Below are 72,089 nucleotides of genomic sequence, written 5' to 3'. Positions count from 1 at the left end.
GTTTTCAAGAAGATGTTTAATTAAATATGCGCTGTATGAAAAAGGGAGTGGAGAAGGTCCCAGAAGCTGAACTTAGAAGACAACATGAGACAGACAACATGATCTGCATAAGCTCACAGCAAGAATGTAGAGCGGGTAAGTATCTTATGGAGAGATGGTGGATTCACATAAACAACATGATGTGTTGCAGGAGCCTGTTGAAGTATCAAGTGGGGATGCTCACCAAATGGTTCAAATTTGTTAACTTGAGTTTGGAAGCCACAGAGGCACCTGTAAGATGTTCGTAAGCTCATTTTCAGGAAATGAGTGGAACATTTGGAAAGACAAGGACTAAGAAAATTGACATGATGGCCAGAAAAGCAGAACCCAGCAAAGGAGCTTAAGAAACAGGAAGGGGCTGGCACAGGGCTCAGTGGCTAAATCCTCACCTAGCAATATCAAGATCCCATATGGATACTGACTCATATCCCCACTGCTCCACTTCCCATCCAGCTCCCTGCTTGTGGCCTGCGAAAGCAGTTGAGGACGGCCCAAAGCCTTGGGACCCTGCACCAGCATGGGAAACCCAGAAGAAAGCTCTTGCTTCTAGTCTTCAGATCGGGTCAGCACCAGCAGTTGTGGCCACTTGAGGAGTGAACCAGCAGAGAAGATCCTTCCTCTGTCTCTCCTCTGCCAATCTGCCTTTCCAATGAAAATAAAGAAATTTTAAAAAAGAAAAAGAAAAAGGCAGCAAGGAAGTGAAGCAGAGCAAGCAACTCATCACAGGGAACAATGGAAGAAATGTGTAAAAGGGGAGGAATCAACAGAGAAATACTCCAGAGAGTTTGATTAAGTAACTAAACTAACACAGGTTTTAAGCATTTTAACTAGTGGGCTACTGCATTCGACAGTTTTTATTTTATGGGTACTATCAGCTAAAGAAGTTATAGCGGGAGAATGATGTTATAGTAATTTGAGACATAAATGGGAGTAAAGAACATTAAAGCAGCTGGCACTGTGACATAGCTGAAGCCAGTGCCCGTGATGACAGCATCCCACATGAGTACCCATGCGAGTATCAGCTGCTGCGCTTCCAACACAGCTCCTGACAAATAAGCCTGGGAAGCAGCAGGATTCGGCCCAGAAACTACGGCCTCCGCACCCAGACTGGAGACCAAGTGGAACTCGAGATTCCTGGCTTCTGTCTGGCCATTTGCAGAATCAATGGCACAAACTCCCTCTCGCTCTCCATCTCTCTTTCCCTCTCCGTAACCCTACATCTAAGATAAATAAATACTTTCAAAAGAAAATTTTAAAAAAATGAAAGTTAAATAAAACAAAAGAGTGGGTACTCTTCCTTCAAGAAATCGACATACAAAAAAAGTGTTGGTCACTAGAGGACTGAGGGCGTTTAAAGTAATACAGGACAGTTAGGCTTTCTACATCTGATGAAGAGACCAGTACACAGCAAGGGCTTTACATTCTGGGGTAACAGAGACAAGATTCTCAGAAGAAAATATGCATTGGACAACACCCCACAGGCCAGAGGTAGAGGAGACTGACATTAATTCTGCAAGGGGCTGCAGAGCTAAGCTCTTGGCTGGAGGACCGTGGGCTGCTTTCAAGCAAAGGATCTTCACCACTCAGAACAAACATCCACCAAAGCAAAGCTCCTCTATGCTGCAGAGAAATTCTGAGATAGAAATGTTCTCTCTTCCCTGATAACTACAATCCTGAGGAATGTCTTCCAGGCCCTAGAGAAAGACATTCCTGCATTTTTAGTAGGTTATTATTATTATTATTATTATTATTATTATTATTTACACCTCAAAGAGACATAGAAAAGGATTTACAAGCTTCCTAAAACAAATGTTCTAGGAAAGGGAAGTGTAGAGCCTGGCCTAGAGGGAGCCTTGAGCTGAGAAGAAAATCCAGGCCATCTTGGTCCTTCCAGGGACACATTTCTCAAGGAAGAGGGAAAGGATTCAGAGCTAGAGTGAGTGGAATCTTTAAAAGCAGAAGGTACACCCCAGTAGTTGAACCTGGAGTATTGGAAATCGAACGTAAGACTGGAGTGGGCATAAGCAACTCCTTAAGAGCAGAGCAGGTGGTTGAGAGAATTCAAGCCTGGAACTATCAATTTTCTCAACAAACTAGGAGGTCAGACACACGAAATGAGCCTCTAGAAGGATGATGTGGGATGAGTGGGAACCAAGGGAGGCAAAGATTTGCAAGATTTAAAGGGAAAATGGAAAAGGGAGCTAATCAAACCATATGCCCTTGAAATACAAAAACCATTTTCAGAAAAAGAAACACAATGTGTTTGAAAGGAAGGCATCACTCATGCCCCCAGTAGAATTTCTAAAGGATTCCATGGTGTTCCGAGCTGTCATTTTTATTTCTTCCACTTAAAAGGATGAGCCTGCAACATAATTATATTTCTTTTCTGCTTCTTGCTAATGATGTTTTCTCGTTCATCTGATCTTTAAAGTTCTGTTGAACCTAGTGTGAAAATTTCTTGGCAGATTGTTTCCTCTGTGTATAGAATATGAACAAGACGCATTGAATTTTTTTACCAACTTTCCTGAACTTTGGTTATTATAGCAATGCTGGGTATGTTCATTTCTCTGCTCCTTTTCACAGTGCATTAACTTTAAAATAACATCTAAGTCCCTATCTAGCTGTTTTCACATTTTATTTTCTTCTATTGCCAGCCAATGAATTGTTCAACTTTCCAGTGTCTCTTCTGGGATCGTGCTTTCATTGACAATAAGAGTTATTAAGATCTGTATAGTTGATTTTTATCCTTATTTAGATCTGCTTATATCTCTTGGGTAACTTTCCTGTGCACAACTCCAATTACTTTATTTCTGCACTGTCCTTTCTACTAAAATTTGATTTTGTTCATTCTTATCCTCATATAATGGATTCCTGCATTCCTTTATATTTTCTTGTCTTGGTTACTCACTGATTTTTTTTTTAGCTTTTATTACCTGGCATTAAAAACTATATGCAAGTTTTGAATATACATTCCTTAATGACTATTCTTTGAACAACACTACCTATGCACACATAATACTGTATCTCATAAATATATTTAGAATTTCACTGTCTGACTTCTTTAAAAATACTTAGAAACTTTTCATGCTCTTTGCTTTAATCATCATTCTCTTAAATGAAAAAAGTGATTTGATTAGGAAGTTTTTTAGGTATTTTTGCATCTTGGGCTGTTCTGCGTGATATTGTTGCTATGTCTCACCTTGATGTTTAAACCAGGCTTCTTTCTGAATAGCAGCCATCCAGAAGGTCAGCTGATTTCCAAACTGACTCCTCCTGGCTCAACCAGCTGTCTCCTCTTCCCCCAGTGACTCAGCTTCATGCCCTCTCTCCCTGGGACTGACCTAAAAACCTTTGAGTCTTTAAATACTAAAATTTAATTCTGTCTGCCACTTTCTCTGGGGCTACATGAAGAAGACCCCTGATAACCATGCCTTCCAAAGCACAGTCAAGGTCAAGGGGCAGGGAGAGACAAAAGATGCTCAAGGGAGACGATAAAGGGGTAATACCTGCTTGTACATTAAAATCCTTATTATGATGCTTAATATTTTCTTAGTGATTAACCAGCTCAATTCTATGAGACTTGGAAGCAGATTCTCTGATTCTTGGGATTCTCCCCTGAGAAAACAAGACAAGTATATTTAGTTCTTCCGTTTAACACCTAAACAGGTTGGCTGCAGGGGCTTTCAAATGTGCACCCTAAGGCATCATCACAACTGTCGCCCTAACGAGACATCCATCCAACGTAAGAAGTCAGTGCTGTACTTCCCTTGGTGGATCAACTAGAGAGGATATTTTTATAGACATTTTTGTAGTTTGTAGAAGTAAAATTTGTGCCAAAAAAGAAATGTTTCTGAAAACTGAAAGCCATTCAGAGTCCTCCTCTATAGACAAGTTTCTGCCTATCCACCTGTGAAATGTTACAGACAGAAAGAGTGGTGTGTAAGCTGGGTAAGAGTTACTTCGGTAGCTTGAATTATTTCATGAAGGCAGTGAAAACATCTTCTTGGCCTGACAGCATTAAGTAATAAAAGTTTTACATCTCTAAAAATAATACTGAGTTATTAAGACATCTGGCATGAAATCATTGCTATCCAAATCTGACATTCAAACGTAAGATTTATAACAATATATAATATCGAGTCACTGTATGGTTAGATGTCCATGCAACTCCAAATATCTTTCAGAAAGGTTATATTGTTTACAAAAGACGAGCATGCTCTACCTATATTTCTTGTTTGATAGAGCAACGTCCCACCCTCAGCTAGAACCACCTAGAGCTGGTTCACTTCCCAAACAGGAACAGGCACACGCAGCAGAAGCTTGGAACCAGGAACTCCAGCCAGGCCTCCCACACGATAGCAGGTTTCCCTGTACTTGATCTGTTGCCTGTTTCCCAGGAGCCGCACCAGAAAGAAGTTGGGAAAGGATCTGGAGGTGGATTGACTCCAAACAGCCATACAGACCTTGTGTCTTAATACTAGGCTACACATTGGGCTTCGTATAGCTTTTTTTTTCTCTCTAATTAAACGGAATGAGGTAATAATTGACAACTTAAATTAAGAAAGGTGAGTTTCTTACTTTTTATTTTATGAAAATACACACTCTGAAAGCATAAACATGGTAACTTCATTTCCTATGGAAATGGAGTAACTACAGTAGATCCACTGTTCTCCATAGTGCTTATACTAATTTATCTTCCTAACAACCACATATGTATCTCAACAATATTTACTTTTTGCTTTTCTGATAGTAACTATTTGGGCTGGGTGAGATGTTATCTCATTTGTATTCTGATTTGCAGTAACCATACAGTTAATTATTCTGAGTATTTTTCATACATTAATTGGTAACTTGCGTTGCTTCTTTTGAAATATAAATTATTTTCCAATTTTAAAGTCAGACCATTTGGGTATTTGCTGGGCCATCGTTCACTGTGTTCTCAGTCCATGAGCAGGGAGCTGGATGGGAAGTGGGGAAGCAGACGTGAACCATCACACATATGGCATGCCAGTGCCCCAGGCAGAGCATCAGCCCACTGGGCCATGACCCCAGCCCCTTGTTCTTAGCATTATATGGTCCCGTTGGTACTGTTTTGATTTTGCTGAGTACCCATACTTCATTGCCTATATTGATATGCTGAAAGTATTAGCCTATGTTTTCCTTGTCTTACAGTTCCAGATGCTCTAGTTAGGTCCCTGATCAATTTTTATTTTATTTTTGTACACACCTAAGTTTCAATATTCCACATATGGCATATGGCTTCCAGTTTTATCAGAAAAAAAGGTATTAAAAAAGCTGTCTTTTTAAAATGCTATTTTGAAGGACTATTCAAGATTTGCAAGATGCGGGATGAATCAAGTTGTCAAGCACAGGTTGATTGGAAAAACAAAACATAAACTCAATGGAATACTGAGTCATAAAAGAGAAAGAAATCCCACTGCCTGTGGCAACAAGGATAGGGTTGGAGGATACTGTGTTCCTAGAAACAAACCTGACACAAACACACACATACTGTTATGCTCTCTCTCCTAGGTGGACACTAAATAAGCAAATCTAACAGTAGAATTTCAGAACGGTAGGAGAAGGAGATCTGGAAAAGCTACACCAAACCCAGTAGGTGGGCAGATGCTGCTGCTTGGTGGTACGAATGGTGGCTGTGTCCCAGCACAACATGGTACACTAGCTAAGGAACTAGCAGGGAGTGCACGGCCTCCAAACACGGAGAAGTAACTAGACGAGAAAGGCGAGCTCTTTGGCCAGTAAACATTGTATCTAGGTACTAGTATATTGCACTGTATCTCAGACAGTAAACTGTTGCATGTTCATTAAAATATTTTTTAAACTGGAAAGGAACAAACACAGCACTTTCCAATATTTTCCTCCTCCACCTCCACGAGCCATGTGCACCCACCCCGGACCTAGTCACTATTCTGAGAATGTAGGATAATAGCAATGTAGTTACATTTTGAGCACCTATCATTGTGTGATGCAATAACTTTGATGAGCACTTTAGTACATATGCAGTGATTACAGGAAGATCTGTGAGCATCAGAGATGATAACCTCTGCAAGTACCAGCACATATAATGCTCAGATGGTAACTGCTATGTAAGTATGAGCAGATCTAGCTGTTAGCTAGTGTTTACTATGTAAGCATTCGCATGGTCGTTGAAGGAGGGTGCTGTGAGCTTGAATGCAGTCTAAAGATTGCAACATGCCTAAAGGTCCTTTTGTCCTGTTCCTATGAAATATATGTGTTTACTGTGCTGATAGTCTAACGTCAGTGCACATGGTATGACTGGACCTGGAAAATCCCCCTTGATAATAATTACAAGTTTGTCAATGAGAACAGCACACTGTATCCGTCACCTTAATCTCTCTGTCTGCAAGGAAAACTAAAGTTGTCTGAAAGGTTTAGCACAGGTTCTGTTGAACAAAGCTGCCCATCTTTGGATTGAGAGGACTAGCAAGTGCAGGCAGGTAGCGGGGCTCTATCCGTGTGAGCCACGGCCAATGGCAGCACAGGTGACAAGAGTTCCTAACACACTCCTCAGTAACCTCCATAGCCCAGGGTTGTTTCCTCTTACTCTTCCCTTCTGTACTGCAAATACCAGTACTTGTATTTTCATAATGCTACATGATATTCACTGTATTGAGTCTCAGTGCCTCTTTACAGTCATGAGTTTAAAATGATACATTTTAAAAATTAAGAAACAAGAAAATTAAGAAAGAAGAAAAATAGAAAAAATGAGCAGGAAAGTGGGTCTGGAAGGAAAACAGGAGGTAGGGTAGGCTGGGAAGTATCATGACACTCCTACATTAGTATCATGAAATCTGTTCACTCCATAGAAACGAAACATGGTTTTGTTGGTTTGTTTTAATTAGCTTTGGTTTCAGACTCTTACTTGGCTACATTATGCCCTGACCGGGATGAGAAAATGGTCGTCAGTCTCACATGAGAAATGTGTCCCTGCTTATTGGCTGCCATACTGTGTGGGGTCCTATGCCTGTGTAGACACACTGTGTGGGGTCCTATGCCTGTGTAGACACACTGTGTGGGGTCCTGTGGCTGTGTAGACAGATGTGTGAGGTCCGGTGGCTCTGCAAACACACTGTGTGTGGGTCTGTGGCTGTGTAGACACACTGTGTGGGGTCTGTGGCTGTGCAGACACAATGTGTGGGGTCCAGTGGCTGTGTAGACAGATGTGTGAGGTCCGGTGGCTGTGTAGACACACTGTGTGGGGTCCTGTGGCTGTGTAGACAGATGTGTGAGGTCCGGTGGCTCTGCAAACACACTGTGTGTGGGTCTGTGGCTGTGTAGACACACTGTGTGGGGTCTGTGGCTGTGCAGACACAATGTGTGGGGTCCAGTGGCTGTGTAGACAGATGTGTGAGGTCCGGTGGCTGTGTAGACACACTGTGTGGGGTCCTGTGGCTGTGTAGACAGATGTGTGAGGTCCGGTGGCTCTGCAAACACACTGTGTGTGGGTCTGTGGCTGTGTAGACACACTGTGTGGGGTCCAGTGGCTGTGTAGACAGATGTGTGAGGTCCGGTGCCTGTGTAGACACACTGTGTGGGGTCCTGTGGCTGTGTAGACAGATGTGTGAGGTCCGGTGGCTCTGCAAACACACTGTGTGTGGGTCTGTGGCTGTGTAGACACACTGTGTGGGGTCTGTGGCTGTGCAGACACAATGTGTGGGGTCCTGTGGCTGTGTAGACAGATGTGTGAGGTCCGGTGGCTGTGTAGACACACTGTGTGGGGTCCTGTGGCTGTGTAGACAGATGTGTGAGGTCCGGTGGCTCTGCAAACACACTGTGTGTGGGTCTGTGGCTGTGTAGACACACTGTGTGGGGTCTGTGGCTGTGCAGACACAATGTGTGGGGTCCAGTGGCTGTGTAGACAGATGTGTGAGGTCCGGTGGCTGTGTAGACACACTGTGTGGGGTCCTGTGGCTGTGTAGACAGATGTGTGAGGTCCGGTGGCTCTGCAAACACACTGTGTGTGGGTCTGTGGCTGTGTAGACACACTGTGTGGGGTCTGTGGCTGTGCAGACACAATGTGTGGGGTCCAGTGGCTGTGTAGACATACTGTGTTGGGTCCGGTGGCTCTGCAAACACACTGTATGGGATCCGGTGGCTGTGTAGACACTATGCTGTGTGGGGTCCTGCGGCTGTGTAGACACACTGTACAGGGTCCTGTGGCTGTGTAGACATGACGGGTCAGGACAAGTGACTGTGTAGACACTGTGTGGGGTCCGGTGGCTCTGTAGATACACTGTGTGGGATGCTGTGGCTGTGTAGACACAATGCTGCATGGGGTGCTGTGGCTGTGTAGACACAATGTTATATGGGGTGCTGTGGCTGTGTAGACACAATGCTGTGTGGGGTGCTGTGGCTCTGTAGACACAATGCTGTGTGGGGTGCTGTGGCTGTGTAGACACAATGCTGTGTGGGGTGTTGTGGCTGTACAGACACGATGTTGTGTGGGGTGCTGTGGCTGTGTAGATACGATGTTGTGTGGGGTGCTGTGGCTGTGTAGACACAATGTTATATGGGGTGCTATGGCTGTGTAGACACACTATGTGGGGTCCTTGTGGTTGTGTAGACACAATGCTGCGTGGGGTGCTGTGGCTGTGTAGATACGATGTTGTGTGGGGTGCTGTGGCTGTGTAGACACAATGCTGTGTGGGGTGTTGTGGCTGTATAGACTCAATGCTGTGTGGAGTGCTGTGGCTGTGTAGATACAATATTGTGTGGGGTGCTGTGGCTGTGTAGACACAATGTTATATGGGGTGCTGTGGCTGTGTAGACACACTATGTGGGGTCCTTGTGGTTGTGTAGACACGATGTTATATGGGGTGCTGTGGCTGTGTAGACACAATGCTGTGTGGGGTGCTGTGGTTGTGTAGATACGATGTTTTGTGGGGTGCTGTGGCTGTGTAGACACGATGTTGTGTGGGGTGCTGTGGCTGTGTAGATACGATGTGCGCTGTCTATACTGCACAGTGGTTTGATTTCCTTCCCTCTTCTCAGGACTCCCCTTCACCTTGGCAAGCCGCCGCCACTGACAAACCCCACTGCCATCCCAGTGCACGCCTCCTGGCATGGACTGAACAGCCTGCCAGCTGACTGCACAGCACCCCCATCATGTAGCTATGCCTGCTTTGTTAAGTCTCTCCAGGTCATGCCATTGCACACTTAAAACCGACACGGCTACCTCAATCCACAGAGAACAAAGAAAACCAAGTGATACTGTACCCTGGAGGACTGAAACGTGAGGCTTTAAATGTCCAGTGAGAACGAAGCATAGAGTGAAAGGAAAGTCATTTTAGACTTCATCTTCAGGTTCCATTTCCCCAAATGGCACTATTCTCCACACAGCCCAGCCTCAGGCCATGTCTTGTTAGAGTTAGCAGCTACTGGACTGGACCATAAGGACTGCCGCTTCTACCCAAGCTAATGTCGTCCTCACGCTGAACCCCAAACCACCGGTGATTCCAAAGTAAGGCATAAGGGCCGCCTGACGTTACTCTCCAGTGACTCATAGGCTCACATGGCTCCCCCAACTCATCAACCAAAGTTTCCTGAAACTTCTTTGTTTCTACCGGCTGAAGATACCCAACAACGGAGGAGAAAAGACGTCATTTCTTAAAGGAAAAGACTGATGCTAGAGATTGTATTCCAAGTGCAATGGGAAGTCAAGAGAACTCAAACAACTGTAAATGTGGTTTATCTACTTCTCTGGTTACTTCTATATTTATCATCTTTACTAATGATCTGTGGAAAAAGCAGTCTACAGATACTTGTCTACCACTAAATCAAATAAGTGAGAAGCTGAGCCTCTAAAGCTGGCAACAAGAGCATATTTTCTTAACTTTTGTCTTAATTTCAAGTCAAGTTGAAAATTATCCTTACAGGTTATTCATGTCCACTGTTACAAAATAAACCATATCTTTCACTATATTCAGCGTTGGATAAAATCAAATCTCCCATACTGTTACTCCATTCTCTCTGCCATACAATTCAAAAAATAAATAGGATATACCAAAATACTCACGGACAGAAGTAATGGGAATTGGAGAATCTCACCTAGGAATCCACTCTCAAATATTCTCACTATTTGCAAAAATTCAGCTTTTAAAAAGAAGGATTTTAATGCAGATGAAATGATAAAGTTACAATGATTGCCAGGAAAAAAATGAATAACTAATCAATATTGTTGTAGCTGAATAAACTGCCTTTAGATTGACTTTCTTTCCCACTAAAAGTAACTCTTTTCTTTACCAATGTCAACTTGTGCATGAAGTAGTACAGATCTTTTTAGGCTCAACTAACACTCAGGACAGCTCTAAGTACTGAGTGCCAAATGCTACAGGATCTCAGCCTCACTCCTCAGAGAGAAAATTCAACTACCTCGACCCAACAGGCCAAAGCACCGGTTTCTGCACTACCTCCATGTTTGGAACAAGGGTCCCTAGCGCACTGAGAATTACAAGCACATGGCAAAAGACAAAAAGAAATATGGAAAATTAAATAATTGTACACTAGAGCAATGAAGGGTCACACAGGAGCTTGGTGATAAAGGGTCAGACCTCAGCTCACCTGACAAAAGCAGCAAGTCTCAAACGACACACAAAAAAGCTAAGTATTGTGACCTTATGTTACTTCTGCTTTATTGGGCTTCCTAGATAGACCAGAAACTCAGTTTACACAAGGAAATGAGCTTGATATAGCAAAAGTCAAGTTTGAGAAAAACCTTGGAGGGGATTTAGCTAATAGCTAATTTTGCAGGTGAAGCATATCGTAGCACCTGTGGTGAAATAAATGACATCATCCATTTTCCGTCATCACTGGCAAGACTTCTGGGTTGTTTTCTAAAGCATCTGGTGAATGACCTGAGGAAGGAGATGTTTTTCCCCTAACTCTCCCCACTTGGTACCCTCAAAAACTCTTAAAAAAAAACAGTCCCTATGTGTCCCTGCACTTCTTGGTGCTTAGGGAACTGTGGGAGTATGAGGTTCGTGAAGTGAGGGGCTGTGTTGTTTAGAACATAGTGCTCTCAAGAGCTGAAGCGCTAAACCTCTCAGAGTAATGAAAGACAACAGCGACAGTCTTTTACTCAATCCAGGTACATAAAAGACACAAACACAATAGTTATTTCTGAAATGCGTATTCTATTTATAATTACATTGGCAAATGTTGGGGAAAGACCTTAAAAACCAAGCACTTACACCAGCAGAGGAACCTTATTTCTTAAAGAAACAAATAGCATTTTCCTTGATGGTACTTGAAAAACAAATCATCTACTTCACAACAATGCATACATTATTTTCTTGAGTCACGGCACGCCTCCACCCTTCTAACCTAAGACATTGATGTGTCAGACAGAACCAAGAGTTCAGTTCGATTTTTAAGATGAATGTTGTAGCTGATGATTTAAACAAACACGTAGCCATGTTTCTGCTCCTCCATTTTCATATTCCTGACGTGCGGGATTCTGAACGTGAGCATTTATCATTCACGCACATCACTGTGCTACTTAAGTGCCGTTTTCTCTTCCACAGAGGCTAATGTGAATTAGGAGACCACCTGCTGGGAAAAACTGACTAAAGTCACCTAGGAGAATCTGATAGACTGGAGCATCAGTGAAGAATGTGCTGATGCTGTCGTAAGTACAGTTAGTGTGCTAACAGTGTGTGAGAGAGGGCTGCTGGTCCTCCTCCCCGGGAGGATGCACCAACTTCCATGCCTCAGCTAAATCTGGAGCGTGGGTTATTATCAAGTCTCCCCTTCCTACCCAGCTTGATGACCAATAGGATACTTTTAGGGGGATCCCATCGCCAGCCACATATGCACAAGAGAAAACCAGCAATGCGTCCGTACTTCTGTAAGCAATGTGCAGTTTTACTCTGTTATCACTATCATAACATCACTGTAATAAACTGACCTGCACAAAACACTGTGGTCGGAGTCTGGGAAGCCATGGCTGACCTCTGTGGCAAGCAGCACACACTGTCAGGACACGCCAGTAACTATCAGTTCCTTGCCCTGTCCCCTCGCTTCATGTTCAAGACCAAGAAGGGAAAGTCAAATCAACTCCCCAACCTGTCACGGAAGACTTTTCAACTAGAGCTGTCTAGTCTGCCACAGTGTGCCCATGCCAACACTCTCTCACCAGAAGACATGTGAGACTTCCGCTTGTCTTCATTGAACATTCTCTTCTTCCCCTCCCTACTCTGAGTGACTGGAAAGGCCAGCAACGCTCGCTGCCTCTGAAAACACGGCCTGTTTTCAATTTCAGTGTGCTGATCTTAATTCCACAATGCGCAGCCTACCCCATCAGTGCAGCCTTTGCTACTGGAATATGTGGAATCTCTCACATTTTTAACTAAAATTGCACCTTCAAGTAAAACACCAAAATCACAGAACTAATTCAGAAATCCTTAATCCACTTAATCCTTTGTTCCTGGACCAGCGCTGTAGCCTAGTAGCTAAAGTCCTCGCCCTGCACATGCCAGGATCCCATATGGGTGCTGTTCCTAATCCTGGAGCCCCACTTCCCATCCAGAACCCTGCTTGTGGTCTGGGAAAGCAGTCGAGGACGGCCCAAAGCCTTGGGACCCTGTACCCACATGGCAGACCAGAAGAAGAAGCTTCTGGCTCCTGGCTTAAGATCGACTAAGCTCTGGTCGTTGCAGGCACTTGGGAACTGAACCAGCAGATGGAAGATCTTCCTCTCTCTTTCTCCTCCTCTCTGTATATCTGACTTTGCAATAATAAATGAAATAAATCTTTGAAAACAAAAACAACTTTTGTTGCTAAATCTGCAATCTCTTGGGACTGTCGAGAAAAGCAGAGCCAATGGTGTCAGTGTGTGTGCGCGTGCATGTGCGCGCGTGTGTGTGAGCGTATGTGTGTGTGCATGCACGTGTGTGCACGCACGTGTGTGCACCTTTGTGGGAAGAGAACTCAGAATCCACAGGTGGATGGTGTGAGTTCAGCTCAAGCTGGAATCTGAAGGCAGAAAAAAACAATATTTCAGCACAAAGTAGGATCCTGCTCACTCAAATCTTTGCTTATCCAAAACATCAACTGATCAGTTCAGGCCCATCCACACTGGGGAGGGCCCCCTGCTTTATTCAGCCTATTGATTCAACTATTAATTTCACCAACCAAAATATTGACAGAAGCACATCATCTGACCCATGCAAGAGGACGCTAAGTTACTAGAAAAGAAATATAAGGACTGTGGATGCAATTTACTATAAATATATTTTCATGGAAAAATGAAGACTGTTAAAAAGACTCAGTTTGGGACCTCGGCTCAATAGCCTGGTGTCTAAAGTGCTCGCCTTGTACATGCCAGGATCCCATATGGGCACCGGTTCTAATCCTGACAGCCCTGCTTTCCATCCAGCTCCCTGGTGTGGCCTGGGAAAGCAATAGAGTCCAGCCCAAGGTCTTGGGACCCTGTACCCATGAGCAAGACCCAGAAGAAGCTCCTGGCTCCTGGTTTCGTACTGGCTCAGCTCTGGCCATTAGGGCCACTTGAGAGTGAATCGTTGGACAGAAGATCATCCTCTCTGTCTCTCCTCCTCTCTGTATATCTGACTTTTCAATAAAAATACTTTTTTAAAAAAATAAAGTTCAGTTTGGCACATGAAACCTAATGAATTCCTATATCATTAGTTATATTTGTAGTGGAGCAATCCTGATGAAATATCAACTATGATTTTGTGAGCACGTTTTTGGCAGTCAGAAATAAAAGGTTTAAGTTTGAAATTATAAGCAACTGGTAGCATTAAGGAAATAATTTCACATAATGACTAAGTGTGACATAACAATAAGACTTTGGTGATTTAAAAACATTCTTTCCTATGAATTTTCTAAGACCTATTCAGCAAAATGTTCCCCAAGATTTTCTCAATGTCTCACTGGACAATACAGGATGTTAACTTTTTTAAAAAATGGAATTTCTAGGATTACTACAAAAAAATGACATTGTAGCCATGATTGTAAGAGTGTTTAGTAGCTGGATGAGTCTCTGATCTGCTGGTTACAACAAAGGTCCATCTTTCCACAGTGATTGAGACCACAGAGGCCTTTATGTCCTGGAGTGCACGAAGATCATTGTCCCGTGCAACACCATGGAATAGTGTCCTGTGGAACACCATGGAATAGTGTCCAGTGGAACACCATGGAATAGTGTCCTGTGGAGAACACCATGGAATAGTGTCCTGTGGAACACCATGGAATAGTGTCCTGTGGAACACCATGGAATAGTGTCCTGTGGAACACCATGGAATAGTGTCCTGTGGGAAACACCATGGAATAGTGTCCTGTGGAACACCATGGAATAGTGTCCTGTGGGAAACACCATGGAATAGTGTCCTGTGGAGAACACCATGGAATAGTGTCCTGTGGAACACCATGGAATAGTGTCCTGTGGAGAACACCATGGAATAGTGTCCTGTGGAGAACACCATGGAATAGTGTCCTGTGGAACACCATGGAATAGTGTCCTGTGGAGCACCATGGAATAGTGTCCTGTGGGAAACACCATGGAATAGTGTCCTGTGGAGAACACCATGGAATAGTGTCCTGTGGAACACCATGGAATAGTGTCCTGTGGAGAACACCATGGAATAGTGTCCTGTGGAGAACACCATGGAATACTGTCCTGTGGAACACCATGGAATAGTGTCCTGTGGGAAACACCATGGAATAGTGTCCTGTGGAGAACACCATGGAATAGTGTCCTGTGGAACACCATGGAATAGTGTCCTGTGGAGAACACCATGGAATAGTGTCCTGTGGAGAACACCATGGAATAGTGTCCTGTGGAACACCATGGAATAGTGTCCTGTGGAGCACCATGGAATAGTGTCCTGTGGGAAACACCATGGAATAGTGTCCTGTGGAGAACACCATGGAATAGTGTCCTGTGGAACACCATGGAATAGTGTCCTGTGGAGAACACCATGGAATAGTGTCCTGTGGGAAACACCATGGAATACTGTCCTGTGGAACACCATGGAATAGTGTCCTGTGGAACACCATGGAATAGTGTCCTGTGGAGAACACCATGGAATAGTGTCCAGTGGGGAACACCATGGAATAGTGTCCTGTGGAACACCATGGAATACTGTCCTGTGGAGAACACCGTGGAATAGTGTCCTGTGGGAAACACCATGGAATAGTGTCCTGTGGAGAACACCATGGAATACTGTCCTGTGGAACACCATGGAATAGTGTCCAATGGGAAACACCATGGAATAGTGTCCTGTGGAGAACACCATGGAATACTGTCCTGTGGAACACCATGGAATAGTGTCCTGTGGAACACCATGGAATAGTGTCCTGTGGGAAACACCATGGAATAGTGTCCTGTGGGAAACACCATGGAATAGTGTCCTGTGGGAAACACCATGGAATAGTGTCCTGTGGGAAACACCATGGAATAGTGTCCTGTGGAACACCATGGAATAGTGTCCTGTGGAACACCATGGAATAGTGTCCTGTGGAACACCATGGAATAGTGTCCTGTGGAGAACACCATGGAATAGTGTCCTGTGGGAAACACCATGGAATACTGTCCTGTGGAACACCATGGAATAGTGTCCTGTGGGAAACACCATGGAATAGTGTCCTGTGGGAAACACCATGGAATAGTGTCCTGTGGAACACCATGGAATAGTGTCCTGTGGAACACCATGGAATAGTGTCCTGTGGAACACCATGGAATAGTGTCCTGTGGAGAACACCATGGAATAGTGTCCTGTGGGAAACACCATGGAATACTGTCCTGTGGAACACCATGGAATAGTGTCCTGTGGGAAACACCATGGAATAGTGTCCTGTGGGAAACACCATGGAATAGTGTCCTGTGGAACACCATGGAATAGTGTCCTGTGGAACACCATGGAATAGTGTCCTGTGGAACACCATGGAATAGTGTCCTGTGGAGAACACCATGGAATAGTGTCCTGTGGAACACCATGGAATAGTGTCCTGTGGAGAACACCATGGAATAGTGTCCTGTGGAACACCATGGAATAGTGTCCTGTGGAGAACACCATGGAATAGTGTCCTGTGGAGAACACCATGGAATAGTGTCCTGTGGAGAACACCATGGAATAGTGTCCTGTGGAACACCATGGAATAGTGTCCTGTGGAACACCATGGAATAGTGTCCTGTAGAGAACACCTGGAATAGTGTCCTGTGGAACACCATGGAATAGTGTCCTGTGGAACACCATGGAATAGTGTCCTGTGGAGAACACCATGAAATAGTGTCCTGTGGGGAACACCATGGAATAGTGTCCTGTGGGAAACACCATGGAATAGTGTCCTGTGGAGAACACCATGGAATAGTGTCCTGTGGGAAACACCATGGAATACTGTCCTGTGGAACACCATGGAATAGTGTCCTGTGGAACACCATGGAATAGTGTCCTGTGGAGAACACCATGGAATAGTGTCCAGTGGGAAACACCATGGAATACTGTCCTGTGGAACACCATGGAATAGTGTCCTGTGGAACACCATGGAATAGTGTCCTGTGGAGAACACCATGGAATAGTGTCCTGTGGAACACCATGGAATAGTGTCCTGTGGAACACCATGGAATAGTGTCCTGTGGAACACCATGGAATAGTGTCCTGTGGAACACCATGGAATAGTGTCCTGTGGAACACCATGGAATACTGTCCTGTGGAACACCATGGAATAGTGTCCTGTGGAGAACACCGTGGAATAGTGTCCTGTGGAGAACACCATGGAATAGTGTCCAGTGGGAAACACCATGGAATACTGTCCTGTGGAACACCATGGAATACTGTCCTGTGGAGAACACCGTGGAATAGTGTCCTGTGGGAAACACCATGGAATAGTGTCCTGTGGAGAACACCATGGAATAGTGTCCTGTGGAACACCATGGAATAGTGTCCTGTGGAGAACACCATGGAATAGTGTCCTGTGGAACACCATGGAATAGTGTCCTGTGGGAAACACCATGGAATAGTGTCCTGTGGAACACCATGAAATAGTGTCCTGTGGAACACCATGGAATAGTGTCCTGTGGAACACCATGGAATAGTGTCCTGTGGGAAACACCATGGAATAGTGTCCTGTGGAACACCATGGAATAGTGTTCTGTGGAGAACACCATGGAATAGTGTCCTGTGGAGAACACCATGGAATACTGTCCTGTGGAACACCATGGAATAGTGTCCTGTGGGAAACACCATGGAATAGTGTCCTGTGGAGAACACCATGGAATAGTGTCCTGTGGAACACCATGGAATAGTGTCCTGTGGAACACCATGGAATAGTGTCCTGTGGAGAACACCATGGAATAGTGTCCTGTGGAGAACACCATGGAATAGTGTCCTGTGGAACACCATGGAATAGTGTCCTGTGGAGCACCATGGAATAGTGTCCTGTGGGAAACACCATGGAATAGTGTCCTGTGGAGAACACCATGGAATAGTGTCCTGTGGAACACCATGGAATAGTGTCCTGTGGAGAACACCATGGAATAGTGTCCTGTGGGAAACACCATGGAATACTGTCCTGTGGAACACCATGGAATAGTGTCCTGTGGAACACCATGGAATAGTGTCCTGTGGAGAACACCATGGAATAGTGTCCAGTGGGAAACACCATGGAATAGTGTCCTGTGGAACACCATGGAATACTGTCCTGTGGAGAACACCGTGGAATAGTGTCCTGTGGGAAACACCATGGAATAGTGTCCTGTGGAGAACACCATGGAATACTGTCCTGTGGAACACCATGGAATACTGTCCAGTGGGAAACACCATGGAATAGTGTCCTGTGGAGAACACCATGGAATACTGTCCTGTGGAACACCATGGAATAGTGTCCTGTGGAACACCATGGAATAGTGTCCTGTGGGAAACACCATTGAATAGTGTCCTGTGGGAAACACCATGGAATAGTGTCCTGTGGAACACCATGAAATAGTGTCCTGTGGAACACCATGAAATAGTGTCCTGTGGAACACCATGGAATAGTGTCCTGTGGAACACCATGGAATAGTGTCCTGTGGAGAACACCATGGAATAGTGTCCTGTGGAACACCATGGAATAGTGTCCTGTGGAGAACACCATGGAATAGTGTCCTGTGGAACACCATGGAATAGTGTCCTGTGGAACACCATGGAATAGTGTCCTGTGGAGAACACCTGGAATAGTGTCCTGTGGAACACCAAGGAATACTGTCCTGTGGAACACCATGGAATAGTGTCCTGTGGAGAACACCATGGAATAGTGTCCTGTGGGGAACACCATGGAATAGTGTCCTGTGGAGAACACCATGGAATAGTGTCCTGTGGGAAACACCCTGGAATAGTGTCCTGTGGAGAACACCATGGAATAGTGTCCTGTGGAGAACACCATGGAATACTGTCCTGTGGAACACCATGGAATAGTGTCCTGTCGAGAACACCATGGAATAGTGTCCAGTGGGAAACACCATGGAATACTGTCCTGTGGAACACCATGGAATAGTGTCCTGTGGAACACCATGGAATAGTGTCCTGTGGAGAACACCATGGAATAGTGTCCTGTGGAACACCATGGAATAGTGTCCTGTGGAACACCATGGAATAGTGTCCTGTGGAACACCATGGAATAGTGTCCTGTGGAACACCATGGAATAGTGTCCTGTGGAACACCATGGAATAGTGTCCTGTGGAACACCATGGAATATTGTCCTGTGGAACACCATGGAATACTGTCCTGTGGAACACCATGGAATAGTGTCCTGTGGAGAACACCGTGGAATAGTGTCCTGTGGAGAACACCATGGAATAGTGTCCAGTGGGAAACACCATGGAATACTGTCCTGTGGGAAACACCATGGAATACTGTCCTGTGGAGAACACCGTGGAATAGTGTCCTGTGGGAAACACCATGGAATAGTGTCCTGTGGAGAACACCATGGAATACTGTCCTGTGTAACACCATGGAATAGTGTCCAGTGGGAAACACCATGGAATACTGTCCTGTGGAGAACACCATGGAATACTGTCCTGTGGAACACCATGGAATAGTGTCCTGTGGAACACCATGGAATAGTGTCCTCTGGAACACCATGGAATAGTGTCCTGTGGAGAACACCATGGAATAGTGTCCTGTGGAACACCATGGAATAGTGTCCTGTGGAACACCATGGAATAGTGTCCTGTGGAGAACACCATGGAATAGTGTCCTGTGGAGAACACCATGGAATAGTGTCCTGTGGAGAACACCATGGAATAGTGTCCTGTGGAACACCATGGAATAGTGTCCTGTGGGAAACACCATGGAATACTGTCCTGTGGAACACCATGGAATAGTGTCCTGTGGAACACCATGGAATAGTGTCCTGTGGGAAACACCATGGAATAGTGTCCTGTGGGAAACACCATGGAATAGTGTCCTGTGGAACACCATGGAATAGTGTCCTGTGGAACACCATGGAATAGTGTCCTGTGGAGAACACCATGGAATAGTGTCCTGTGGAACACCATGGAATAGTGTCCTGTGGGGAACACCATGGAATAGTGTCCTGTGGAACACCATGGAATAGTGTCCTGTGGAACACCATGGAATAGTGTCCTGTGGAGAACACCATGGAATAGTGTCCTGTGGAACACCATGGAATAGTGTCCTGTGGAGAACACCATGGAATAGTGTCCTGTGGAACACCATGGAATAGTGTCCTGTGGAGAACACCATGGAATAGTGTCCTGTGGAGAACACCATGGAATAGTGTCCTGTGGAGAACACCATGGAATAGTGTCCTGTGGAACACCATGGAATAGTGTCCTGTGGAACACCATGGAATAGTGTTGTGGAGAACACCTGGAATAGTGTCCTGTGGAACACCATGGAATAGTGTCCTGTGGAACACCATGGAATAGTGTCCTGTGGAGAACACCATGGAATAGTGTCCTGTGGGGAACACCATGGAATAGTGTCCTGTGGAGAACACCATGGAATAGTGTCCTGTGGGAAACACCATGGAATAGTGTCCTGTGGAGAACACCATGGAATAGTGTCCTGTGGGAAACACCATGGAATACTGTCCTGTGGAACACCATGGAATAGTGTCCTGTGGAACACCATGGAATAGTGTCCTGTGGAACACCATGGAATAGTGTCCTGTGGAACACCATGGAATACTGTCCTGTGGAACACCATGGAATAGTGTCCTGTGGAGAACACCGTGGAATAGTGTCCTGTGGAGAACACCATGGAATAGTGTCCAGTGGGAAACACCATGGAATACTGTCCTGTGGAACACCATGGAATACTGTCCTGTGGAGAACACCGTGGAATAGTGTCCTGTGGGAAACACCATGGAATAGTGTCCTGTGGAGAACACCATGGAATAGTGTCCTGTGGAACACCATGGAATAGTGTCCTGTGGAGAACACCATGGAATAGTGTCCTGTGGAACACCATGGAATAGTGTCCTGTGGGAAACACCATGGAATAGTGTCCTGTGGAACACCATGAAATAGTGTCCTGTGGAACACCATGGAATAGTGTCCTGTGGAACACCATGGAATAGTGTCCTGTGGGAAACACCATGGAATAGTGTCCTGTGGAACACCATGGAATAGTGTCCTGTGGAGAACACCATGGAATAGTGTCCTGTGGAGAACACCATGGAATACTGTCCTGTGGAACACCATGGAATAGTGTCCTGTGGGAAACACCATGGAATAGTGTCCTGTGGAGAACACCATGGAATAGTGTCCTGTGGAGAACACCATGGAATACTGTCCTGTGGAACACCATGGAATAGTGTCCTGTGGAACACCATGGAATAGTGTCCTGTGGGAAACACCATTGAATAGTGTCCTGTGGGAAACACCATGGAATAGTGTCCTGTGGAACACCATGAAATAGTGTCCTGTGGAACACCATGAAATAGTGTCCTGTGGAACACCATGGAATAGTGTCCTGTGGAACACCATGGAATAGTGTCCTGTGGAGAACACCATGGAATAGTGTCCTGTGGAACACCATGGAATAGTGTCCTGTGGAGAACACCATGGAATAGTGTCCTGTGGAACACCATGGAATAGTGTCCTGTGGGGAACACCATGGAATAGTGTCCTGTGGAGAACACCTGGAATAGTGTCCTGTGGAACACCAAGGAATACTGTCCTGTGGAACACCATGGAATAGTGTCCTGTGGAGAACACCATGGAATAGTGTCCTGTGGGGAACACCATGGAATAGTGTCCTGTGGAGAACACCATGGAATAGTGTCCTGTGGGAAACACCATGGAATAGTGTCCTGTGGAGAACACCATGGAATAGTGTCCTGTGGAGAACACCATGGAATACTGTCCTGTGGAACACCATGGAATAGTGTCCTGTGGAGAACACCATGGAATAGTGTCCAGTGGGAAACACCATGGAATACTGTCCTGTGGAACACCATGGAATAGTGTCCTGTGGAACACCATGGAATAGTGTCCTGTGGAGAACACCATGGAATAGTGTCCTGTGGAACACCATGGAATAGTGTCCTGTGGAACACCATGGAATAGTGTCCTGTGGAACACCATGGAATAGTGTCCTGTGGAACACCATGGAATAGTGTCCTGTGGAACACCATGGAATATTGTCCTGTGGAACACCATGGAATACTGTCCTGTGGAACACCATGGAATAGTGTCCTGTGGAGAACACCGTGGAATAGTGTCCTGTGGAGAACACCATGGAATAGTGTCCAGTGGGAAACACCATGGAATACTGTCCTGTGGGAAACACCATGGAATACTGTCCTGTGGAGAACACCGTGGAATAGTGTCCTGTGGGAAACACCATGGAATAGTGTCCTGTGGAGAACACCATGGAATACTGTCCTGTGTAACACCATGGAATAGTGTCCAGTGGGAAACACCATGGAATACTGTCCTGTGGAGAACACCATGGAATACTGTCCTGTGGAACACCATGGAATAGTGTCCTGTGGAACACCATGGAATAGTGTCCTCTGGAACACCATGGAATAGTGTCCTGTGGAGAACACCATGGAATAGTGTCCTGTGGAACACCATGGAATAGTGTCCTGTGGAACACCATGGAATAGTGTCCTGTGGAGAACACCATGGAATAGTGTCCTGTGGAGAACACCATGGAATAGTGTCCTGTGGAGAACACCATGGAATAGTGTCCTGTGGAACACCATGGAATAGTGTCCTGTGGGAAACACCATGGAATACTGTCCTGTGGAACACCATGGAATAGTGTCCTGTGGAACACCATGGAATAGTGTCCTGTGGGAAACACCATGGAATAGTGTCCTGTGGGAAACACCATGGAATAGTGTCCTGTGGAACACCATGGAATAGTGTCCTGTGGAACACCATGGAATAGTGTCCTGTGGAGAACACCATGGAATAGTGTCCTGTGGAACACCATGGAATAGTGTCCTGTGGGGAACACCATGGAATAGTGTCCTGTGGAACACCATGGAATAGTGTCCTGTGGAACACCATGGAATAGTGTCCTGTGGAGAACACCATGGAATAGTGTCCTGTGGAACACCATGGAATAGTGTCCTGTGGAGAACACCATGGAATAGTGTCCTGTGGAACACCATGGAATAGTGTCCTGTGGAGAACACCATGGAATAGTGTCCTGTGGAGAACACCATGGAATAGTGTCCTGTGGAGAACACCATGGAATAGTGTCCTGTGGAACACCATGGAATAGTGTCCTGTGGAACACCATGGAATAGTGTCCTGTGGAACACCATGGAATAGTGTTGTGGAGAACACCTGGAATAGTGTCCTGTGGAACACCATGGAATAGTGTCCTGTGGAACACCATGGAATAGTGTCCTGTGGAGAACACCATGGAATAGTGTCCTGTGGGGAACACCATGGAATAGTGTCCTGTGGAGAACACCATGGAATAGTGTCCTGTGGGAAACACCATGGAATAGTGTCCTGTGGAGAACACCATGGAATAGTGTCCTGTGGGAAACACCATGGAATACTGTCCTGTGGAACACCATGGAATAGTGTCCTGTGGAACACCATGGAATAGTGTCCTGTGGAACACCATGGAATAGTGTCCTGTGGAACACCATGGAATACTGTCCTGTGGAACACCATGGAATAGTGTCCTGTGGAGAACACCGTGGAATAGTGTCCTGTGGAGAACACCATGGAATAGTGTCCAGTGGGAAACACCATGGAATACTGTCCTGTGGAACACCATGGAATACTGTCCTGTGGAGAACACCGTGGAATAGTGTCCTGTGGGAAACACCATGGAATAGTGTCCTGTGGAGAACACCATGGAATAGTGTCCTGTGGAACACCATGGAATAGTGTCCTGTGGAGAACACCATGGAATAGTGTCCTGTGGAACACCATGGAATAGTGTCCTGTGGGAAACACCATGGAATAGTGTCCTGTGGAACACCATGAAATAGTGTCCTGTGGAACACCATGGAATAGTGTCCTGTGGAACACCATGGAATAGTGTCCTGTGGGAAACACCATGGAATAGTGTCCTGTGGAACACCATGGAATAGTGTCCTGTGGAGAACACCATGGAATAGTGTCCTGTGGAGAACACCATGGAATACTGTCCTGTGGAACACCATGGAATAGTGTCCTGTGGGAAACACCATGGAATAGTGTCCTGTGGAGAACACCATGGAATAGTGTCCTGTGGAACACCATGGAATAGTGTCCTGTGGAACACCATGGAATAGTGTCCTGTGGAGAACACCATGGAATAGTGTCCTGTGGAGAACACCATGGAATAGTGTCCTGTGGAACACCATGGAATAGTGTCCTGTGGAGCACCATGGAATAGTGTCCTGTGGGAAACACCATGGAATAGTGTCCTGTGGAGAACACCATGGAATAGTGTCCTGTGGAACACCATGGAATAGTGTCCTGTGGAGAACACCATGGAATAGTGTCCTGTGGGAAACACCATGGAATACTGTCCTGTGGAACACCATGGAATAGTGTCCTGTGGAACACCATGGAATAGTGTCCTGTGGAGAACACCATGGAATAGTGTCCAGTGGGAAACACCATGGAATAGTGTCCTGTGGAACACCATGGAATACTGTCCTGTGGAGAACACCGTGGAATAGTGTCCTGTGGGAAACACCATGGAATAGTGTCCTGTGGAGAACACCATGGAATACTGTCCTGTGGAACACCATGGAATAGTGTCCAGTGGGAAACACCATGGAATAGTGTCCTGTGGAGAACACCATGGAATACTGTCCTGTGGAACACCATGGAATAGTGTCCTGTGGAACACCATGGAATAGTGTCCTGTGGGAAACACCATGGAATAGTGTCCTGTGGGAAACACCATGGAATAGTGTCCTGTGGAACACCATGAAATAGTGTCCTGTGGAACACCATGAAATAGTGTCCTGTGGAACACCATGGAATAGTGTCCTGTGGAACACCATGGAATAGTGTCCTGTGGAGAACACCATGGAATAGTGTCCTGTGGAACACCATGGAATAGTGTCCTGTGGAGAACACCATGGAATAGTGTCCTGTGGAACACCATGGAATAGTGTCCTGTGGAACACCATGGAATAGTGTCCTGTGGAGAACACCTGGAATAGTGTCCTGTGGAACACCAAGGAATACTGTCCTGTGGAACACCATGGAATAGTGTCCTGTGGAGAACACCATGGAATAGTGTCCTGTGGGGAACACCATGGAATAGTGTCCTGTGGAGAACACCATGGAATAGTGTCCTGTGGGAAACACCATGGAATAGTGTCCTGTGGAGAACACCATGGAATAGTGTCCTGTGGAGAACACCATGGAATACTGTCCTGTGGAATACCATGGAATAGTGTCCTGTGGAGAACACCATGGAATAGTGTCCAGTGGGAAACACCATGGAATACTGTCCTGTGGAACACCATGGAATAGTGTCCTGTGGAACACCATGGAATAGTGTCCTGTGGAGAACACCATGGAATAGTGTCCTGTGGAACACCATGGAATAGTGTCCTGTGGAACACCATGGAATAGTGTCCTGTGGAACACCATGGAATAGTGTCCTGTGGAACACCATGGAATAGTGTCCTGTGGAACACCATGGAATATTGTCCTGTGGAACACCATGGAATACTGTCCTGTGGAACACCATGGAATAGTGTCCTGTGGAGAACACCGTGGAATAGTGTCCTGTGGAGAACACCATGGAATAGTGTCCAGTGGGAAACACCATGGAATACTGTCCTGTGGGAAACACCATGGAATACTGTCCTGTGGAGAACACCGTGGAATAGTGTCCTGTGGGAAACACCATGGAATAGTGTCCTGTGGAGAACACCATGGAATACTGTCCTGTGTAACACCATGGAATAGTGTCCAGTGGGAAACACCATGGAATACTGTCCTGTGGAGAACACCATGGAATACTGTCCTGTGGAACACCATGGAATAGTGTCCTGTGGAACACCATGGAATAGTGTCCTCTGGAACACCATGGAATAGTGTCCTGTGGAGAACACCATGGAATAGTGTCCTGTGGAACACCATGGAATAGTGTCCTGTGGAACACCATGGAATAGTGTCCTGTGGAGAACACCATGGAATAGTGTCCTGTGGAGAACACCATGGAATAGTGTCCTGTGGAGAACACCATGGAATAGTGTCCTGTGGAACACCATGGAATAGTGTCCTGTGGGAAACACCATGGAATACTGTCCTGTGGAACACCATGGAATAGTGTCCTGTGGAACACCATGGAATAGTGTCCTGTGGGAAACACCATGGAATAGTGTCCTGTGGGAAACACCATGGAATAGTGTCCTGTGGAACACCATGGAATAGTGTCCTGTGGAACACCATGGAATAGTGTCCTGTGGAGAACACCATGGAATAGTGTCCTGTGGAACACCATGGAATAGTGTCCTGTGGGGAACACCATGGAATAGTGTCCTGTGGAACACCATGGAATAGTGTCCTGTGGAACACCATGGAATAGTGTCCTGTGGAGAACACCATGGAATAGTGTCCTGTGGAACACCATGGAATAGTGTCCTGTGGAGAACACCATGGAATAGTGTCCTGTGGAACACCATGGAATAGTGTCCTGTGGAGAACACCATGGAATAGTGTCCTGTGGAGAACACCATGGAATAGTGTCCTGTGGAGAACACCATGGAATAGTGTCCTGTGGAACACCATGGAATAGTGTCCTGTGGAACACCATGGAATAGTGTCCTGTGGAACACCATGGAATAGTGTTGTGGAGAACACCTGGAATAGTGTCCTGTGGAACACCATGGAATAGTGTCCTGTGGAACACCATGGAATAGTGTCCTGTGGAGAACACCATGGAATAGTGTCCTGTGGGGAACACCATGGAATAGTGTCCTGTGGAGAACACCATGGAATAGTGTCCTGTGGGAAACACCATGGAATAGTGTCCTGTGGAGAACACCATGGAATAGTGTCCTGTGGGAAACACCATGGAATACTGTCCTGTGGAACACCATGGAATAGTGTCCTGTGGAACACCATGGAATAGTGTCCTGTGGAGAACACCATGGAATAGTGTCCAGTGGGAAACACCATGGAATACTGTCCTGTGGAACACCATGGAATAGTGTCCTGTGGAACACCATGGAATAGTGTCCTGTGGAACACCATGGAATAGTGTCCTGTGGAACACCATGGAATAGTGTCCTGTGGAACACCATGGAATAGTGTCCTGTGGAACACCATGGAATATTGTCCTGTGGAACACCATGGAATACTGTCCTGTGGAACACCATGGAATAGTGTCCTGTGGAGAACACCGTGGAATAGTGTCCTGTGGAGAACACCATGGAATAGTGTCCAGTGGGAAACACCATGGAATACTGTCCTGTGGGAAACACCATGGAATACTGTCCTGTGGAGAACACCGTGGAATAGTGTCCTGTGGGAAACACCATGGAATAGTGTCCTGTGGAGAACACCATGGAATACTGTCCTGTGTAACACCATGGAATAGTGTCCAGTGGGAAACACCATGGAATACTGTCCTGTGGAGAACACCATGGAATACTGTCCTGTGGAACACCATGGAATAGTGTCCTGTGGAACACCATGGAATAGTGTCCTCTGGAACACCATGGAATAGTGTCCTGTGGAGAACACCATGGAATAGTGTCCTGTGGAACACCATGGAATAGTGTCCTGTGGAACACCATGGAATAGTGTCCTGTGGAGAACACCATGGAATAGTGTCCTGTGGAGAACACCATGGAATAGTGTCCTGTGGAGAACACCATGGAATAGTGTCCTGTGGAACACCATGGAATAGTGTCCTGTGGGAAACACCATGGAATACTGTCCTGTGGAACACCATGGAATAGTGTCCTGTGGAACACCATGGAATAGTGTCCTGTGGGAAACACCATGGAATAGTGTCCTGTGGGAAACACCATGGAATAGTGTCCTGTGGAACACCATGGAATAGTGTCCTGTGGAACACCATGGAATAGTGTCCTGTGGAGAACACCATGGAATAGTGTCCTGTGGAACACCATGGAATAGTGTCCTGTGGGGAACACCATGGAATAGTGTCCTGTGGAACACCATGGAATAGTGTCCTGTGGAACACCATGGAATAGTGTCCTGTGGAGAACACCATGGAATAGTGTCCTGTGGAACACCATGGAATAGTGTCCTGTGGAGAACACCATGGAATAGTGTCCTGTGGAACACCATGGAATAGTGTCCTGTGGAGAACACCATGGAATAGTGTCCTGTGGAGAACACCATGGAATAGTGTCCTGTGGAGAACACCATGGAATAGTGTCCTGTGGAACACCATGGAATAGTGTCCTGTGGAACACCATGGAATAGTGTCCTGTGGAACACCATGGAATAGTGTTGTGGAGAACACCTGGAATAGTGTCCTGTGGAACACCATGGAATAGTGTCCTGTGGAACACCATGGAATAGTGTCCTGTGGAGAACACCATGGAATAGTGTCCTGTGGGGAACACCATGGAATAGTGTCCTGTGGAGAACACCATGGAATAGTGTCCTGTGGGAAACACCATGGAATAGTGTCCTGTGGAGAACACCATGGAATAGTGTCCTGTGGGAAACACCATGGAATACTGTCCTGTGGAACACCATGGAATAGTGTCCTGTGGAACACCATGGAATAGTGTCCTGTGGAGAACACCATGGAATAGTGTCCAGTGGGAAACACCATGGAATACTGTCCTGTGGAACACCATGGAATAGTGTCCTGTGGAACACCATGGAATAGTGTCCTGTGGAACACCATGGAATAGTGTCCTGTGGAACACCATGGAATAGTGTCCTGTGGAACACCATGGAATATTGTCCTGTGGAACACCATGGAATACTGTCCTGTGGAACACCATGGAATAGTGTCCTGTGGAGAACACCGTGGAATAGTGTCCTGTGGAGAACACCATGGAATAGTGTCCAGTGGGAAACACCATGGAATACTGTCCTGTGGGAAACACCATGGAATACTGTCCTGTGGAGAACACCGTGGAATAGTGTCCTGTGGGAAACACCATGGAATAGTGTCCTGTGGAGAACACCATGGAATACTGTCCTGTGTAACACCATGGAATAGTGTCCAGTGGGAAACACCATGGAATACTGTCCTGTGGAGAACACCATGGAATACTGTCCTGTGGAACACCATGGAATAGTGTCCTGTGGAACACCATGGAATAGTGTCCTCTGGAACACCATGGAATAGTGTCCTGTGGAGAACACCATGGAATAGTGTCCTGTGGAACACCATGGAATAGTGTCCTGTGGAACACCATGGAATAGTGTCCTGTGGAGAACACCATGGAATAGTGTCCTGTGGAGAACACCATGGAATAGTGTCCTGTGGAGAACACCATGGAATAGTGTCCTGTGGAACACCATGGAATAGTGTCCTGTGGGAAACACCATGGAATACTGTCCTGTGGAACACCATGGAATAGTGTCCTGTGGAACACCATGGAATAGTGTCCTGTGGGAAACACCATGGAATAGTGTCCTGTGGGAAACACCATGGAATAGTGTCCTGTGGAACACCATGGAATAGTGTCCTGTGGAACACCATGGAATAGTGTCCTGTGGAGAACACCATGGAATAGTGTCCTGTGGAACACCATGGAATAGTGTCCTGTGGGGAACACCATGGAATAGTGTCCTGTGGAACACCATGGAATAGTGTCCTGTGGAACACCATGGAATAGTGTCCTGTGGAGAACACCATGGAATAGTGTCCTGTGGAACACCATGGAATAGTGTCCTGTGGAGAACACCATGGAATAGTGTCCTGTGGAACACCATGGAATAGTGTCCTGTGGAGAACACCATGGAATAGTGTCCTGTGGAGAACACCATGGAATAGTGTCCTGTGGAGAACACCATGGAATAGTGTCCTGTGGAACACCATGGAATAGTGTCCTGTGGAACACCATGGAATAGTGTCCTGTGGAACACCATGGAATAGTGTTGTGGAGAACACCTGGAATAGTGTCCTGTGGAACACCATGGAATAGTGTCCTGTGGAACACCATGGAATAGTGTCCTGTGGAGAACACCATGGAATAGTGTCCTGTGGGGAACACCATGGAATAGTGTCCTGTGGAGAACACCATGGAATAGTGTCCTGTGGGAAACACCATGGAATAGTGTCCTGTGGAGAACACCATGGAATAGTGTCCTGTGGGAAACACCATGGAATACTGTCCTGTGGAACACCATGGAATAGTGTCCTGTGGAACACCATGGAATAGTGTCCTGTGGAGAACACCATGGAATAGTGTCCAGTGGGAAACACCATGGAATACTGTCCTGTGGAACACCATGGAATAGTGTCCTGTGGAACACCATGGAATAGTGTCCTGTGGAGAACACCATGGAATAGTGTCCTGTGGAACACCATGGAATAGTGTCCTGTGGAACACCATGGAATAGTGTCCTGTGGAACACCATGGAATAGTGTCCTGTGGAACACCATGGAATAGTGTCCTGTGGAACACCATGGAATACTGTCCTGTGGAACACCATGGAATAGTGTCCTGTGGAGAACACCGTGGAATAGTGTCCTGTGGAGAACACCATGGAATAGTGTCCAGTGGGAAACACCATGGAATACTGTCCTGTGGAACACCATGGAATACTGTCCTGTGGAGAACACCGTGGAATAGTGTCCTGTGGGAAACACCATGGAATAGTGTCCTGTGGAGAACACCATGGAATACTGTCCTGTGTAACACCATGGAATAGTGTCCAGTGGGAAACACCATGGAATAGTGTCCTGTGGAGAACACCATGGAATACTGTCCTGTGGAACACCATGGAATAGTGTCCTGTGGAACACCATGGAATAGTGTCCTGTGGAACACCATGGAATAGTGTCCTGTGGAGAACACCATGGAATAGTGTCCTGTGGAACACCATGGAATAGTGTCCTGTGGAACACCATGGAATAGTGTCCTGTGGAACACCATTGAATAGTGTCCTGTGGAGAACACCATGGAATAGTGTCCTGTGGAACACCATGGAATAGTGTCCTGTGGGAAACACCATGGAATAGTGTCCTGTGGAACACCATGGAATAGTGTCCTGTGGAACACCGTGGAATAGTGTCCTGTGGAGAACACCGTGGAATAGTGTCCTGTGGAACACCATGAAATAGTGTCCTGTGGAACACCATGGAATAGTGTCCTGTGGAACACCATGGAATAGTTTCCTGTGGAACACCATGGAATAGTGTCCTGTGGAGAACACCATGGAATAGTGTCCTGTGGAACACCATGGAATAGTGTCCTGTGGGAAACACCATGGAATAGTGTCCTGTGGAGAACACCATGGAATAGTGTCCTGTGGAACACCATGGAATAGTGTCCTGTGGGAAACACCATGGAATAGTGTCCTGTGGAACACCATGAAATAGTGTCCTGTGGAACACCATGGAATAGTGTCCTGTGGAACACCATGGAATAGTGTCCTGTGGAGAACACCATGGAATAGTGTCCTGTGGAGAACACCATGGAATAGTGTCCTGTGGAACAGCATGGAATAGTGTCCTGTGGGAAACACCATGGAATAGTGTCCTGTGGAACACCATGGAATACTGTCCTGTGGAACACCATGGAATAGTGTCCTGTGGAACACCATGGAATAGTGTCCTGTGGAACACCATGGAATAGTGTCCTGTGGAACACCGTGGAATAGTGTCCTGTGGAACACCATGGAATAGTGTCCTGTGGAACACCGTGGAATAGTGTCCTGTGGAGAACACCATGGAATAGTGTCCTGTGGAGAACACCATGGAATAGTGTCCTAAGGAAACCGTGGAATAGTGTCCTGTGGAGAACACCATGGAATAGTGTCCTGTGGAACACCAGGGAATAGTGTCCTGTGGGAAACACCATGGAATAGTGTCCTGTGGAACACCATGAAATAGTGTCCTGTGGAACACCATGGAATAGTGTCCTGTGGAACACCATGGAATAGTGTCCTGTGGAGAACACCATGGAATAGTGTCCTGTGGAGAACACCATGGAATAGTGTCCTGTGGAACAGCATGGAATAGTGTCCTGTGGGAAACACCATGGAATAGTGTCCTGTGGAACACCATGGAATACTGTCCTGTGCAACACCATGGAATAGTGTCCTGTGGAACACCATGGAATAGTGTCCTGTGGAACACCATGGAATAGTGTCCTGTGGAACACCGTGGAATAGTGTCCTGTGGAACACCATGGAATAGTGTCCTGTGGAACACCATGGAATAGTGTCCTGTGGAACACCGTGGAATAGTGTCCTGTGGAGAACACCATGGAATAGTGTCCTGTGGAGAACACCATGGAATAGTGTCCTAAGGAAACCGTGGAATAGTGTCCTGTGGAACACCATGGAATAGTGTCCTGTGGAACACCATGGAATAGTGTCCTGTGGAACACCGTGGAATAGTGTCCTGTGGAACACCGTGGAATAGTGTCCTGTGGAGAACACCATGGAATAGTGTCCTGTGGAGAACACCATGGAATAGTGTCCTGTGGAACACCGTGGAATAGTGTCCTGTGGAACACCGTGGAATAGTGTCCTGTGGAGAACACCGTGGAATAGTGTCCTGTGGAGAACACCGTGGAATAGTGTCCTGTGGAACACCATGGAATAGTGTCCTGTGGAACACCGTGGAATAGTGTCCCGTGGAACACCGTGGAATAGTGTCCTGTGGAGAACACCATGGAATAGTGTCCTGTGGAACACCATGGAATAGTGTCCTGTGGAGAACACCATGGAATAGTGTCCTGTGGAACACCATGGAATACTGTCCTGTGGAACACCGTGGAATAGTGTCCTGTGGAACACCGTGGAATAGTGTCCTGTGGGAAACACCATGGAATAGTGTCCTGTGGAACACCATGGAATAGTGTCCTGTGGAGAACACCATGGAATAGTGTCCTGTAGAGAACACCATGGAATAGTGTCCTGTGGAATACCATGGAATAGTGTCCTGTGGGAAACACCATGGAATAGTGTCCTGTGGAACACCATGGAATAGTGTCCTGTGGAGAACACCATGGAATAGTGTCCTGTGGGAAACACCATGGAATAGTGTCCTGTGGGAAACACCATGGAATAGTGTCCTGTGGAACACCATGGAATAGTGTCCTGTGGAGAACACCATGGAATAGTGTCCTGTGGGAAACACCATGGAATAGTGTCCTGTGGGAAACACCATGGAATAGTGTCCTGTGGAACACCATGGAATAGTGTCCTGTGGGAAACACCATGGAATAGTGTCCTGTGGGAAACACCATGGAATAGTGTCCTGTGGAACACCATGGAATAGTGTCCTGTGGGAAACACCATGGAATAGTGTCCTGTGGGAAACACCATGGAATAGTGTCCTGTGGAACACCATGGAATAGTGTCCTGTGGAACACCATGGAATAGTGTCCTGTGGAGAACACCATGCAATAGTGTCCTGTGGGAAACACCATGGAATAGTGTCCTGTGGGAAACACCATGGAATAGTGTCCTGTGGAACACCATGGAATAGTGTCCTGTGGAGAACACCATGGAATAGTGTCCTGTGGAATACCATGGAATAGTGTCCTGTGGAACACCATGGAATAGTGTCCTGTGGAGAACACCATGGAATAGTGTCCTGTGGAATACCATGGAATAGTGTCCTGTGGAATACCATGGAATAGTGTCCTGTGGAGAACACCATGGAATAGTGTCCTGTGGAATACCATGGAATAGTGTCCTGTGGAACACCATGGAATAGTGTCCTGTGGAGAACACCATGGAATAGTGTCCTGTGGGAAACACCATGGAATAGTGTCCTGTGGGAAACACCATGGAATAGTGTCCTGTGGAACACCATGGAATAGTGTCCTGTGGAGAACACCATGGAATAGTGTCCTGTGGGAAACACCATGGAATAGTGTCCTGTGGAACACCATGGAATAGTGTCCTGTGGAGAACACCATGGAATAGTGTCCTGTGGAATACCATGGAATAGTGTCCTGTGGAACACCATGGAATAGTGTCCTGTGGAGAACACCATGGAATAGTGTCCTGTGGGAAACACCATGGAATAGTGTCCTGTGGGAAACACCATGGAATAGTGTCCTGTGGAACACCATGGAATAGTGTCCTGTGGGAAACACCATGGAATAGTGTCCTGTGGGAAACACCATGGAATAGTGTCCTGTGGAACACCATGGAATAGTGTCCTGTGGAACACCATGGAATAGTGTCCTGTGGGAAACACCATGGAATAGTGTCCTGTGGAACACCATGGAATAGTGTCCTGTGGAACACCGTGGAATAGTGTCCTGTGGAGGACACCGTGGAATAGTGTCCTGTGGAACACCATGGAATAGTGTCCTGTGGAACACCATGGAATAGTGTCCTGTGGAACACCATGGAATAGTGTCCTGTGGAACACCATGGAATAGTGTCCTGTGGGAAACACCATGGAATAGTGTCCTGTGGGAAACACCATGGAATAGTGTCCTGTGGAACACCATGGAATAGTGTCCTGTGGGAAACACCATGGAATAGTGTCCTGTGGAGAACACCATGGAATAGTGTCCTGTGGAGAACACCATGGAATAGTGTCCTGTGGGAAACACCATGGAATAGTGTCCTGTGGAGAACACCGTGGAATAGTGTCCTGTGGAGAACACCATGGAATAGTGTCCTGTGGAGAACACCATGGAATAGTGTCCTGTGGAACACCATGGAATAGTGTCCTGTGGAGAACACCATGGAATAGTGTCCTGTGGAGAACAACATGGAATAGTGTCCTGTGGAACACCATGGAATAGTGTCCTGTGGAACACCATGGAATAGTGTCCTGTGGAGAACACCATGGAATAGTGTCCTGTGGGAAACACCATGGAATAGTGTCCTGTGGAGAACACCATGGAATAGTGTCCTGTGGAACACCATGGAATAGTGTCCTGTGGAACACCATGGAATAGTGTCCTGTGGAACACCATGGAATAGTGTCCTGTGGAGAACACCATGGAATAGTGTCCTGTGGAACACCATGGAATAGTGTCCTGTGGAACACCATGGAATAGTGTCCTGTGGAGAACACCATGGAATAGTGTCCTGTGGGAAACACCATGGAATACTGTCCTGTGGAACACCATGGAATAGTGTCCTGTGGAACACCATGGAATAGTGTCCTGTGGAGAACACCATGGAATAGTGTCCTGTGGAACACCATGGAATAGTGTCCTGTGGAGAACACCATGGAATAGTGTCCTGTGTTAAACACCATGGAATAGTGTCCTGTGGAACACCATGGAATAGTGTCCTGTGGAACACCATGGAATAGTGTCCTGTGGAGAACACCATGGAATAGTGTCCTGTGGAGAACACCATGGAATAGTGTCCTGTGGAACACCATGGAATAGTGTCCTGTGGAGAACACCATGGAATAGTGTCCTGTGGAGAACACCATGGAATAGTGTCCTGTGGAGAACACCATGGAATAGTGTCCTGTGGAACACCATGGAATAGTGTCCTGTGGAACACCATGGAATAGTGTCCTGTGGAGAACACCATGGAATAGTGTCCTGTGGAACACCATGGAATAGTGTCCTGTGGAACACCATGGAATAGTGTCCTGTGGAGAACACCATGGAATAGTGTCCTGTGGGAAACACCATGGAATAGTGTCCTGTGGAACACCATGGAATAGTGTCCTGTGGAACACCATGGAATAGTGTCCTGTGGAACACCATGGAATAGTGTCCTGTGGAGAACACCATGGAATAGTGTCCTGTGGAACACCATGGAATAGTGTCCTGTGGAACACCATGGAATAGTGTCCTGTGGAGAACACCATGGAATAGTGTCCTGTGGGAAACACCATGGAATAGTGTCCTGTGGAACACCATGGAATAGTGTCCTGTGGAACACCATGGAATAGTGTCCTGTGGAACACCGTGGAATAGTGTCCTGTGGAACACCATGGAATAGTGTCCTGTGGAACACCATGGAATAGTGTCCTGTGGAACACCATGGAATAGTGTCCTGTGGAACACCGTGGAATAGTGTCCTGTGGAACACCATGGAATAGTGTCCTGTGGAACACCATGGAATAGTGTCCTGTGGGAAACACCATGGAATAGTGTCCTGTGGAACACCATGGAATAGTGTCCTGTGGAACACCATGGAATAGTGTCCTGTGGGAAACACCATGGAATAGTGTCCTGTGGAGAACACCGTGGAATAGTGTCCTGTGGAGAACACCATGGAATAGTGTCCTGTGGAACACCATCGAATAGTGTCCTGTGGAACACCGTGGAATAGTGTCCTGTGGAACACCATGGAATAGTGTCCTGTGGAACACCATGGAATAGTGTCCTGTGGAGAACACCATGGAATAGTGTCCTAAGGAAACCGTGGAATAGTGTCCTGTGGAACACCATGGAATAGTGTCCTGTGGAACACCATGGAATAGTGTCCTGTGGAACACCGTGGAATAGTGTCCTGTGGAACACCGTGGAATAGTGTCCTGTGGAGAACACCATGGAATAGTGTCCTAAGGAAACCGTGGAATAGTGTCCTGTGGAACACCATGGAATAGTGTCCTGTGGAGAACACCATGGAATAGTGTCCTGTGGAACACCGTGGAATAGTGTCCTGTGGAACACCGTGGAATAGTGTCCTGTGGAGAACACCATGGAATAGTGTCCTGTGGAGAACACCATGGAATAGTGTCCTGTGGAACACCATGGAATAGTGTCCTGTGGAACACCGTGGAATAGTGTCCTGTGGAACACCGTGGAATAGTGTCCTGTGGAGAACACCATGGAATAGTGTCCTGTGGAACACCATGGAATAGTGTCCTGTGGAACACCATGGAATAGTGTCCTGTGGAGAACACCATGGAATAGTGTCCTGTGGAACACCATGGAATACTGTCCTGTGGAACACCGTGGAATAGTGTCCTGTGGAACACCGTGGAATAGTGTCCTGTGGGAAACACCATGGAATAGTGTCCTGTGGAACACCATGGAATAGTGTCCTGTGGAGAACACCATGGAATAGTGTCCTGTAGAGAACACCATGGAATAGTGTCCTGTGGAATACCATGGAATAGTGTCCTGTGGGAAACACCATGGAATAGTGTCCTGTGGAACACCATGGAATAGTGTCCTGTGGAGAACACCATGGAATAGTGTCCTGTGGAATACCATGGAATAGTGTCCTGTGGAACACCATGGAATAGTGTCCTGTGGAGAACACCATGGAATAGTGTCCTGTGGGAAACACCATGGAATAGTGTCCTGTGGGAAACACCATGGAATAGTGTCCTGTGGAACACCATGGAATAGTGTCCTGTGGGAAACACCATGGAATAGTGTCCTGTGGGAAACACCATGGAATAGTGTCCTGTGGAACACCATGGAATAGTGTCCTGTGGAACACCATGGAATAGTGTCCTGTGGGAAACACCATGGAATAGTGTCCTGTGGAACACCATGGAATAGTGTCCTGTGGAACACCGTGGAATAGTGTCCTGTGGAGAACACCGTGGAATAGTGTCCTGTGGAACACCATGGAATAGTGTCCTGTGGAACACCATGGAATAGTGTCCTGTGGAACACCATCGAATAGTGTCCTGTGGAACACCATGGAATAGTGTCCTGTGGAACACCATGGAATAGTGTCCTGTGGAACACCATGGAATAGTGTCCTGTGGGAAACACCATGGAATAGTGTCCTGTGGAGAACACCATGGAATAGTGTCCTGTGGAGAACACCATGGAATAGTGTCCTGTGGGAAACACCATGGAATAGTGTCCTGTGGAGAACACCGTGGAATAGTGTCCTGTGGAGAACACCATGGAATAGTGTCCTGTGGAGAACACCATGGAATAGTGTCCTGTGGAGAACACCATGGAATAGTGTCCTGTGGAACACCATGGAATAGTGTCCTGTGGAGAACACCATGGAATAGTGTCCTGTGGAGAACACCATGGAATAGTGTCCTGTGGAGAACACCATGGAATAGTGTCCTGTGGGAAACACCATGGAATAGTGTCCTGTGGGAAACACCGTGGAATAGTGTCCTGTGGAACACCATGGAATAGTGTCCTGTGGGAAACACCATGGAATAGTGTCCTGTGGAGAACACCGTGGAATAGTGTCCTGTGGAACACCATGGAATAGTGTCCTGTGGAACACCATGGAATAGTGTCCTGTGGGAAACACCATGGAATAGTGTCCTGTGGAACACCATGGAATAGTGTCCTGTGGGAAACACCATGGAATAGTGTCCTGTGGAGAACACCGTGGAATAGTGTCCTGTGGAACACCATGGAATAGTGTCCTGTGGAACACCATGGAATAGTGTCCTGTGGAACACCATGGAATAGTGTCCTGTGGAGAACACCATGGAATAGTGTCCTGTGGGAAACACCATGGAATAGTGTCCTGTGGAGTACACCATGGAATAGTGTCCTGTGGAGAACACCATGGAATAGTGTCCTGTGGAGAACACCATGGAATAGTGTCCTGTGGAACACCATGGAATACTGTCCTGTGGAGAACACCATGGAATAGTGTCCTGTGGGAAACACCATGGAATACTGTCCTGTGGAGAACACCATGGAATAGTGTCCTGTGGGAAACACCATGGAATAGTGTCCTGTGGAACACCATGGAATAGTGTCCTGTGGAACACCGTGGAATAGTGTCCTGTGGAGAACACCATGGAATAGTGTCCTGTGGAACACCATGGAATAGTGTCCTGTGGAACACCATGGAATAGTGTCCTGTGGAGAACACCATGGAATAGTGTCCTGTGGAACACCATGGAATAGTGTCCTGTGGAACACCGTGGAATAGTGTCCTGTGGGAAACACCATGGAATAGTGTCCTGTGGGAAACACCATGGAATAGTGTCCTGTGGGAAACACCATGGAATAGTGTCCTGTGGAGAACACCATGGAATAGTGTCCTGTGGAGAACACCATGGAATAGTGTCCTGTGGAACACCATGGAATAGTGTCCTGTGGAACACCATGGAATAGTGTCCTGTGGAACACCATGGAATAGTGTCCTGTGGAGAACACCATGGAATAGTGTCCTGTGGAACACCATGGAATAGTGTCCTGTGGAACACCGTGGAATAGTGTCCTGTGGAGAACACCATGGAATAGTGTCCTGTGGAACACCATGGAATAGTGTCCTGTGGGAAACACCATGGAATAGTGTCCTGTGGAACACCATGGAATAGTGTCCTGTGGAACACCATGGAATAGTGTCCTGTGGAACACCATGGAATAGTGTCCTGTGGAGAACACCGTGGAATAGTGTCCTGTGGAGAACACCATGGAATAGTGTCCTGTGGAACACCATGGAATAGTGTCCTGTGAGAAACACCATGGAATAGTGTCCTGTGGGAAACACCATGGAATACTGTCCTGTGGAACACCAAAGAAGACTATTTTGTGGAATACAATGCAAACTGTTCTGTGAAACACAATCCAGTATTGTTTAGTGGGACACTGTGGAGTCGTGGTCTGTGAAACACTGTGATGTCATGTTCCATGGAACAGACTTGTGAAATGTCTCTCTAGAGTATTTTAAGTTTCATGGTCTCAACATTCTTCATTTCAAGGGTGTAAAAATCTCTATATTATAAAACCATTATAGTAACATCTCACATAAGTGCAGAATTAAGTAGTTTCAAAGTACTTTCAACCACTATTACTGCACTTCAGCCTTACAAGATTTTTAAGGTAGATACAATGATCCTTATCATATGATCAAGAATTTAGCATGGAGATAATTTAAGACACTCGCTTAAGGTCATATAACTGGTTGGTAGAATCTGAAATGAATTATCTTTTAAAGATGCTCAGTTGAAACCTCTTTCCCCATAATATTCTGTGTCCACAGCATTGATTCATCAATGTCCATGCACATGTGACTTGAATATGAGGTTGAGGTTTCCAAGGCTGGGTTTTGATACTTAATCCAGCTCTTCTAGCACTAGCCCCACGAACCTGGTCAGGTTTCCTTCCTGAGGCTTGACACTAGTTTCACAAACCCCTTTCCTGATCCCTGGGGGCTCAAGTACTAGTCCAATGAGAACATCCCATCTTCCCCCACAGTGAAGGACACCAGAGTCACAGCAGCAACAAGGGGAGAAGGCACTGCCGAACACGTAAAAGAACACACTGGGTGGAGTTGGATAAAGACTAACATTAACTTCAAGTAAATCCTGCTCAGATTTCCGCTAATGCGTGAAAGGAATGAAAACGCCTTTCTGTTTTCATCCATTTCTAGGCTGCCAGGATCATGAAAAGAGATGTGACTTCCAATTCAGAGGTTTGTTTGTTTGCTAGACCACACAAAACAGTGCTTCACACACAGTACACACACAGACACAGTAGGCTACTGATATCCTTATCATGATTGCTAAGTAACATGACTCTACTCACAATTACATTCATTTTAAAAATGTACTCATCCAACATTTCTACACGATGAATTTCAGAATGACCAAAAACAGTATATTTCTGAACTGTTTTGAACTACTCTGTGTGTGTGTGTGTGTGTGTGTGTGTGTGTATACTCAGTGTGTGCACGATAGAGAAGCAGAGATGAACCTACAATTAACACATCAGAAAAGGTGAGTCAACTCAAGCAGAACCCAGGGCACCCTCACTGGATTTTTGAGTGGTGTGAACGTCTCACTGATGATTAAACACATGAAGACAACAGCAGCTGTGGCCGCTGCATTCCACACTCTAAAGGGAAGCAGAGGGAAGAGAGAAGCAAGCTAAAATGCAAACATGTAAAGAGTGAGACACAGAGGAAGATGACAGGAGCTGCCAGGGTGCCAACCCTGCCAGGCTAGATCGGTGTTGCATTTGGTGACTCACCAAACTATCCTGCTTACAATTCCCTTCTGTTGGTTTTCATTGAAACTGACCTCAGTCTGTTTCTGGCCCTGGAAACAGAAAAGTGAGTTCCATTATACAAGGTCAGGAGCTTTGTATATGAAGCTATTGTGTTAGCAGGATTTATGGAACAGAACAGAAATGAAAAGCTCAACAATAGAACACCGAAGCCATGCAAAGCAATAACAATGCAATCATCAAACCAAAATTATTTTTTTCAAATATCGTTAAATAACCAATTGTTACAGAGAAACCAGAAAGTCGGAAAGTAAAAGGCTGTTTAATCAAGGTTAATTGCACTGGGGCCCGAACCTGGGCACAGCAGATTAATGCTGCTATCTGCAATGCCAGCATCCCAGTTAAGTGCAGGTTTGGGCCCTGGCCACTCGAGATCCCACACAGGTCCTTACTAAAGCATCTGGAAGAACCATGGCTATTGGCGTCACCTTTCCGGTTCCAAGATCCTGGCTTCAGCTGGCCTGGTGTTCCAGCCATCTGGAGGGTGGCTCAGCAAATGGTGCATTTCTCTCTCTCCCTCTGTCTCTAAATCTGCCTTTCAAGCATTTTAAGATTAATGGGACCTATATGGAAATTAAGAAATAATCTTTAGAAGGAAAAATATGTGATCAAAAGGCATTATCTGTGGGTGAGTGGTAGGACTGAAGTGATACAGGATCCATACCCTCCTAAGTTTTTGAAGTAAATATGCTCATAATTAGAGAAATTATAGTGTGTTATTACCAAATTGCATTTATTCACTCATCAAAGAGTCCTGCATTCATTCACTAAGCAAATTAGAAGAAATTTCAAATCAATAAGTTTAAATGACCGACATACATCGCTCACAGGACAGAAAGCCAGAGTGACCAAGTTATTCTAAGTAAACTCTGTCTCTGTGCTTATGTACACAGACTGCAAGTGTCTCTGCCAGTGAGTAAGATTCTTAAGTGACTTGTTCTTTAAACACATACTAAGAAAATATGATAATTACCTGAATTGTATTACGTTCTTCCTTTAATTAAGACATAAAACCCACAATGGATACGATAATTCTTAATGCTGAAAAGGTATATAATTCCAATCACATGTGCAAGCACTGTGTAATGAATTGGACCCTTTATCTCTTGCAATTGCCTCCTGAAAAAAATACATCATCCAGCTTACTAAATGCTTAGTTCAAATGCTTTTGCCCTTTTTCTGTCACAGAAGCCTGCTCCCTGGAAAACTAACACAAAGGCTAACAACTTCTGAGAGTAGAGAAAATAAAAAACAAATTGAACCAGCAGAAAGGCATAAGGATCAGGCTCACTAAAACAAGGAATCCTTTCGCAACACTTTGATAAAGGCTACTAATGCTACAACACCTAGAAATTTTTAAAACATAAACATAAAAAAAACTTTAAATGTGTCTTTCAACCTCAAAAACTCAAATTCATGATGCTAGCTCCTTTATTAGCTCACACATGAATGAGAAGTGGTATCATTTGGCTCAGGAGACCTTTGGACACCTCCTCAGTGAAGTCATACCATTTCACGTGTCAAAACTCACTTATCTTCATTTTTCCTGGAAGTTTGGGGTGTCTAGGTAATACCGTTCATCAGATTTAGAGGATTTTTCTTTTACAATGCTCTGAGCTTTTCAGCAATTAACTTTTCACTCATTTTCCTTGTCCTGAGACATTTTGTTATGGTGTGAGAGTCCTTGCAAGGCATCAAGTATTCAAATTTTAACCTCAGGGCTCAGTGGCTAAATCCTTACCCATGTGGGCAGCAGTTCATTTTCCAACTGCTTCACTTCCCATCAGGCTCTCTGCTGGTGGCCTAGAAAAGCACAGAGCATGGCCCGAAGCCTTTGGACTTTGCACACACATGGGAGCCACACGGGAAGCTCCTGGCTACTGGCTTTGGATCAGCTCAGCTCTAGCCATTGCCATCACTTGGGGAGTGAACCAGCAAATGGAAGATTCTTCTGTCTCTCCTTCAGTCTGTGAATTTGCCTTTCTAATAAAAATAAATCTGAAAGAAGAAAGAAAGAAAGAAAGAAAGAAAGAAAGAAAGAAAGAAAGAAAGAAAGAAAGAAAGAAAGAAAGAAAGAAAAGAAAAGAAATAAAGAAGGAAGGAAGGAAAGAAAGAAAAGAAAAAAGAAAAGAAAAGAAAAGAAAAGAAAAGAAAAGAAAAGAAAAGAAAAGAAAAGAAAAGAAAAGAAAAGAAAAGAAAAGAACCAGTATATTGGCATGGCAAGCTGATCCTCCACTTGCAGGCTAGCGTTCTGTATGAGCACTATTTCATGTCCTGGCTGCTCCACTTCCAATCCAGCTCCCTACTGAGTGAGAAAGCAGGGAAGGATGCCTTAAGGCCTCGGGACCCTAGATTCACGTGAGAGACACAGAAGAAACTCCTCGCTTTCAATTTCGGAGAGGCCCATCTCCAGCTACTGCAGCCATTTGGGGAGTGAACCAACACAGGGAGTATCTCTCCCTTCTCTCTGCCTTTCAAACAAAAACAAATAAATCTTTCAAAAATGCCATCCTCACTGTGAGGTACCAAGTGGGTGAGAGCGATATTGCAACATATCTGTGTTGTTGAGAAGTAGGCGGTGATTAGCTACAGAATAAGTCTTTAGGACAGAGCCCCTGATTGAGTCCTGCTGGCTTTATAAGGAGCAAAACAAACCAGAAGATACAAGCAGGCTCATCCCAAGGGACGCCCACTTCTGCCAGCACGGAGCCACCCACAGACACGGCATTTTGACCTTCGCCCTCCAGAAATGTGAACCAAAACACATTTCTTATCCTTAAAACTCACGTGGTCATGTTACTAGCAAGACAAAATGGAGTGATACAGCCCACATTTGTTGTTTACCAATTGAAGGTTTCATTGTCTTTTATTTATTTCCTTTACTGTCAGTTTGACTCTGTTTCATTAAAATTTGATTTTTACCTCAATGAATTATTCCCTAATTTGTGATTCTAACTTTAAACTTCAACACGAATATTATCTTATTTTGTGCCTGTGACTGAATTTCTATTTTGCTTTTTCTCTCAAACACCAGGCTATTACCTGGAACTTTATTTTTCAAATTATTTTAACTTTCTTTAAAATTCAAATCAGAAGAGGCAGGCTTATCTACCCCCTTATCTCCACATTTAATTCAACAAATATTTTAGTGCTGGTATGTCAAAGATGTGATAATCATGACACAATCTACTCCATTGAAGACTTACAGGGCATGGCTGTCACACAGCAGGACTTCTTGTCAATCCAATGAATCCGCTTCACTAAACACCCTGATAGTCTTCCCTTCTGACCTATTTTGCCACATCTCTCAGTTTTATTTCATATTTACACTAATGCTTGAAAAGTCATTTCTCGGAGGGAGAGAAGATGGCCGACCTGGGAGGACGGGCATAGAAAGGGAGGCGCTGAAGGAGAGACAGGGCGCGGCTGGAGAGAGATCTGCGGACTGAGGAACCACAGGAAGGAGTGCCAGAAGCTCCCTGGACATCGAGCATCCAAGAAGAAACACATGGTTCGGAAGAAATCCAGAGAAGGAACGCAGGAAACACAAAGACCCGGTTAAAACGTGGTGAGTCATCCCGGGAAGGGGGCGCAACAGCGGGAAGCCCAGAGGACCCAGGGCAGCTGGAGACAGCAACACGGGCTCCTGGAGGCACCTAGCTTGGCGACTTTGTGGCGCTGGGACGCACAGGAACCCAGAGAGGTGGAGTGCGCCAGAGGTGAAAAAAAAAAAAAAAGATTTTCGGGCTTTTCGCTCCCTGAGAGAACTATACTGAGACTGTCCCTGCTCAGTGCCCCCTGCCCCCCAGAATTCTCCCAGTCTGAGGCTGTGCGAGAATTGAACGTTCCAACTTGTGTGGGAGCCAGGGCGGAGAGCTCCTACAGGTTCCCCAGTGGTAAGGTGCAGGAGACTTGCGCAGCTTAACTCTCTCTACTGGACATAGTTGGGCAGACCACATAGTACAACAACTTCTGGGGTGCGCCAGCACAGCCTCTCACTGCTGAAAGCCCGTGGCCTCACAAAGGCGGGTACCAGCGGCGGGCGCCAGCAGCGAGTGCCTGCAACGGGGAGTGCTGCTTCAGTTCCTCTGAGGGATCTGCCTCGGTAAAACCCCTCAGGGCAGCAGCAACTTCTGGTGTGCACGCCTGCAGCTTCTTACTGCTGAATGCCTGAGGCCCCACAGAGGAGGCCGCCAGCAGTGTGCGCCTGCGGCGGGAGTGCTGCTTCGGTTCCTCTGAGGGATCCCCCTAGGAAAACTACCCCAGCACAACAACAGCAACTGGGGTGCAAGCCAGCACAGCTTCTCACTGCTGAATGCCTGTGGCCCCACAGAGGCTGACACCGGCGGCGGGCGCCAGCAGCGAGCACTTGCGGCAGGGAGTGCTGCTTCAGTTCCTCTGAGGGATCTGCCTCGGTAAAACCCCTCGGTGCAGCAACAACTTCTGGGGTGCGCCAGCACAGCTTCTCACTGCTGAATGCCTGTGGCCTCACAAAGGCGGGCACCAGCGGCGGGCGCCAGCAGCGAGCGCCTGCAACGGGGAGTGCTGCTTCAGTTCCTCTGAGGGAGCTGCCTCAGTAAAACCACTCGGTGCAACAGCAACTTCCGGTGTGCGCGCCTGCAGCTTCTCACTGCTGAATGCCTGAGGTCCCACAGAGGAGGTGTGTGCGCGCCTGCGGCGGGAGTGCTGCTTCGGTTCCTCTGAGGGATCCCCCTAGGAAAACTGCCCCAGCACAACAACAGCAGTCCTCTGAGGAATCCCTCTGGGCAAACCCCTCAGCACACCAGCATCTGAGTTTCACATCAGGCCAGGGTTGGGCAGCTCCACAACTGCAGGCCCTGAAACAGTGGCCCAGATACACATAGCTAGAGCTACCGACGGCCTGACACATACTCCCCCACAGGCCTGAGGGGCGCTAGGGGTCTTCCAAATCCACCCCAAAACTACAGACAAGGAGCCCTGAAGCTACAAAATACTGCTACTAAGCCCTACCCCTGAAAACGCACACAGGACGAAAGGTCTAACCAACAGACCTTACAGAAACCAAGCTGCAGAGGGTTATAGACATTCAGGGGTTGATATAGCTATCCCCCCTGCACCAAACATCTCCAATAGAACTCAAAGAAATTCTCCTTCAAAAGTAAACCTAAAGGAAGCAGCAAACTCACACCTACTCCAAACTACTGCACAAAGACCAGAAACTGTAGATAAACAAATCAGAGAATACATCCCTGAAATCAACAAGAAACAATAACGCAATGAGAAGAAACTTCAGAAAAGGCAATGATCCAGACGAGAGAGCCAGTACCTCACCAAAAAAAGACCAAAAGCCAATATCTATTTCGGAGACACGAGAAGAAGACATGGAAGCTCTACCAGACAAGGAATTTAAAAAAATAATGTTAAAAGCTGTCAGAGACAATGAGAAAAACTGGGAAGACTTCAAGGAATTCAAGAACCACATAGTCACAGAAATTCAGCAAGTCAAAAACAAAATCCTTGACTTAGAGCACAAACTTGAGAGCCTAAGCAACAGAATAAATACAGCAGAAGAGAGGATCTCTGAAACCGAAGACACACAAAATGAACACACCCAGCTCATTAAACAGCTAGAAACAAGCCTGAACAAAGCCAATAAGACCATTCAGGAGATGAAAGACAACCTAAGAAAATCTAATATCAGAATTATGGGACTGCCCGAAGGAGCAGAAAGAGAATCAGGAATGCAAACGGTGCTCAACGAAATTATACAGGAAAACTTCCAAAACACTTGGAACATGAACCCAGCCCAAATCCAGGATGGTCAGAGGACTCCCAGCAGATATGACCCAAAGCGATCTTCACCCAGACATATGGTGCTCAAGTTCCACTCCAACGAAGACAAAGAAAGAATCCTAAGACAAGTACGAAGCAGAGAAAAGATCACATTCCGGGGAAAACCAATCAGGATCACTGCTGACTTCTCTGAAGAGACCCTACAAGCAAGGAGAGAATGGACAAAGATCTTCCAAATCCTGAAACAGAACAACTGTCAACCAAGATTAATGTACCCAGCAAAGATCTCATTTATATTCGAGAACGAAATCAGATACTTCCATAGCAAAGAGAAACTTGAAGAATATGCCAGCACAAAACCAACTCTTCAAAATCTCCTTAGAAATGTGCTAAACACAGAAAAAACAGGGGCAAACCACAAGCAAAGATGGCAAACAGGAAGATCTCCCCACTAAAGCCCACACAAGGAGGGGTAATTACACAGTTACCAACACCCACAAAGACACATATGTATGGCAGGGCAAAATCGCAGCATCTCAATATTGACTCTTAACACAAATGGCCTGAACTCACCAATCAAAAGGCACAGATTAACGGAATGGATCATCAAACAAGATCCAACTTTCTGTTGCCTACAAGAGACACATCTAACCAGAAAAGCCTCTAAGAAATTTAAAGTGAAGGGATGGAAACAGATATTTCACGCCAATGGACGAGAAAAAAGGGCTGGGGTAGCTGTCCTAATTTCAGATGATATAGACTTCAAGCTTACACACATCAAAAAGGACAGAGAAGGACATTATATATTGGTGAAAGGATTGATCCATCAGGAAGCAATTACCATCGTGAACATATATGCACCAAATCCCAATGCGCCTAGCTACGTGAAGCAATTACTTACAGACTTAAGGGGAGACATAGATATGCACACAATAGTAGTGGGTGACCTTAACACCCCACTAACAACAATAGACAGATCAACAAAACAAAAACTCAACAAAGAAACAACAGAGCTAATACAAACAATAGAACAACTGGACTTGGTTGACATTTATAGAACTTTTTATCCTAAGGCCACAGATTATACATTTTTTTCAGCAGTACATGGCACCTTCTCCAGGATCGACCACATGATAGGACACAAAGCAAATCTAAGTAACTTCAAAAAGATAGGAATCATACAATGTACCCTCTCAGACCACCACGGAATGAAACTGGAAATCAGCAATTCAAAATGCCCAAGGAAATACAGAAATTCTTGGAGGTTGAACAATATGCTATTGAACGAACAATGGGTCAGAGAAGAAATTAAAGATGAGATCAAAAAATTTATGGAAACCAATGAAAACTCTGACACAACATTCCAAAACTTGTGGGACACAGCCAAAGCAGTGCTACGGGGTAAATTCATCGCAATTGGAGCTCATGTCAAGGCCCAAGAGAGACGCCAAATACAGGAACTAAACACACACCTCCAGGAATTGGAGAAGCAACAGCAGATGAGCCCCACACACAACAAGAAACAAGAAATCATCAAAACAAGGGAGGAAATCAACCATATAGAAATAAAAAAAACCATACACAAAATCAATGAATCAAAAAGCTGGTTTTTTGAAAAGATAAACAAAATAGACACCCCGTTGGCCCGACTGACAAAGAAAAAACAAGAGAAAGCAAGAATTAACAGCATCAAAGATGACAAAGGCAACATAACAACAGACATTGCAACCATTAAGAACATAATTAGAAATTACTACAAAGCACTGTACTCCAACAAATCAGATGACCATCAAGAAATGGAAAAGTTCTTAGATTTATACAACCTGCCAAAACTTAGCCCAGAGGCAACAAATGACCTGAACAAGCCCATAACTGAAGCAGAGATTGAATCAGTGATTAAAGAACTCCCAACAAAGAAAAGCCCAGGTCCAGACGGCTTCACTACAGAATTCTACAAAACATTCCGAACAGAACTAACCCCAATCCTCTACAAACTCTTCAATATAATAGAAAAGGAAGCGACCCTTCCAAACTCATTCTATGAAGCCAACATTACCTTAATCCCAAAACCAGACAGAGATCCTACAGAGAAAGAAAACTACAGACCTATCTCTCTGATGAACATTGATGCTAAGATACTCAACAAAATCCTAGCCAATAGAATTCAAAAAATCATCCGACAGATCATTCATCCGGATCAAGTAGGATTCATCCCTGGAATGCAGGGATGGTTCAACATAAGGAAATCCATAAATGTGATACACCACATCCAAAAACTGAAAAACAAGAATCACATGATAGTATCAATAGACGCTGAAAAAGCTTTTGACAAAATCCAACACCACTTCCTGCTAAAAACCCTAACCAAAGTAGGCATAGATGGAAAAATCCACAACATAATCAAAGCAATATATGAAAAACCCAACGCCAGCATCATACTGAATGGAGAAAAACTGGAACCCTTCCCACTAAGAACTAGAACAAGACAGGGATGTCCACTTTCTCCACTGCTATTCAACATAGTCCTAGAGGTACTTGCTGAGGCCATAAGACAAGAAAAAGAAATCAAAGGAATCCAAATTGGAAATGAAGAAGTCAAGCTTTCACTATACGCAGATGACATGATTCTTTACATAGAAGAGCCAAGAGGCTCAACACAGAGACTCCTAGAACTTATACGAGAGTTTGGTAGTGTGGCAGGGTACAAAATTAATGAACAGAAATCAACAGCCATAGTGTATGCAAACAACCCCAAGTTGGAAAAAGATCTAAGCAGCAAAATACCATTCAAAATAACAGAGAAAAGTATGAAGTATCTGGGAATTAACCTAACCAAAAATGTAGGAGACCTATTTGAGGAAAACTACAAACCACTTAAAAAAGAAATTGAAGAAGACCTCAAAAGATGGAGTAACATCCCATGCTCCTGGATAGGTAAAATCAATATCATTAAAATGTCTATATTGCCAAAGGCGATATATACATTCAACACAATTCCAATCAAACTGCCCAAAACATTCTTCATGGAACTGGAAACAATGATCCAAAAGTTCATCTGGAAGCACAAAAAACCACGAATAGCCAGAACCATCCTGAAGAACAGGAAGTTAGCAGGGGGAATCACAGTTCCAGACCTCTGGACATACTATAGGGCAGTGGTTATCAAAACAGCGTGGTACTGGCACAAAGATAGAGAGGAAGATCAATGGAGCAGAATAGAATCACCAGACAGTAATCCACATAGATACAGTCAATTAATCTTTGACAAAAAGACAGACAACAATCCAAGCAAATGGGAAGGTCTGTTCAATAAATGCTGTTGGGACAACTGGTTGATAGCCTGCAGAAACAAAAAGATAGACCCACATCTCTCACCATACACTAAGATCAAATCTAAATGGATAAAAGACCTAAACCTACATCCAGAAACCTTGAAACTGTTGGAAGAAAATGTTGGAAACACACTGCAACACTTAGGAGTAGGCCCTCACTTCCTAAAAAAGACTCCAAATGCAGTAGAAATCGAGACCAAAATAAACAAATGGGACCTCATCAAACTAAGAAGCTTCTGTACAGCTAGAGAAACAATCAACAAAGTAAAAAAGCAACCCACAGAATGGGAGAAGATCTTTGCGCACGACATAGGTGACAGAGGGCTAATTTCCAGAATATACAAAGAACTACAAAACAACCAAAATGTCAAAACAAACAAGCCACTCAAGAAATGGGCACAGGAAATGGGCAGACATTTCACAAAGGAACAAACCCAAATGGCAAACAAGCATATGAAAAAATGCTCAAGCTCCCTGGCAATAAGGGAAATCCAAATGAAGACAACCTTGAGGTACCACCTAACTCCAGTAAGGATGGCACACATACGTAATACCACCAACACTTGTTGGCGAGGATGTGGGGAAAAGGGAACCCTTCTCCACTGCTGGTGGGACTGCAGATTGGTACAGCCTCTATGGGAATCAGTTTGGCGAATACTCAAACAACTGAAAATCAACATGCCATATGATCCAGCAATAGCACTCCTAGGGATATATCCAAAACATCTCCTACTCAAGAAACCAACATGCACGTCAATGTTCATAGCAGCACAATCTACAATCGCAAAAACCTGGAAGCAGCCAAAATGCCCATCAATAGAGGACTGGATAAGGAAGCTATGGTTCATCTACTCTATGGAATACTACTCAGCTATTAAAAAAAACGAAATGCAGTTCTTTGTGGACAAATGGGCCCGACTGGAATCCATCATGCTAAGAGAAATGAACCAATCCCAAAAGGTTAAATATCACATGTTTGCCTTAATCTGAGATGAAAAGATGACAACCTGATAGTACCTGTATATTGTAATATTATTGCAATCTCTAACAACCTGTATCCAATACAATAAGATAATGCGATATAATCTATAAACCAACAATTAATGTCAGAATACTTAAGATATACATCGAAAAACTGTAAAACCTACTATACCCTCAATACGTTATGTTAATCCGTAATGGGGGGAGTGCAGGGAAATCTTTCAGGACCATAAAAAGAGTGAGGAAAAAGTATAATATAGCCTATCATGATCAAATCTGGTAATTCATAGACAACAGACTCAAAGCAGCACTAAACAATAGTAAAACTACTATACCAATGCATGAGGGGGGAATCGGGTGCGATCCTGACAACCTCTTAACAGGAGGTCATGTGCGTGGAGCAGGGGGGCACTCCAGGGTAGAGCAGATGGCAAGGAGAAAGCCTGGATCCCAACCATGAAGACTCCCAGACCTTCACCACAAACTGTTAATACGAGCAACAAGGACTATATCCCAACTGCCAAGGAGGCCACAGGGAATTGGATGCCCTCGGAGGCCGAGTACTCTGAGGTCACCCACCCTTAACCGGAGCTCCCGCAGGGGATGGAAGAAGTCCAAACACTACCGCGCAGAAACCAACGTCATCGGAAAGACAACCAGAAGCCCTGAGCGGTCCGCAGAAACAGAAGAACAATAAACGTCCTTCTGGACCAGGGAGGAGAGCTTTCTCTGGTTCGAGCCTGGCTCCACCTCTGGACCCCCACCCTCCCTCGCAATGACCATTGGGATTGCTCCGAAAACCCCTCATAGCAAACAATCATACAAACTAAAAAAACCTAAAATAAATAGACAAACAACAAAAAGTAGAGCTTGAAATCTGACAGGAAAGAGCTGGCATGGATTGGCTAATGCCTCGCTGGGTAGGACACAAAGATTAGTCACTCCTTACCATGGTGTTGGGGACCTTCCTGCACACCCCCCCCCAAAAAAATGTTCTGCACCTTAACTGCTGACAAATGTCTTGTTAGAGTTACAAGCCAGTCTAGATTATCCTAAAATCTGCCAAGATCAGCAAAATTATACTTCAACACAACAAATGGCTAAATACTAAAATGAAATAGACACGAGACAGCTGAATGGTACCTTATAGCCATTTTAAGGTATATAGCAGCTGGTCCTGTGTATGAACTAAAATTGAAATGTCAATGAGATAATCATAGGTTGTGGTTAAGAACTTGCTTCTTTTTTTTGTTGTTGTTGTTTTATTTTGTTTTTTTTAACATACTGGTTACGCAAAACCTTGTCAATTCCATAATGTTACAAATTGCTGTTAATGTTATATTGAGAGTCTTAATTGACTGGGATGATATGCTACCAGCTCTGACTTTGGACCAGAAATGGTCTCCCCAACAAACTGTTCAACCCATCTGGACAATGAGTAGCTGGACTCTATGCTGGGTATATGTTTGCAAGGAAAGAATCTTGATGGAATTTGAACTGTAATACTGCATCAAGGTGGAGGAATCCACCAGGGGGGAGGGGTGTGGGGAGGGGTGGGGGGATTCCCAGAGCATATGAAACTGTCACATAATGCATAATAATTAATAAAAAAAATTTAAAAAAAAAAGTCATTTCTCCTCAATTCTGATCTTTTTACATCAATCTAGTGAGCATCTCAATAAGATCATATATAAAAATTAATCAAAACAATTTGACATTACTATATGTGAAGAACATACGAGGGAAGGAAGCAGGGAGAGGATAAACAGGAAAAGGTAAGACAGGCAAGGAGAGGGAGATAACAAGAAAGAGAAAAGGAAAAGTGGGAGAGATCAGGTTTCAAATTCATGAATTGCTAAATGCACTACTAAGAAATTAGTGGGGCATGTGACTCTATTCCAAAAGTTTTTCATATATTCAACCCTCCTACATGCCCCTCTGTTCTTTCTCATTTGCTCTGTCTCTCAGAAGAAAACTGTAAGCCTTGTAAAGTTATCCAATAACCATGTCATAAGTAAATTCATAGCGTCTTGAAATCCTCTCCCTCAAAACTGAACAAGCAGTTCTTCCAAATTGTCTGTAACTTACAATTAATGAGTAGCTATATGAAAACAGTCATATCATTATCATATGCGTCCCGTGTCAATACTGTTCACTCCTTTCCAGTCCTTTCTTTCTCTTTAGTATGCAACACTTTACAAATATCTAGGGACTTTCACCCAAGACAAAATTAGTTAAACCTTAGGGTTGTTCACATCCCGCTCCATAAGGTTCTCTTTACAAGAGGAAGACACAGGAACCCCATGCCCTGTCACTAGGTGGGATGTTCATATGTGAGAATTATGTTACACACATTGTTATGGTCCCAGAAACACCACAATCAATTCCCAGACAGTCTCCACTCTCCATTTACCTTCTGCTACCAGGTCACCACAAAACATACAGTTTAAGCTTTGCAAAGAAATCTCAGATCAGATCATTCCTACCTTCCCAAAACCCCTCTTCTAGCTCCGTCCTTTCAAATGCCTTCCCACTGTTCTTAAGATGAAGCTCACTCTGACTTACAAGATTTTGCTAATCTCTCTTTGCTGATCACCCAAGAGGCATCCTGAAGACCTCCTGCTCACTACAGCAGCTTCTCCAAGCCCTCCATTTTGTTCCTTCATCATACCAAATCCTTTCCTGCTCATAACCGTTCTTTAATACCAAGTTGGATCTTCATGCCATCGTTAGTTGAACAAAAGCCTTCTCAAGGCGGCTTAGCACTAGTCCTCCTCACAGAGTACAGCCGACCACCACCAGGCACTCCCCATCACTTGTCTCCTTCATTTCCTTAGGTACCACAGCACGTAACCACACTCCCCATCACTTGTCTCCTTCATTTCCTTAGGTACCACAGCATGTAACCCTGCTGTTGTTCTGCTTGCTGAGTGTTTTCACTCCAAGCCCAGAGTGCTTTTGCCTGTTTTTCTATGAACATAAAAATCATTTTTATAATAGGCATCCAGTAAATTCCTACACTGAACAAACGGATACATAATTGAACAAGTATGAGAGAGGAAATGAAGTGTGTAGTGGGCCCTTAGAATAGATGTGTGGGTTTGGAGTCAGAGAAAGTGGCACACACGGAGTCTGTGAAGTCCAGCAGGTCGAGACTGCCTCAGAGAGGGTTTTCAAGCCTTCCAATCCAGGACAACATTTAATGTGAGAGATTTTTGAGATTTAAAATTCAGAGCTAAATTTGCCAACAATATACATTTCAAAATTGCGTGCTTGTGAGTCTAATCTCTTCTATGATAACTAAAACAAGATCACAAAAAGCCCTTGGCATCACTAACACATTTTTGGGTTCTGCTTTTTCTTTTTTTCATTTACAGGATGTGTCTGGTACAGGACTTTACACAAGACAGTTAATTTTAGACAGATCATTCTGATAGCAATGTCAAGGTTGAATTCTTAGCTTTCAACTTGAGCAACTAGGGAGGCAATCAATGCCATTCACTGAGATGGGAAATAAAAAGGGGCTGTTCAATTGTGAGTGAAAAGATAAGAGCCTCATTTTCAGGCATATGTCTCAAATTCATCTAAGAGTATGACTGTTGGTTTCCAACAGTTCCAATAGACACAGGAACATAAAAGTCTTAAATTCTAAGCTGGAGAGAGAGGTTGAGGGATAGTAAGAGGTTCAATCTATTTACAGATACTCCACCTTTTCTCATGTGGGGTTGTATTCCTGAGTTCCCTTGTTGAAAGGTAAGGTCATGGCCATAAAATGTCAGAAACAGCAATGCATGCCACTTCTGCAAAGGCGCTTTAAGAGACCGTGTGTAATTCATCAGTTCCTTTAGTGACCACAAAGAAAGCTGACTCCCTGGCTAATCTGTGCAGAATAAACCTTCACTGGGTGAAACTCTGAGATAATGGGGTTTGCTTAACACTAAAGAAAAGGCAAGATTCTACTTGCTAATAAAGAAATTGTCAGCTACCCACTCATGCATGCTAATCAAAACCATAAATGCAGGTGAATTTCTGGGTGGCATGTAAGAAAAGTGCCAAGCTTCCTGCAGCACTCTCATATAAAGAGCAGGTAGGCACAGGAAACAGGGAGCCATGTTCTGGAAATAAATGGAAAAAAATCACTTTTCTACTATTTAAGTAGAAAATTAAACACAGTTACATAAATTAAGAACTTACAAGTGGAACTTAAGTTAAAAAAATGCGAATGAGAATGAATGGTGGTCTTGATGACAAAGCGTGCATTGGGATTGTCTGAGACTCAGTGCGGTCAGTTGAGCATTGGCTAGCAGCCATAGATTGTTGCTTGGAAGGCTGACTGTCAAGGAAAATTTAAAATATTTTTCATAAAGGAGGAATAATAAAAATACTAAAATGATTTGATCTGATCAGAATTTATTTCATCTTTAGTATATTAGGGCTGCCATGATGATACAGCAAGTTAAGCAAACACTTCCTAAATCAGCATCCTATACGGGCACCACTTTGTGCCCTGACTGCTCTGCTTCCAATCCAGCTCCCTGCTGGGGACCTAGGAGGGCCACAGAGGAAAGCCCAGGTGCTCAGGCCCCTGTCACTCGCATAGAAGACCCAGAAGAAGCTCCCAGTTCTCGGCTTTGACGTGGTGCGACCCAGCCGTTTGGGGAGCGAACTGCCAGATATGGATCCTGCCCTTTGTTCCTCTCTTTCCCCTCCTTCTTCCCCCTTCTTCCTTCACTCCTCTCTCACCCTTCCTCTCCGTGACTCTGGTTTTCAAATTTAAAAATATATGTTCATATGTAAATGCCTGATTTTATATATATAAACATAGAGACATAAACATTGTTTAATGATATCATATCTTCAATGCATCAAGTACTTGAAATGTATACTGTTCAAACAGTAAAATGAACACTGGTGTAGAATAAACTGGAATTTTCACATACACGATCCCATCATGACTTTATATATCACCCACCAGAAATACAGGAAACCTATGGGGACAAATAGCATGATTATTAGTGTGACTAACCTGCACATCAATTATGTTAGGTACATACATTTTACACATACACACAAGTCTGCATTCCAATGTATATTCTAACTGTATTTATAATTGTGTAACCATTGATAATGAGGACAACTTGGTGAAATGCAGTAGTGAATTACAGTTTTATATATTTTCAGAATGCACTAGCCCATTAATCTAGCAAGAAGAAAATGTGAGCTCTCAGAGTTACTTGGGACCTTTTAGAGTTGTCTTGTTATACAACTTGAGTTTATCTTTAGAAAAGTCCTGGTAATTATTTAGCTAAATAAATGCAATGGAGCCTCATTTAAGTCAGCTAAAGGCATTTTTAATGGTAAGTATTTGAAGGTATGTATCTGTTGCACTAATTGCCCTGAGTAGAATATTTTTAGGAGTTCAGACTCCTGTAGAAGGAACACATCCAAGAAGAGAAGCAAGAATTAAATAGCTCTGACTCAATAATTGCTTGAGATTATAAATTTATAGAAGTAAGTACGCGGGGAATGTTCTAAGTCTCAAGATATATTTTTGCCGTCTTGCCGTGCATTAGATACCAGCCTGAATATCAATAGCGTTTAGGAGCTGTTTGAGTTGATGTTAAGCTTAAAATGTACATTTATGCAGCAATTAGAGAATCATTTCTATAGAAATGCAGCAAATTTGAGATAACAGAAAGAGCTACAAGATTTTAGACGGGATGAGAACCTTACAGACTCATTATAAGAGGCTGGATGAAGTGTGTGTTATTATGGTCACTGTTATTGCTGATGGGATGAGAAATCATTATCTTCACTAATCAAACCATGCTTTATCCTTACTTAAAAATTTCTTTCTACTTATAAGCAAAATTCAGTCTTTGCAAACTATAAACTTCAATGGGCTATCCTACAAATTAGAAGTTCATAAATTTAAGCTCTAAAAGAAGGCATTTAATTGTTTTTGTCTCTTTTTAAGTTGCCTAAACACCCTTCCAGGCCTAACACGTGAAATTCATTCTTTTTGGAAACTCCAACTAAGTGAGAAAATATGTAAACCTTTATATGAGATCTAAATAATCAGGTGCTATAAGGTGTTAGAGGGTCTTATCCAGCAGTAACTTCACAGCTCCACAAGTAAAACTTCAACACAGAAAAATGAGAAACAAAAACAAACAGAAAACTCTATAATAACTACTTAAAATGCCATCTGTGAACCAGTGAAGGACAGCAGATTGGCACAGTCCAGGATAATATCATGACATCATTTGAGAGAGGCCTTTATTTCAACATGGCATCGCTGAGCCACCTAACTACTATATTTTGTTAACCATTAATTATTTTTTCTCTCTTTAAAGCCTTGGTCTTTCAGTGATTTGAAGGGGATCATACAGCTAAATTGAGATGCACACACACTGCTGTATACCCTCCACATTTATGTAAACACCAGGCAAGTTGCTTAAAGGCGAAAAAGAATGCAATTAAGTCATACAGGGTATCAAGTGGTAATGAATAATAAATAATTTAGCAATAGAAAAGTGTAGGTCGTGTCACATTATTTTTACATGACTATATAAACCTTCATAATTCACAAATTAAACTCTAAGTTACTGGAAGCAGCTTCTTTTACTTCTCTCTCCCTCTCTTAATATTCTAAAAGTTACCATTGTCTCCCCATGACTATCCATAGCTCCTATTTATTAAAACTTCCATTTAATTTTTAAATAGATACTTTTCATAAAACAAGTATAATAAAAATCCCAATTCCTCAGCTGAGCTTCTACACTGCCTGGAATGTTTGCATTGTCCTAGGGCACTCTTTCCAAACAGCTGGCAGTCCTTGGAATTGCTTCAATAAAATTCTTTAACTGGTACTTCAACCAAATTTGTCAACGCTTAGCTCAGGGGGAATGTTCCATGGAGAGAGCTGTGTCTCTAACCCTACCCCAGCAGAGGCGGCCCTGATGGTGTTGGTTTGCTCAGAAAATGACCACGGTGCACGTACAACCACACTCGCGTGACTTTCTGTCCACTCACCATCATAAACAAAGGGGCATCCTGGACACAACCTTTTTATGTTTTTACTTTGTGCAAATTCAACTGTTCACTCATTAGCTTCTCCTTTATCCAGAAAAACTGACAGAAAACACAGGTCTTTGGGATGTGGCTAACCTCAGAATTCATGGGACTTGCTCTAACACACGGTTTTTCATACCAATGTAAAAATATCTTTCTGAGAGTAATCCAATCCGGAAGATTTAGTCCTACATGACACTTTGTACTATTCCAGCACACACACAAAATAAGGCTATAAAATTAGAGGAAAAAAGTTAGGCTATGATAAAAGTAGTTTAAAAGTCATTCTCATTAGACTTTAAATACATTTGAAAGAGGCTTTTATTCTTAATTTTTAATGCAATGAGATTAGAAAAGCCAAAAGTGTTCAAATTCTTGCTACATTTCCCCCAGAGACAACTTTTGGCTGTTTCTGAGTCTGCTGACGGAATCTGTTTGAACACACATATTAGCAGTCATTTGTTTTCCTAGTGTAGGCCTGCTAGCACGCCTGGCCTCTACTGTAAGACTTTACTGCTCTAATCTTTAACAATCGCAAAATGAACTGTCTTTTCAGAGGCAGGCTCGCTCTCCAATGAACAAGAAGCCTGCACAACAACGTGTTTCTTACCATATGTAAACATCCTCGTGTCCTGGGGTGGAAGTGGATCCTTCCTGCAATTTCTACCACCTCCTACTTAGCACAGTTATTTCCATCAGCCTCTCTATTACATTATCTAGCAGTGTGATGTGTATCATGTCGTCATGCTATATTTCCCACCTTATCATATGTATGAAAGTTGTATCTCTTACTTGAAAGGCAACTTGTTTCATTGGCTATAGAGCTTATTGAAATTGCTTTCTTATTTGTTTGCACAGGAAAATGGATTTGCTCTGATAAGCAGAGGTGATATGGATGTTGCTCTGTCTATTTGTTTTCAGTGCATTGGGTCATGACGTAGTCTGTTTTATTTAGCTTCTGATGTAATTACCCAGGTTGCCATACAGTCCTAATAAAAAGATTTAAGGATACCTTATATAATTCCCCTAGTTTTTACCAGATACAAAAGAGGTATATTTTCTAACTTTCTAAATGTCCAATAGTTATGAAATTTAACCTAATTCATCCTCTATTTCTACTGCTTCTTGCTGCTGAAGCCTGGTCCCGGCGGTCCTAACAAACTCCCTTGCTGATCCAAGGCTCTGTTTCAGAATCAGGAAATCTCAACATAGGAATCCCAAAGTCACAACTTCTTCCAGGCTCAGGTTTGCTTCCCAAAGCACACTGCTTACAGTTTCCCAAGGATAATCGATCCCTCCTCCCCTTTCCGCCTCCCTCTCTTGTGCTTCTCCCTCCATTCTCCCTTTATTTCCCCCTCTCTCCTCATTCCTTTTAACTCCATATGGGAGCTCCTTTGAAGACAAAGAGTGAGACAACAAGCAGAATGTGAGGACTCAAACATAACAGGACAAGCTGGATATACCAGGGCTGTCCAAGGATTTCAAGAGAGCCAAAATGTCCAGTTTTAACCACCATTTGTCAATGTGAAAAACTCTGAAAACAATACACTGAAGATGAATGTGTCCAGTGAGAAATATGTACGTGTGTATTATTTACATACCCACCACACACACTACAAAATACATACAATTTGATGACTGAATAATAAAAAATTCATTCTTGCAAGTTTTTGAGAATCTTTTTTTTTAAGATTTTTTTTATTATTATTGGAAAGCCGGATATACAGAGAGGAGGAAAGACAGAGAGGAAGATCTTCCATCCGATGCTTCACTCCCCAAGTGAGCTGCAACGGGCCGGTGCTGTGCCAATCCAAAGCCGGGAACCAGGAACCTCTTCCGGGTCTCCCACGCGGGTGCAGGGTCCCAAAGCATTGGGCCGTCCTCAACTGCTTTCCCAGGTCACAAGCAGGGAGCTGGACGGGAAGTGGAGCTGCCGGGATTAGAACCAGTGCCCATATGGGATCCCGGGGCGTTCAAGGCGAGGACTTTAGCCGCTAGGCCACGCTTCCGGGCCCAAGTTTTTGAGAATCTTTACTAAAATTTGTGAAAACACAAAATGACTTATGATCTGTGGACACATCCTCCATTCCTAACGTTTGTTCTACTCACAACTTTCCCTCCAACCCATGGCGGCAGAGTCAGCAAGACCTCAAATAAGATATGAATCCTCTCTCCCCACCAACTGTGTCTGTGGAGGAGGGGAGAAGGTGCTGGACAGGGCATAGGAGCAGAAGGGCACAGTGCAAGTCTCACTTTCAAATAAAAATAAATCAATATTATATTGCAGAAAAAGCTCAATTTCATAACTTCTGAAATGAGTGTTTCCAACAACACCAGACTATCTGACTGCAAATACTGTCCTCCCACCCTGCATGCTGCTCACAAGGAAAAGGACTCGGTACTTGAAATCCAGAAGGTCCAACTGTTGGCTTCATGAACAGCGATGAGCAAAGTCAGTACAGTTCATGTCTCACCACTACGGATGACAGAAAGCAGCTACAGAGGTATACGCTAAAAACCAGAGGCTCAGATCCCGGGTGTGAAATTATCTCAACATCACTTGCTTTGTTGTCAGCCTACTAAGCGTCTCTTACCTAAACAAAGGAAATCGCATTAATCCTGGCTCTGGTTCTTGGCCCACAGAAATACAGAATAATGCAACAAAAGGTACTACTTGGACTTAATCCCTTACCTGCAGATACTGACATCCCATATAGGTGCCAGTTCTAATTCTGGCTGCTCTACTTCCTAGCCAGCTCCCTGCAAGTGGGAAAGCAGTGGAGGGTGGAACAAGGCCTTGGGCAGCTGCACCCATGAGAGACCTGGAAGAAGCCTCTGGCTCCCATATTTGAACAAGCCAAGTTCTGCCCATTGTGGCTATCTGGGAATGAAGCACCATTAGAAGCAACACCTCCACCCTGTAATAATTAAAAGAAAATTAATTAAATATTTTAAATGCATTATTTCCTATAAAACTGCCATAAACCGGATGATGATTTTTGCTCCAAACTTGTACAGTGTAGCTTTTTCCGGTGTATACAAGCTAAAAACCTCTCCACACCAATTGAAGGATTTTATATAGATATATCTTTGTTTCTTAAAAGGCACAACTTCTCACATTGAAGCAGCAGGTGTTTGGGACTGTCATTTCATTTTCAACATCCCCATGGAGATTATAAACCATCAAGACATGCAGGTTCCCTGACCATCATCAGCCCCAAAGTCCTTACATTGTCGTAAATGGTGGTGAACAGGCCTGAACAGAATTTCCTCTAGGAACCACAAATGGTAATCATAATAGAATGTGTTATTTTACAGGGTCATGCAATAGGAATGGCTTATTCATTTCTACAGTGTTTTTAAGAGGTTGCATGGCTAATACAATTGAACAGTCATCATGCATATGGATGCTATAAAAAGAATGTAGGCGGAATATATAACTGAAGACAAAGAGAGAAGGCTTGCCTTACCTTTCTGAGAAGAAATGTTTAGGTGGAATTTTAATGAAATCAAATAGGAAGACAAAAAATAAGTGTTCCTGACAATGTCGAACAAAATATGAACAACAGGGAACACTGAAGATGTATCAGAGATAAGTTGATATTTGGCCATTTATTGTAAATGCAGATAGAATTTGGAAGACCCAAGGCGGGAGATATTGGCTGAAATCAGGACCCAAAAAGTCCCTGGAACCAAGTTAAGGAATTTGACAGGATCTGCTGGTGACTAGGAGATATGATCAGCTTTTCACTCAAGAAGGAAATTTTACTAATGCTGTTGAGGATGATTTGGAAGGAAACCATACAATACCGCAGTATTTTTAAGTGAACGATTCTGAAAACTGGAAACAGTTAAATACAGGAAATAAAGGAGCCTGATGATTCACTGATTATTGAGCAGAGAGAGTTTCTGATTTAGGAAGCTGAATAGATAGCAACACACTTACAAAGCAGTGGTATTTAATCGGTCCCACTGCCACAGCCTAGGGATCAGAAAGCACTAAGAACAGAATCAGCCTACAAGCGACAGTTCCTTCTAAACAAACAGTACAACATCCCCAGGATTCCAGGAAAACATAAGGATGATCAAGATGTAACATGGAGGAGGAGGAAATGAAGGGTTTGGTTTGAGACATGCTGAACTTGAAAATGCACATTTTACCAGGAAATATTCAGTAAGCACTTCAAAGCTTATGAATGGAGTTTCCAGACCACGCCTTTTGTGGAAGCTGAGAATTTTGGCATACTTGATTACTCAATGAATGCTGTAATGTGTAAAAGAATAAAGTGCCAGAAGTACCAATTCAAGCACTGATACAAGGACTAAGTTTAGGTTGATGGAGCATCTTGGGAGAGCAACACCATGTCAGCTGCACAGAGTAGAACACAATGAACTGAAAGTTACTATTGTAAGGGCAATTATAATCACAAAGTTCAATGTCACTGAGACCAAGGAAGAAAAGAAATTTTAAGAATAAGTACATGTAGGGCCCAGTGCAATGGCGTAGTGGCTAAAGTCCTCGTCTTCAACATGCCCCGGGATCCCATATGGGTACTGGTTCTAATCCCGGCAGCTCCACTTCCCAATCCAGCTCCCTGCCTGTGGCCTGGGAAAGCAGTCAAGAATGGCCCAAAGCCTTGGGACCCTGCACCCGCATGGGAGACCCGGAACAGGTTCCAGGTTCCTGGCTTCGGATCGGCACAGCACCAGCCGTTGCTGGTTCCCTAGTTGCCACAACAGCTGAAGCTGAGCTGAACTGAAGCCAGGAACTTCCTCTGGGTCTGCCATGCAGAACCCAAAGCCTTAGGCCTTCCTCTACTGCCTTCCTAGGTCACAAGCAGGAAGCTGAATGGGAAGTGGAGCAACCAGGACACGAATCAGCACCCGCTTCAGATCCTGGGGTATGCAAGACTAAGATTTAGCCACTAAGCCATCAGGCCGGACCTGCTGAATTTGGATTTTAACAAAGCAAGCTTTTGTCTCTACCTAAATGATCACTTTTTTGTCACTCATTTTGAGTATTCTTTTGTCCAGCTATACTGATATATATTTAACAATGAAACACTGTGCATATATACTACATCAAGATATTTCCGAAGTTTCATGGGTATTTGAATTGAAAGACAAATTAATTTTGGTGTGAAAATAATTTGAAATCTGGGGCCAGCACCATGATTAGCAGGCTAAGCTTCTACCTGCCATGCTGGCATCCATATGGCAGCTGGTTCATGTTCCACCTGTTCCAGTTTTGATCCAGCTCCCTGCTTATTGCCTGGGAAAGCAGTGGAGGAGGGGCCCCTGCACCTGTGTGGGAGAGCAGAGTCATTTCCTGGCTCCTGACCTCTCATTAGCCCATTTTTGGCTGTGCAACCATCTGGTGAGTAAACCAGATGATGGAAGTCTTCTCTCATGATTTCTCCTCTCTGTAGCACTGCCTTTCAGATAAAAATAAAATAAAATAAATGCTTAAATATACATATATAGAAATTCATTTATATAACAAGGTGTCAAAAGTTCCTAAAAAATCATACCATAGGAAAACTGTACATGGACTTGAAATTTTTTGTAGCAGACTAATTTTTTGATTCCATTCTTCCACAAATTTTTGAAACATCCTTAATATTTTTATATGTGTTGGCACTGTGGAATGAGTACCACAATCAAGCTAACTAGCATATTCTTTACCTCACAAACATTTCTTCTCTATCTCTCCCTCTCTGTGTATGTGTGTGAGAGAGAGAAAGAGTTGAGCACCATCAGGGCAACTCTCCTGGAAATTTTCAACACAATATGATTAACTACAGTCCCTCCTCCCAACAATAAAACAATGGTATCATTTGGCACACAACTCCAAATCATTTGTTAGGTTTGGAAGATATGCTTGAGATACAGATTAATGAAAACATATCATTCACCCCACAAGTATGAATCTGAGTTTCTACCTTAACCTCAAGGAATGCACTGCTATAAGGAATCAGAAATAGCACTGGTTAACAAATAAGGTTGAATATGAGACTGAAGTAACAAGAACAGACTAGTACTTTAAAAAGGTTAAATGATGGGCTTTGTTTACCTCTATTGATCTACTGATCATACTGCTTTTCTTCAAGGAAATCAGCAGAAAAACATTTGTGTAACACTTTGAGTGATTAATAGAGTGTGATTTTTATTTGCAATCAGGGTCCTTGTTGGCTTTCAGGTCTGTTTCCAAGAATGTAAACAATGTAGTCACCATGGTTTATACTGGTGGAATATGTAATAAAAAGGTCATATTCATTTTGCTTTATATTAACAATATAAAGTGGATTATCCTGAACAAATAACTATCGGAACTAAAGGAGAACAAGAATTCCATTGACAAGAAAGTTAAAGATTACGGCAGTTAAGACCAGACACAGTGACGGGTGCTATTTTTCTTTTGGCTGTAATTTGCTCAGGTGATTCAGGCAAGCGCATCTAAAATACACTGCAAATTGAAAGATCAACAAGATTTGCAAACAGTGGGACTGTGAAACTATACGGCAAGAAGAACTAAGAATGCATGCCACTAGTATCCAAGGGGAAATGAGTATAATGAAAACATTTTTATTTCTTGATGTGATTGCATCATTTCAAAATATTTCTAAGAAGATTTGAAATAAATGTAGTCACTGAATAAAAGAAGCTAGAATTAGAGATCTGCTTGTTTAATGAAAAGTCATGCAGAATCTAGATATTGAGTTTACCAGGGTTTTGCTTTCAAAGCCGAGATACCAAAGCAAAGCTCAGTTTGCTATGAAATGCAACAGGCAGGTTAATTAGATTTTTTTTCTTTTACTATAGGATACATTTCATCTTGAAATCTCTGTGAACTTAGGATTTGAGTTTCTGCTGAATTATTCTGTAAATTATTCTGTTAGTCTTCTCTACAGTGTTAACAATTTATTGTCTTCACAGACAACATCATCTGAACCCAAACCAGCAAGAACTGGTGACTGATGGTTCCGGACACATCCTTAAGGAAAGCTTTGTTGAAAACCGGCATGTCCTCTTTAGAACACCTCAACTTTTGTAGTAATTGAAATAATAGTACTACAAGAACAATTTAGGTACTTCCTGGGTTAATAATGTAACAGTGATAAATGTAAATTGTATTTATAGATACAACCTAAATATTTCCCTTTATTGGTAAGCATCCTAATTTTCTCATCTGATAAATGTAGCCAAGATCTTCAATCTTGAAGTACATTGTTACGACATCAAAAGAGGAAATTGAACGCTGTTTCAATGCATATTAGTAAAATGAAAAGCAGATTTCACCTATGCATGTTAAAGCTCAGGGTAAATTCCCATTGTAACAAGAATTTTTGTTTTAGAATATGCAAAGTTTGCGATCTGATTGCAATTATTTCATTCAACAAAAATGTATTCTGAAAGCTACATAGTATGCTACTAAGAACCTAGAAAATCTGGCAATTGGAAGTGAGGCATTAAAATCTTTATTTAAGATTTATGTATTTGTTTATTTCAATGGGTTGCAGAGAGAGCGGGAGGTAGACAGGAGGGAGAGAGAGAGAGAGACTTTTCACAAGCTGGTCACTTCCCATCTGGCCACAATGGCCAGCACTAACCCAGGAGCTCTATCTGAATCTCCCAGATGGGTAGCAGGGGCTCAAACACTTGGATTCTCTTGCACTGCTTTTCCCAGGCCATTAGCAAGCAGCTGGATCAGAAGTGCAGCAGCTGGTACATCAACTTGTGACCATATGGAATGTGCAGTTTTAGGCAACAGATTTAGTTGCTATAGCACAATGCTGGCCACTCTTAATATTTTTTAAATCATAATAAAAACAAAATGAAAGACATGCCTATGTGTATTCATAATGCTGTGAGTATGGGTTTATCAAATGTTGCTTTATATCTTTTCCAAATTGAAATAGATGATAAACTACTGTAGATCAATGATCTGTGATTATTTTAAAATTTGCTATATTTGTGTTAAACTGACATGCATGACAGACAATAGAAAATCACAGCCTCGACCACACAAGTGGAATTTACAGAACTGGGGGAAACTGAAAACAGAACAGAAATCCTTGGCTGGCAGTCCACCTCCAAGCACCACACCCCATGTGGGCACCAGTTCTGATGTGGATTAGCTCTGCAAGTTGTGGTCATTTGTGAAGTGAACCATTGGATGGAAAATGTTTCTTTCTTTCTGTTTTCTTCTCTCTGTAAACTGACCTTTCAAATAAAAATAAATAAATCTTACCAAAAAAACACAAACTCAATCAGATTATCTACCTACCTGGTTACTAATTTTTATTTTTAACACAGCCTAACTTTAATGAAATAATATGTACGTATTTCTTGAACAATTCTAAACCAGGCCAGGAAAAGCTAGAGTCCAAAAATAAGGGAGAATAGATTTCTGAATACATACAACTTACCAAAATTGGATCATGAAGTAATTAAAAATTTAAATAGACCTATCACCAGGTCAGAAACTGAATGAGTAGTTAAACTCTCCCCACAAAGAAAAACCTAGGACTGAATGGCTTCACTGCTGAATTCTTCCAAACATGCAAGAACTTACCCCCAACCCTCCACAAGCTAATCAAAACAACACAAATGGATGTAGTCCTTACAAACTCTTTCTACGAAGCCAATCTCACCTTAACACCAAAGCCAGACAGATACAATAGAGAAAGAAACCCACAGACAGATATCTCTGATGAACACAGATGCAAAGATCCTCAAAAACAAGCCGACAGAATTCAATAACACATCAGACAGATCATTCTCCAGAAACAGGTGAATTCATCCCAGGCATGCAAGGATGGTTAAACATATGCAAACCAATAATGTGCTACACCACCTCAACAAATTGAAGAATAAAAATCTTGCAATCATCTCAATAGATGCAGAGAAGAAAGTTGATCAACTCAACATCACTTCATGCTAAAAACCTTAAGCAAGGTAGGAATAGAAGGGATATTCCAGAACATAATCAAAGCAATTTATGAAAACCTCAATGCCAACATTGTACTGAGCAGGAAAAGACTGGAAACTTAACACTAAAATCTGGAACAAGGCAAGGATGTCACTTTCACCAATACTATTCAACATAGTGTTGGAAGTCCTCACTAGAGCTACTAAGTAAAAAATAATGAAAGGAATTCAAACTGTAAAAGAGGAATTAAAATTATCCTTGATCACAGATGACATTATTTATACATAGAAGAACCAAAAGACTCAATAAAGAGACCACTGGAACTCGCAAATAGAGTTTGATGCATAGCAGGGTACAAAATAAATGAACATAAATCAATGGCCCTCATACACAAGTAACTCCATGGCTGGTTAAGAACTTATAAAAACAGTTCCCTTTAAAATACTGGATAAGAATCTCAAATGGACAAACCTAAGTAAAGATGTGGAAGACCTCTATGATAAAAATTACATAACATTTTAAAATGAAACAGAAGACATTAAAAGATGGAGAAATTTGGGCCCGGCAGCATGGCCTAGCGGCTAGAGTCCTCGCCTTGAAAGCCCCGGGATCCCATATGGGCACCGGTTCTAATCCCGGCAGCTCCACTTCCCATCCAGCTCCCTGCTTGTGGCCTGGGAAAGCAGGAGAGGACGGCCCAATGCATTGGGACCCTGCACCCGCGTGGGAGACCCGGAAGAGGTTCCAGGTTCCCGGCTTCGGATCGGCGCGCACCAGCCCGTTGCGGCTGACTTGGGGTGTGAATCATCGGATGGAAGATCTTCCTCTCTGTCTCTCCTCCTCTGTGTATATCTGGCTGTAATAAAATGAATAAATCTTTAAAAAAAAAAGATGGAGAAATTTATCATGTTCTTGGAGCAGCAGAATCATCATCAAAATATATATGTATATAACTTAAAGTAACATACAGATTCAATGTAATTCTAATCCAAATATCAACAACATTCTTATAAATAGAAAAGATACACAGATTCATCTGGAGACACAAGAGACCATGAAAAGCCAAAACTACCCCAAAGCTGGAGGGATCACAATTCCAGACCTCAAGAGATACTAAATACTACAATTATAATCAGAACAGTCTGATGCTGGTACAGAAACAGAGAAAATCAATGAGATAAAGCAGAAACCCCATAAGTAAGCCCACATGTGCACAGCCAACTGAAAATAATCCAGGGGAAAAGCCTGACCTCTTCAACAAATGCTGCTGGGACAACTGGATAGCAGCCTGCAGAGGTTAAGAAGCAAAATCTCCACCTGTCTCCTTATACAAAACTCAGTTCTAAATGGATCAAGAACCTGAATCTGCACCCCGAAACCATCAAACTAGTTGGAGTAAAACACAGGAAGTACTCTCCAAGATATAGGCATTGGTAAAGACTTCTTAGAAAATCACCCAAAGCACAGGCAACCAGAATAAACAAAGGGGGCTACATCCAAATGGGAAGCTTCTGTAGAGCCAAGGAAATTATCAACAAAATGAAGAAGCAACCATCACAATGGGACAAAATACTTGCACACTATGTGCAAGATAGAGGACTAACGTAAGATTCACAAAGAGTTTTAGAAACTCAATGACAGCAAAACAAAACACCCTATGAAGAAATAGGCAAAAGAAATGAGCAGGCATTTTTCAAAAAGAACAAATTCAAATGGCTAATAAGGCATATGAAAAATGCGCAGGCTCCCTAGCTATTAGGGAAATGCAATAAAAACCAAATTGAGATTGGTGTATATACGGAACTCCACTAACAACACCTGCTGATGTGGATGTGGTGAAAAGGTACCTTACCTCACCACTGCAGGGAGTGCAGACTGATGCAGTCACTATGGAAGTCAGTGCCAAGAGTGCTAAGGCAACTGAGAATTGATCTGCCATATGAACCAGCTATCCCACTCCTAGGAATACATTCAAAGCAAGTGAAATTGGCATATAAGAATGCGACATCCAACACAGTATTCACAGCAGCAAAATCCACAAGAGCAAAAGTATGGAAGCAATGCAGATGCCCACTGAAAGAGGAATAGATAAGGAAACCATCGTATATCTGCTCCGTGGAATGCTACTCAACCAGTAAACACGGGAAATTCTACCATTTATAATAAAACAGTTCCAACTGGAGACCATTACACTCCGTGAAATAGGCCAGTTTCTAGAGGACAAAAATGTTTTCTCAGAAATCAGGCAATCTTTATGCATGACACAAAACGAATAGATAGGTAAACATGTATATACAATTACTCTCATAAAGGAACTGTGTAATGGAGACTAGTGTATCGGGAAATGAGGATGTGTTGCAGCAAGCATCTCTACACATGAATAAAAGGAGGAATCCCAATGAAACGCAAATATACCTTGACAGTATGATACTAGTTTTTGCACCACTGCCAGTGCCTACAATGCCATGATACACGGAAATAGCAAAATGGTGGGCTGTGATTATTGCCAAAGAACCATACTATTGTAATAAGATGGGGAAACACAATGGAGGGTGAGAATAGCGGACAAGAGAGACGAGGGGGAAGGGGAATCTGTACACTTATAAAGCTGTATCATGGAAAATAATAACAACAACCAATTAAATAAAAAATTTTTTTAAACAAGCTAAGCCTGACGTACTTGCCCTTCCTGAATGAAGACACCTTGTCATTTCTGAATCTAGGAGACAGAGATTTGACTTAGAATGCTTTTCACTCCATCAGGACTGCTCTGTCAAGTCTATAGAAACAGAAGCTCGGGGCTCTCAGGAACTCCGCCATTCCTCTGCTCTTAGGGCCCCAGGAAGTAAGAGACCTTGAACTTCAGAGTAGGGACGGAGGGGAACCTTCACAGCAGAGGCCCTGGATGCGTAAGTACACCTCACGAGCGAAAAAAGATACCAGTGCAACAACAATACTTCAAATAATTCTGAGCTTTTATCATTTCCACTCTATATACCAAGAATTTTCATTAAGATACGAACCAAAAAATTGTGTAAACCATAGAAAACAAGCACAAGAACAGAAGGACAAATGGTGCTCTCCAGCAACTGGGACTGGGGAGAAAATGGTTTGCGAGTGTTTAACTGCTAAAGACTTTATGCTGCGTAAGATGCAGTTACAGAAACTGGCAGGACTGAAGCTTGCACTGAACTGTGAATATACAAAATACCCCTAAACTGTACACTTAATTATGTTCAAAATCGTAAGTTTTAAGTCATGTGTAACTTATCACAATTAAAAAACAAAATTGTGAGCCATAAAATAATGGAAAAGCATGAATGAATTTTAAATGCACAATGTTAAGCCAAAACAGCCAACCACTTATGCTCTGATCCTAATTATATGACACTGGAAAATATTTTTAAAAGTATTAAGACTGTAAAAAGATTGCTTTGACTTGCCGTGATTTCCAGAAAACAGATGTAGGACGATAAAACAAGTGAAGTGCAGAAGATACTTCAGGATAGTAAAATTGTTTTATGACGTTGACTAGACCACAGAAGGCTGCGCCGGCTGAGAGCGCCCCTGCCGCTCTCCTGGGCGGAGCTATCACAGACTCCACCTCCCACCAGTGTGTGTGTCAGGAGGATGTGTCTGCAAGTCAGGCGGAGTATTTTCCTACCGCGTCTCCTTCACTTCCTTATCCTCCCTCACCAACTTTCTCCCCTCTTCCCTCCTCCCATTCCCCCCTTCATTTTAGTTTTGAAGTGTCTTATGTTTCTCTAAAGTTTTATAATTTGTATAAAATTTCATATTCCTCCAAAAATTCACCATTACTAGATACATTTTGGTTGTTCTGGAGATCTTGGTATATTCTGGAGATTAGCCCGCTATCACCTATGTAGTGTGCAAAGATCTTCTCCCATTCTGTGGGTTGCTTTTCTACTTTGGTGATTGTTTCCTTTGCTGTACAGAAGCTTCTTAATTTGATGTAATCCCATTTGTTTATTTTGGTCTTGATTGCTATTGCTTTCGGTGGTTTTTTTTAGGAAGTCAGGGCCTACACCTAAATCTTGCAGGAGTTTCCAACATTTTCTTCCAAAAGTTTGAAGGTTTCTGGTTGTAGGTTTAGGTCTGTTATCCATTTAGATTTGATCTTAGTGTATGGTGAAAGGTGTGGGTCTATCTTCTTGTTTCTGCAGGCTATCAACCAGTTGTCCCAGCAGCATTTATAGAAGAGACCTTCCCATTTACCTGGATTGTCATCTGTTTTTTTGTTTTGTTTTGTTTTGTTTTGTCAAAGATTATTTGGCTGTATCTGTGTGGGTTCCCTTCTATTGCTTCTAGTTGGCTCCATTGATCTTCCTCTCTATCTTTGTGCCAGTACCAGGCTGTTTTGATAACCACTGCCCTATAGTATGTCCAGATGTCCGGCATTGCGATTCTCCCTGTTAACTTCCTATTCTTCAGAATGGCTCTAGCTATTCGTGGTTTCTTCTGTTTCCAAATGAACCTTTGTATCATTTTTTCCAGTTCAATGAAGAACGTTTTGGGTAATTTGATTGGGATTGCCTTGAATGTATATATTGTTTTTGGTAGTATGGACATTTTAATGATACTGATTTTGCCTATCCAGGAGCGTGGTATGTTTCTCCATCTTTTGAGGTCTTCCTCAATTTCTTTTTTAAGTTTTTTGTAGTTTTCTTCAAAAAGGTCTCCTACATATTTGGTTAGGTTTATTCCTAGGTAGTTCATTTTCTTCTCTGTTATTTTCAATGGTATCTTGCTGGTTAAATCTTTTTCCATCTTGGGGCTGTTTGCATACACTATGGCTGTTGATTTTTGTTCATTTATTTTGTACCCTGCCACTCTACCAAACTCTTGTATAAGTTCTAGCAGTCTCTGTATTGAGTCTCTTTGTTTTTCTACGTAAAGGATCGTGTCATCTGCAAATAGTGAAAGCTTGACTTCTTCATTTCCCATTTGATTTCCTTTGATTTATTTTTCTTGTCTTATGGCCTCTGCAAGTACCTCTAGAACCATGTTGAATAGCAGTGGTGATAGCAAACATCCTTGTCTTGTTCCAGATCTCAGTGGGAAGGGTTCCAGTTTTTCTTCATTCAGTATGATGCTGGTGTTGGGTTTTTAATATATTGTTTTGATTATGTTGTGGATTGTTCCTTCTATACCTACCTTGATTAGGACTTTTAGCATGAAGTGGTGTTGGATTTTGTCAAAAGCTTTTTCTCCCGCTATTGGGTTTCAGACCTGGATTCTTGTGCTAGACTTCCACTACAGGCTCCCAAGTAGCCCCAGCTACTGGCTCACCATTCTCCACCTCCTGTGATCCAATGCTGTGGCCACACCATTGTCTATATAGTCTTTCTCTCACTTCCAGTTCAAGCAGTGCCCCAGATTATGGGAACACCAGCTGTCCTAAATAACTGGGATGTCAGTTCTGGGTGCTGATCTTGCC

Source organism: Ochotona princeps, chromosome 10, assembly GCF_030435755.1.
Source record: "Ochotona princeps isolate mOchPri1 chromosome 10, mOchPri1.hap1, whole genome shotgun sequence".
Lineage (NCBI taxonomy): Eukaryota > Metazoa > Chordata > Mammalia > Lagomorpha > Ochotonidae > Ochotona > Ochotona princeps.
The sequence above is the reverse complement of the archived record's forward strand: the minus strand, read 5'-3'. Positions refer to the sequence as shown.